Source organism: Dermacentor variabilis, chromosome 11 (genome assembly GCF_050947875.1).
Source record: "Dermacentor variabilis isolate Ectoservices chromosome 11, ASM5094787v1, whole genome shotgun sequence".
NCBI lineage: Eukaryota > Metazoa > Arthropoda > Arachnida > Ixodida > Ixodidae > Dermacentor > Dermacentor variabilis.
In genome coordinates, this window is record NC_134578.1 from 49,854,862 (window position 1) to 49,918,933 (window position 64,072).

At 47.3% G+C, this 64,072-nt stretch overlaps 2 protein-coding genes across 3 annotated transcripts; both read left to right on the forward strand.

Moving 5' to 3' along the window:
• Nucleotides 1-3,318: 3,318 nt before the first annotated feature.
• On the forward strand, nt 3,319-23,519 carry LOC142564141 (tyrosine-protein phosphatase Lar-like). Of its 2 annotated transcripts, XM_075675000.1 has the most exons (7): nt 3,319-3,564; nt 3,919-4,001; nt 6,442-6,668; nt 10,785-11,090; nt 13,509-14,825; nt 18,878-19,906; nt 22,422-23,518. In XM_075675000.1, the coding sequence occupies exons 1-7, from the start codon at nt 3,478-3,480 to the stop codon at nt 22,760-22,762; spliced, it is 3,390 nt and encodes a 1,129-aa protein (XP_075531115.1). In that variant the 5' UTR covers nt 3,319-3,477; the 3' UTR covers nt 22,763-23,518. The 2 variants fall into 2 exon arrangements, with proteins under 2 accessions (XP_075531115.1, XP_075531116.1); XM_075675001.1 differs by lacking the exon at nt 6,442-6,668 and having other exon boundaries at nt 3,548-3,564; nt 22,422-23,519.
• A 14,893-nt stretch (nt 23,520-38,412) lies between these two features.
• LOC142564144 (uncharacterized) lies at nt 38,413-51,527 on the forward strand. The gene is made up of 5 exons (XM_075675007.1): nt 38,413-38,692; nt 43,356-43,444; nt 44,994-45,220; nt 47,163-48,179; nt 51,075-51,527. Exons 1-5 carry the CDS (start codon nt 38,540-38,542, stop codon nt 51,395-51,397), a joined length of 1,809 nt encoding a protein of 602 aa, XP_075531122.1. The 5' UTR covers nt 38,413-38,539; the 3' UTR covers nt 51,398-51,527.
• Nucleotides 51,528-64,072: the final 12,545 nt, after the last annotated feature.

Consider the following 64,072-nt stretch of genomic DNA (forward strand, 5'->3'; position numbering starts at 1 on the left):
CTCAAGTTGACCTATTCCGGGCGGAAACTTTCTGACAGCACGGCCAAGGCTTCGTGGGTGTAGCCTATGCACATGTGTTACTACGCTAAGTAGTCCGACCGTTTCACACATGGTTTCGGTTTCACCTGCGCATTCCGCGAAACCGCATTCTTGATAACGTGTGTGTGTGTGTGTGTGTGTGTGTGTGTGTGTGTGTGTGTGTGTGTGTGTGTGTGTGTGTGTGTGTGTGTGTGTGTGTGTGTGCGTGCGTGCGTGCGTGCGTGCGTGCGTGCGTGCGTGCGCGCGACCTGTAGCAGTGGTTTATTTGTGAGCAATCATAAAAATAAACTTTGCTGGTATATATATATACCGTGCCTCGTCATATTGTGTCTTTAACACGTAAAAATTCACAACTAAACGATTATAATGCCACTGGATTAGCAAACGCGTGTCACATATGCACAAGTACACAACACAATGTATCGGTCGCTTCTGCGACGGTGTTCACGATCACGTGAGCTCTTCCACTTCGCTCATCTCAGTCGCTCACATCACTCTCGCTGCTCGAATCCGATCCGAGGGAAATTACACGCTGGTCCAGGCTTGCCTCAACGAGGCCGGCAGGCAAAACAGATTGGCCGATCGTCTGCGGTTGACCACTCGGCTGTATTTCGGTAGGGTGCAGGATAGCGCGGACCAGTCGATGGACCTGGAGGACGAGACGGCTATGAAGCGGCAACGACACATACAGAATGAACTCCAAAGTTTGCCAGTTCATCGTGGACTTATTGCCTGCACAAATGGTGCTGTAGGCAAGTTGTTCGGCTCACTGGGGCGGGAAAACGGGCTGCAGGAGCCATGGCCTCAAGTTCTCGCCGCACTATCCGCGTCAGGTCACATGATGACGATGGTCGCTGCACTCCTAGCGTGTCTTCACAAGACGATGTCGCAGCTTTGTTCGGCAGACGTGCGAACCGCGTTGCAGTGCGGCGGCTCTTGGCCTGCTCAAAGCGGTGACACTCTTTTATCATGTCCTGTACCATTTCACATTTTTTGCAGATGAGCAGCTTGAAAGCATCGTCAGGGATCCCCTTCAGTACGTGCTCGACCTTGTCTGACAGCCATATCGCTCTGGGCCTTACGGCACAGAGCCAGCATGTCCTGTATGTAAGAGACGTGTGACTCTGTGAACGTCTGGGCGCGGGTCGGTAGTCCTTTCTTAGCGGTGCTCTTCCGCCCGGCTGGACGGCCGAACAAGTCCCTCAGCTTCTGTTTTCACGTATCCCAGTCGTTAAGCTCTTCCTAGTGGTTATCATAACACACCTTCACAATGTCTTATAGGTAGAAGACCAAGTTAGCCAACATAATCGTCGGATATACCAATTGTTGTAGCACAACAATTGGGATATCCGTACGTGGCGATCCAGTCTTCTACGTCGAGGTGATCGGTGCCGCAGAATGTTCCTGGATCTCGCGGCTGAGCCAGCACAACCGTCGAGGTTGTAGGCGTAGATGTGGGCCGCGCTATGTCGGGTCCTGTTTCGTCTATCGTGTCGTCTAGTCAAAGGTGATGACCACTGCTGAGCTCGTTTTTTTGTTTCTCGCGGGTACCACGCAACTTTTCGCCAATATTTTTTTACGTTGCAGAAGTCACACATAACGATGTATTTACAATACTTACACGAGAGACGACACATAAACAAGACGGCTGTCGAGAGCGATTCCACCTCTACACGTTAAATCGCCGTCTCCTTAATGGCGCAAATCTTGGTTGCTCCGCAACGATATCTTTGCTTTGGCCGGTAAAACCACATTTTATTTTTCATTTAATTTATACTCAAAAGCCACGCGTCACTCCACTTTGCGTACATAACGCAAAATAAAGCACGCAGTATGTAGGTCTTTGTAATAGCACACAATTGCGCCATGTGTTATTTCACAACGCTTTTGTTCACGCATCGGCAAAATAAAAAATAAAGTCGCAGCTTCTCCCGAAAGATGCAGCATTGATTGCGATAGCAAATTATTACGCAGCTATACGAAGTCAGGTGAATATTTTTATCAACCATATAAACATCTGTAAACATTCCCTTACTACTTAAATTAACAAGCATGGTTTCACGCGCGCGCAGGGAAACGTGGGTACATCTCATTCCATGACAGCGGACACGTGCAATCAGAACGACAACGTGATGGAGCCGCTGCAGCGGCGATCTAATTGCCCTTCGTGCTGCATCTCACTTATACGCGAACTAGGTGCGCGAGAACAAAGCGCACACGAAGCCTCCTTGGGTTGCCTGATTTTTGTACCCACCGCAAGTTACCTCAAGGATAGGGACCCGCCGTGGTTGCTCAGTTGGCTGTGGTGTTGGGCTGCTGAGCATGAGGTCGCGGGATCGAATCCCGGCGACGGCGGCCGCATTTCGATGGAGGCGAAATGCGAAAACACCCGTGTACTTAGATTTAGGTGCACGTTAAAGAACCCCAGGTGGTCAAAATTTCCGGAGTCTTCCACTACGGCGTGCCTCATAATCAGAAAGTGGTTTTGGCACGTAAAACCCCTTAATTCAATAAATAAGGATAGGGCGGGTGTAGCCGCGCGTAGCCACGCCATGCGCAACCGCGGTCTGATTAAAAGACGAAAAACACCCTAACCTGCCCCCTCCTACCCCCCCCCCCCACCATTGCGCGCGCATCTGGCCACCATCCTTCTCAGCTCACGCCCGCACCTGGAGCATACTGCGCCTGGCCGCAATCGTACCTGAGTTGGATTCATACAGCACCTCGCAGGGACGGCCAGGGCGCAAATGCGCCTGTAGTGCCAATGTAATCGCCATCTTAGCAATGCTGCCCAGTTACCTGGAAGCCATCCGTAGGCAAGGCAAGTTCCGTCACACATTAGCCGTATCAATTAGCTCCGCAAACAGTCTTCTCTGATTATGAGTGTTGCCGCGATATGGAGTAACGCGCACTGTTTGCCTTGCTTGGATACGAGCACAGAGCACACTCGGAAAAGTGAAGCAAGAGGTATTTATTCACAGTTTGAGTAATGTTCGATGTTCTGACAGAAGCACAGTGTCTTGGGCCAACGACCGGGAGAAACCTCTCATTCTGCCTTGTTGAGGAAGATGTTCTCGCATCCGGTAATCTACATGCTTTACACCGCCCCCCTTTGTTTAACTCCTGACACAGATAACGTCATGCAACCGTTCAGCTCAATACAAAACAAAGGGGTTTTCACAGTAACAAGGGCGTTATCAGCAAACACGCGCACACTCGAATTTTATCTCGCGAGGAGGCGTGTATAAACATGGAGATAAAGGAATAAAATCAGGAATGCGTGCACAAAGCGGAATTCACGATTGCAATAGGCCCTCGACAGAATATAAAATCACTTCGTGCCAGTCGGCAGTTGTTGGGACAGCGAGTTCCATCTCGACACACTTTAAATGCTCTATCCTTGCACCTAGCTCAGCATACGCTCTTGGGCTCAGCAATATGGAGTCGGGGTCAGTACGGAATCGATGGAACACGATTTGCATCGTAGCTGCGGCATTCTTTGCGGTGACCGTCCAACTGGCACACGTGAGTCGTTTTATCCCGCTTTATTAGCATTTACGACGCGCAGTTGATGAACCTTTCAAAGTTGTGCGTTGGCATCAAAACATGGTGTAGTTTGCACTAAGCAGAAAGTCCAGCACTCTGTCAGAATGCACGTGAGGCCAAGATTGTTGCAGTTTGTGAGGTGGCGGCATTAGCGGATGACGGGCGTGAAACCTTGTTGTTGTTGTTGTTGTTGTTGTTGTTGTTGTTGTTGTTGTTGTTGTTGTTGTTGTTGTTGTTGTTGTTGTTGTTGTTGTTGTTGTTGCGCGTTTGCCTTCTGTTAAGGACTTGCTCAAGGTGAACGAATCAATTCATCTGACATGTTTTATTCAACAGGCTGCGTCCTGTCCGCAACCATCCAACCTTGAAGCACTGAAAATTGGGCACGACTCCATCACATTCGGATGGGATGCTACTCAGTGAGTGGGCCTTCCCGAACTCTAACCGAATGCACCAACATTTTGCATGTCGTTTCTTTTGCTTTGGTTTATGGCGCTAGTCTACTCATGAACACGATCGCAGCTTTACACCGTTTCTTTCACATTCCATTTGTTTCCGATCACGTTGCAATCAATCTGCAGTGCTCAGCGATTGAAACGCGATACTCAGACAGCATGGCACATGAGAGCATCGCTGGGTGATCGCTAAGGGGCCGAATGCAGTTACGATGCATCAAAAAGATTATCGCTTTCATGTGGCACAAAAATTCATCATCTCAGTGTCACTGCGCCCACCGGTGGCACAAGAAAGTACCGGCGGCCACGTTGTCCGAGTATCGCGTTTCCTTCTCTGAGCGCTGTACTTGGCTTGAGTGCACAGCTTACAGAGACAAGTGCCAACGCATCAAATGAACATGGAAAAGCTCGATTCAGGTCCCTTGACCGACGTGGATGCTGGGTCCTTGGCCTTGTCAATCGAAATAATGCAAAGCCTTGAACTTCTTGTTTTTATAGATTGGACCAATAGTTTCGCTCTCAAAACTGTGACCCGCCCAGTTCATTGTGTCAAGAAAGTTTCTGTTGTAAGCAAGAGTTCGATCGAACGCCGTCTGGTCAGGTAATGGCATGCTTACTACATGTCACAGACCATGGTCAAAAAACACAAAAATTGATGGTTCTGGATCTGTACAAGTCCCGAAACATCAATCTTTGTGTTTTCTGGCAACGATCAGCGACCCGTTGTACAATCAATAATGTGCGTGCGTTGTGTTTGAGTGTGTTTCCTGCCCTTCGTATTGCCTTACCCATCAAATTTTGCTTAGGTAACCTCCCTTTATCGCAGACTGCCGATAAGACCGCCTGCTCCTTTTTCTTAGTTTTTCTTTTTTTGCTTTTCTATTCTTATGCCCACTTTTTCAAGAGCCTTTCTTCCCCTCCATCTCATTCCCTTCAGAATAGCAAGGAGGGAAATATACGCCGGCTGACCACGGTCTTCACATAAAAAAAAAATTTCTCTCTCTCCTTACATGATCTTTCTGTGAAATGTAAGGCATTCTCTAAAAAAGCGATACAATATGAGTTAATTAGGGGATTATTCAGCACCCGTGCACGTCAGACATTCAACAAGAAAGTACTGGGTAACTACTTAGATTTCTAAAGATTTCGCCTCCCTCTCTCTAACTCATCTTTATATTCCCTCTTTCTCATGCCCCAGATTCGGTTAACCAACCAGATGCATTTCTGGTTAACATCCCTCAATTCTCTCTTTCTTTCCTACTCCTTCTAAAGTTCACAGAGTAACCTTTGTGGGAGAGGTAAAACCGTTTGTGTGCACGCTAATTTTCATTCTGTGACGAGTGACAGAGCCCCTCGATATCTCCCATTCTTCGCTCACGGCAGCCAACCCTTTGCGACGCCTCATTTGGTGGTGCGCTTTCCGGATCGGCCTAGGTCGTAACGGAACAGGTTGTAACGTTTCCTCCCGGATTTAAAAAAAAAAACGTTGCAACGCCATCGCCGTCATATCATTGTCGTCCTCTTCTTGCTTGTGTAGTTCCACACAGGCTCGCGTCAAACAGAACTGCTTGACGTACACAAACACGCTCGTCCCTCGAGCAACTCCCACACTCTAAGAACAGTTTACACCCTTTGGCTTGCCCCTTCTGCCACACAAAAATAATCGTCATCTGCCTTGATGCGTTTCCTTTCTTTATCGCTGCGAGCCCGGAACTTTCCAGTGACGAACGGCACGCGCGTTATCAGAAGGGGCACTCCAAAGGGTGTAAACTGTTCTATGCTGATAACTCGCGTGCCATTCGTTACTGGAAAGTTCTGGGCTCGCAGCGATAAAGAAAGGAAACGCATCAAGGCAGATGACGATTATTTTTGTGTGGCAGAAGGGGCAAGCCAAAGGGTGTAAACTGTTCTTAGAGTGTAGAACCCCAACCGGTGCTGGATAGACAGCAGCAGGCAAATTTATTCGCACAACATCGATTTCCAGAATGTGGGGTATCTACGTAATTTTCTTTTCTTTCTTTTCGCCTCCTTCGGCGAGTATGTTTTCATCGCTGTAGTGGCTCAGTGGCTGTACTATTCTGCTGCTAAGAAAGGGGTAGCAGGTTCGACTACGGGCCACGATGACTGAATTCCGATGTTATCGGAGTGCGAGAACAATGTTACAGTGATCGTTTGGTACATGTCAAAGAATCCAAGGTGGCCAAATACAATCCAAAGCTCAACAATGCGGCGTTTCCCAAGATTCTTGTGTTGCTTTAAAACTTTTTCATTTGCAATCAATCAATCAATCAATTCATTGGTCTGAACTGTTTATAACGATTACTCACAATTTTAGTTTTAAAGAACGCGCTGCATTTTGACTACCAAATGCGTTTATATGCGCATATGCTCCCTCCCCCTTCAGGTACATTTCAAATGTCCGTCACACCACGTGCGTGTCGCGAGGTGACCACGAGGAGAGCGGCACGTTGGACGATTCCTCGCCGGGTTGCGTCGCGGGTGTGACGGGTCGCACGAGAACGCAGCCGCACCTGCGCGCCGACACCGCCTACACGACCTGCGTGCGAACAGAGTGTTCCGACCGCAACTTCTCCGTCCCGATATGCAAGACTTTCAAGACTTTATCGACAGGTACCGTTCTCACACACTTGACCGCGATGACCATTTTTGTCACACGTAAGGAAGCATGACCAGGTGGATTTTACAGCATCAGCTGATAAACGGGCATGGCAGCCGTTTTTGAGCAATGGCAACAAACCTTCGTGATCTGTAGACAATACTTAAATACCGCAATAAACCTGCAAGCAAAAGGTTATTAGGCTGAATGCTGCAGAGATCAAAAAGCAATTAAAGCACTTCAAGAGGTTTTTTTTCGAGAACGCTGGCATTCGTGATGATTAATGACTCTACTGCACCCTGTGAAATTGTGCCTCATTCGTGCATCTGAAACCACTGTACGCCATACATAATAGGACTTTATTTGAACCAGAACATTTCGAAAGAGACCTTTACTCTTAGTGTGTTACATGCTCTCCTGTTTACAGATTATCTAACGCAAGAATTAATTAATTTTTTTAATTTTCTGTCATATTACTAACAAGGCGAAACGAGTAGACGTCGTCAGCAAACGCCGACAACTCCTTTCTTTATACTGATCGACATTTGTTTGCTGATCTCAAAAAAATTCACCGACAATTACAATACTCCCTAATGCGAAATTTGGGCGCAGCTGCATACGTGTTTTCACTTCGCGATATATTGGCTGGCGCAAACAATCTGTTTCGTGCGGCGCGTTGCAAACGGAGCGAAGTGTGGCGCGACTGCCTCGCTAATCGTGACGCTTGGGCGCGATTCACAGTGGCCGCCGCAGACAGACCTCCGCTCACGCAGTGCTTTGTTCCCATATAGACGACGCGCGCTACTCTCGCGCCATCTCGTAGCCATCGTCGTCGCAAAGCCTGTCGTGCGCGGCACGACGCTTTACTTCTTGCGCATTCGCCATGCCCTCCTCCTCCGCTTTCCTTCTCGCGCTCTCTTCGCTATCGCCCTCTTTCATCCACGCTCGCGCTTTCATCCTTTTGCTGTGCTCGTTCAGTCGGTTACGAGGACGCCGAGGGACGACGCCGACGCTCGCCACAGGAATGGGCGCCTGAGAGCTGCGCTCTATCATCTCGCATAGAAGATCGCTCGCTCTCTCCTCCGGCTTTCGAGGCACTGTCAATAATCTTCAGCCAATGATGTCACAGACACGCGACTGCCCATAAACGTCCGCCCATCCTGTGACCATCAATGAGCACCGGCCAATGCCGAGTAAAAGTTCGTGCGCACATGTGCAGCACGTCGCTCAAATCTTCTAGCAAGCGAATAAACGGCCGTCGTTTAGTCGTTAACGCGTCTCCTATCGGCGCTACTTTGTCGCTCTCGGACGTCTTTGTCAGACGCCAACCTCGAAGGATTGCCGTAAGTGCAACGCAAAAAGAATAATAGCAGGGCAGGTGCAATCGACAGGGCATTGCTATCGACGCTGGTCCAGCACCAGCATACAGGAAACGTTAGGCTGAGGAGAAATGGGGGCAATACTGCACTCTTTATCTCTGCGTTATTATTGGGTAAGCTTCGACAAAAGATTCAAGAATAGATTAATCGAAGGGCAATGTGCTTACTACAGTGCGCTCATCAGTTTTGAAGAAAAATACCGGGCTCGATCCACCGAAAATAATGTTCAGTATAAACGAATAGCCGAACGCTGTAAGAAAGCTATTCGTTTTACTAAAACAATGGTGCCCTCGAAGGCGTACTTGAGTATATTTGAGCATTGAGTATATTTAGGTAGCGTTTGTTGCTTCGTAGCGTAATTGCGTAGCGAACAGAGCCAGCACGTCTGTAGTGCAAGTATGGGTGGCTGTACGTGCAAGCCCGACAGGGAAAAATCGTCATTCACCCGAATGTATACAGCCCGGATCTACAAATGGAATCCGTACGGGTTTCTCAGATAGAAAGCTTCGCTGTTGAGTAAAAATTGTCCCGGTCCGGGATTCGGGTGGGTGATAGCTTTCCTCCTTTCATGAACCGTTCTCCACCTTGCGAGATTCGGCAGAACTGAGTTGCTACATATGAGTCTGTTAGGCGTATGCACGTTCCTTCTGCAGCAGCGTGAGCGCAGGCGTGCACGGCGACTGCCATACTCTCATCCCGCTTGCGAGCCGACTTCTGCGGCCACCATTATGTCTCCCTCCCCTTCCCTAAGGCGCTGAGTCGTGCTCCCTAAAGGGCTGCAGAAAATGGCGCCTCTTCCTCTTCACAATCGCACTCTCTCCACAGAGCGATAGGGGAGGCGCCGGCGGAAGAAGGCTGATCGGGTCACGACACGTGGCTAGGGTTGCGCCAACATTCGATACTTTCGGATAGCGGGTCGAATAGTCCGGATTATTCGAAGTTAATCCTGAGGTCCCTCACTACGGTGCACCTCACGATCACATCGCGGTTTTGTTTGGCACGTAAAACCTCAGAAGCGAAAATAATTAATGCCGCCAACGTTGCCAGACATGCGAACGAACAGCTAATTCCTATTCCTCCGACGCTGTCTGTTGGGATGGCCTGCAGTGGCCGAGCAGAACATACGACTTTTCGCCCGCATGTCGTACGTCAGCGCGGGCGCCTGGCAACGGCGTGACGGGCCTGCCACGTCATACTCGCTTCCTGGGAACAAACAGTCAGATTTCTCCGCCCTGTGGATACGTGCTTCTTTGGGGAACTGCGATATCTGTTTTTGGCGCAGAGTTCAAGGCCATAATCAGAGCAAGAAGTTTAAGATAATGAAAACTTTGAAATCTTATGTAAATAATACTTGCAAATGAAGTGGTATTAGAAAAAGAAGAGAGCTTTTTAAACGAATAATTTATGACTTTGTCTTCTTTTTTATGTACGCAAATCCCTTCCCGTATATATGGCATGCACTCCAATAATTAGCCATTTTCCGTAAATTGAGCGAAAATTTTCTACGGCCAATTCGCCAGTGTGAATTGATTTACTTTTGCCTATCTTTAGGTGTCCCTTGCAAGAAGTTCTAACGGAACATTTCCAACTTGCCATTTCTTTTGCGTCAGGAGACCGTTCCTAGCCTCCAAACTAAGCGTGATGGAATAATAAATAACAGAGTTTGTTTACGAAGAACAGTTTCAGTAATCTGGTGCAGGATGAACAATGACAGTAATAACTATTGAAACAAAGGAACAACACGTGACTAGATAAATGCATAAGGCCGTGCTCATTGAAGGACAGAATGGTGACACCACGGGAGAGCGCATTGTTTTAAAGCTATACAAATATGATGAGACTGGCAAAATGATAAAGGTGTTACGCCTACATCGAGAACGTAAAATCGATACACTATAGGGTGCTAAGAAAGCCAGTCATTCCTATTCATCTCCAGAAATTATCGAGCAGAAGTCACCTGTCCTGTGCGTTCGCTCTGGACTGGCGCTTCTGCGCAACAACTACGTGTCACTACAATTATCGATCATCAATATATGCATTAATAAAATATAGAGGCTGGACCACAGAAAGCCATTAGGAGTTGTGCGATGAGTCCATAAAGTAAGCGGCAAGGATCACTGAAATCTTCACTTGCATCGGTCTCTCTCCCCCAAGACTCAAATAAATCTCTAAGAGAAATGAATTTTCGGCAATTTCGAATCAAATCGAACACAAATCGAGTGTCTAAGGCTATTCGATTCATATTCAAAATTTCTAATGCTCGCTCAACCTAACTCTAAGCCTTAGGCAAAACTCTGAAAAGTGGCAGAGCCCTATAAATAATTTACTGTGATATCTGTTCCTACGAGCACGTTTACGTTAAGCAGGTGCATGCGTCATAACTGACTCGCTCTGTGCCTGTCACCGCTACGGTTAATACACGAGAACTCAACCGCAAGATGCGCACGCATTACTCTTGTTAATTTTTTTTATGAACAACACAATTTCTAGTCTCATTGCTACCCGACGTCAGCAAGAACTTGCTCTCTGTCATGACGTCACAATATCGTCGGTGACGATGGACCCCACATCTCGAGACCTACTCGAGGATAGATTCAAGATACTATTCTGTAATGTTTCCGGGCTCTCCTATTCAGTTAGTGTCATCCTTTTTTTCTTTACGTTCAAGAAATTGTGGCAGATTGTCTACAACATTGAAAATAAGTTTCGGCGCTGCTCTACAAAAAAAAACACGGAACCGTTGCCTCACAGCGTCCAGCCAGCCGCGCCGAAACATCACCGCACATCGCGACTCCTCGTCGCTCGGTGTGAAATGGCGAGTGCCATCGGGGTTGAAGGGACGCCTGGACGGCTACCGGACCCGCTGGTGCCAGTCGTTCAACTGCGTCACCAGGGAGCAGACGGTGAAGGACCCGCTCGAGCTTTCCGTGAAGCTGAGCCAACTGGACCCCTACCGTCAGTACACAGTCTACATGAAGGCGTTCACCATGGACCGTTCCAGCGGCCAGAAAACATACGGCACTGAGTCCTCGCTCGTCGTCTACAACATGGAAACTTGTGAGTGCATTTTCATTATTATTTAGTAGTAGCAGTAGTAGTAGTAGTAGTAGTAGTAGTAGTAGTAGTAGTAGTAGTAGTAGTAAAGTAGTAGTAGTATACAGTAGTAGTAGTAGTAGTAGTAAAGTAGTAGTAGTAGTATACAGTAGTAGTAGTAGTAGCAGTAGTAGTAGTAGTAGTAGTAGTATACAGTAGTAGTAGTAGTAGTAGTAGTAGTAGTAGTAGTAGCAGTAGTAGTAGTAGTAGTAGTAGTAGTAGTAGTAGTAGCAGCAGCAGCAGTAGCAGTAGCAGTAGTAGTAGTAGTAGTAGTAGTTGTTGTTGTTGTTGTTTTTGTTGTTGTTGTTGTTGTTGTCTAAATACTACATTCTATCCTCACAAACATGGTTAAGACGCCTGTTAAGCGTTGCAGTATTTCATATAGCTTTGTTGCTTTTAAGGAGCGCACCAGTGCTATTAAAGCAACTCGGCCTGGCCTAGCGTGAGCGGGGACCAGGTCCAAAGATTCTGCGTTCCGTAAGAGTTCCGCATTAGTAGTAGTAGCAGTATTAGTTTTAGCAGTAAATTAACGCGCTATCGTTGGGGAGGACAATCACCAGCCATACCGCGTGAGCTCGATACAAAGCTTCAAGTGAACCGGCCCAGGAGGCAAATGCCGTCGAAGGCATAGGTGGGCCGATATTTATACGAGTGCGCCATGTACAACCCAAGGGGTTGTAAGGAGACAGAATCAGCCTTAATGATGAAATTTATCATGAGTGGTTATAGGGGAACGCTTTCCAGACCCCTACCCAATAGAGGGGCTCGGCCTCTCTGTACCGACGTGGGAGCGGCCCGCATCAGTCCCAGACTGATCCCTCAGGACCTAAATAAAGTTCTTCATACCATACCATACCTACCCAATAGTACTGATATATGGGTTGGTGCCAATTAATCAGCGCCAAGCAAGATTCCGCGCAAAAAGCAGCACAGGCCTTGAGGACATGACTGACTCATAACTCAACAGTGTACCACGCTCTAATTGCATGCATATGCGTGTATGGTAAGCGCGGGCTAACTATTGCTATCATCAGCGTATTTAAGTCCATTGCACGATGAAGGCATCTCCCAGCAATCTCTAGCTGAGCCCATATGTCGAACGTTAGCTGGCTGCATCTTGCACCTGCAAATTTCCTGGTTTCATTGCTCGGCCTAATCCCCTTCCGCTCTCGCGTGCGCTTTCCCGTATACCCTTGGCACGCAATCTCTTACTCGCGTAGACCCCAAGTTGCCTTCACTGTGCGTTACATGACCTTCCGACTAACTTCGCTTATTCCTCCTCATCTAAATATCTAAATTAAAACGTGAGCAGCAGTCCGACTTCGCCATCCAGTCGGCACAAACGTTCTTGTATGTCTTTACGCTTAACGCTTAACGCTTGTATCTCTTAACGTGTCTTAACGCTACGCTCATCATTTCTTGTCTGTTCGCTCATTCCGCAGCACACGAGAATATTCAATATGCGTTATGGACTCCTATATTTGCATTCAAGCAGTAGTTTGTGCTGGCGTATGTCCCAGAACAAAAAATTAGTCATAAGTAAAACAAATAAACCGGATCGTTTCCCCTAAAATTCGATAGAGAATCAGTGCGCCCTTTGGCTACAATATTGGAACCTTTATCATGGTAAGAAAAAAGTTAATCTAGGCGGGTTTGTTTTGTAACGTCATTAAAATACAGCACAGAATGTTCGACGGCACAAGAACAAATGGACACGATACGAACCCTAACACATTTATTAACATCTACACACATTGAAAAGTAAGTCAGAGCAACACGTAAAGTCCTAAAGAAATTTGAGATGCCGTAAACTGAAAAAATCAGGACCCGTATACACAAATACTTCTTACTCTAGAATCATTCGTATCATAAAATTGTATTCAATCCTGATGCTATACATATTATTGGCAAAGGCGTCCTGCCAATGCACAATGCCACTTATGAACAAAAAGCTTTGTGAATTCGGCCCCCCAACTTAAGTGTTTACGAGGTTCCTTGCTTACCGAGTCTAACGACGCTACTTCTTATTTGTGAAATGAAAACGTGGCAGCTTATTTTACGTAGGCTTCCGCAACCATAGCGTAAACTACTTCTGCTGTCAGCCAGTTCCTTTCACATTTATGCAGTTAAGAGCAACGATGGCATTTCAATCTGGTCTTCAACCTGACTTCACAGTATGTAGCGCAAACTTCAAAACAAACGTCGCTCTTCGAGGACCGCCTGGTGTTCAGCCAATCATTCCAGACTGCTGTTAACACTCTTATCCTACCATTTTTTTCTTGTCCGCTTATATAATTTCGCCAATTTCTCAACGATTTTAACAAGATATATGAAGCACTTTTTGTTTTTCTTATGCTGCCTAATTTTTTTCCTTTCCTTCAGATGGACCGAGTGAGCCTATACACCTCCTGATAAAAGCGACGAACAGCTCCACACTTCTGATCACCTGGCCCAAACAGGATGCATATGCCGCACAATTCGACAGCTACTCGGTAGATTGGTCTAAAGCGGAACCATCGGGCGCAAATGGTTCTTCTCTGCACAGCCAAACGCTGCCAGCGAATTCGACAAGCTTCTTCTTGTATGACCTGGAGCCCGACGCCAGCTACCACGTTTGGCTTTCCAGGGTAAACAAAAGCAATGACGCTCACACGGGACCGCACACTCTTCACGGAGCAGACGGCGTGTTGCCCGAACCATGCGGCAAACCAGAAGCCCTTGGCGCCGAGGTTCGACCGTGGTCAAACAGTCACCGGGTGTGGGTTACGTGGGACGCTTCGCGCTCTTGCCAGGGCTCACCCGTGAAGCGTTACACCGTAAAGCTATGTCCCGTCCACGACCAGAAGATGAAGAAAGACCTCACGAGATGCAGCGAACATATGGTAACGATAACGGATAATGCAGGCGTGCTCGTCTTAGAGGGTCTGAAAAACGTGAGTCACTACAGGTTAGAGCTGAGGGAGCTTGTGAGCCGGGAGGACGGAGGAAGTGATGAAGGACAGCCAGCGATCGTGTTTACCACGACTTCCGGCTCGGGGCATCCAACGAGATACGACCGGAAGGTCAAGCGCCAGAATCCACAAGGAATCCAGGTCGAGGTGAAGAGGTACCTAAACACTTCGGTGGCGTCAGTGACGTGGAATGTTTCAAAAGACACTGAGCCGGAACAGTCGGTGAGTCGCTACGCCTTGAAACTGTGTCCCATTTGTGACGACGAACTGGAGGCGAACATAACGGAATGCCATAGCATAGCCGTGTCGGCCAGCGCTGGCAAGGCGATTTTTCCTGCACTGAGGGAACTCTGCGAGTACACATTGGAAGCCCGGGCCCTGGTTGAGAGAGAAGCTGATGAAAATGATGAAGAAAGAAAGCCAGCCGTCGTCACCTTTGTCACTCCGGGTCCCGCTTTGCCCTCGTTGGGTGATTCGATTCGGGCAGAGTTGACCGGCAATAGCGTGAAGCTTTACTGGCGGAAGCCCGCGGGACTTCGGGACTATGGTGTCGTGTACGACGTGAGGCTCTTCCGACCGGAGTCGAATTCCGTCTTCGTCGAAGCGGTCGTCGAAGATACAGAGAAGACGCTTTTTGGACTCCAGCCTCGCACCGCTTACTCAGTGGACGTCGCGGTCTGCGTGGCAAGGGCGAGGCGACTGCACTGCGGCGGGAACGCGACTCTCTATTTTCAAACTCGGCCAGACGGTAAGCGCTTTCTGTTGTCTCGATCGCAGTTCTTAAGCGAAAAAGAAATATACGAACGGCCATATTCAAGCCCGAGGCTCAGATTAGGTGCACTGTTGTAACTTTCCTCCGGGACTTATTCTATCCAATCGACGTGAATACGTAAAAACTTCTCACGAGCTGCGACCAAGCCACTGCTGCAAAGCAAGAGCAGTCCTTGAAAATTGCCGATCTTTTATGCAATGCAGCCTTGCATGACAAGACGGCTTGAAAGCAATTGTTCTTTCTTAAATTTGGTGTCTTCAAGACGTCATGTAGAAACGGAATTTGAGCATAGATATTGAGATTGCAATGGAGTGGATATTAAGATTCCGGTCGTGAGACCTTTCATTGCAATAGCAACTATATGGACACTCCAGGCGCATTTTTGCCGTCGCCGTGATGTCCCATGTAAAGGCCAAGGGCAATAACACCGTCGCCGTGCGCCGTATGCTTAATGTACGAGTGAAAGCACGCGAGGGAAGCCAACGATCGCGTCTCAATCTGGCGCGCGCGAAGGAGAAAGCGGAAAGCAAACGCGCCGTCTTCCGTCGCACGAAAGGCCTCGGGGGGGGAGGGGATGGGAGTGAGGGAGGAAGGGCGGCGGCGTTGTGCTCCGGCACAACGCCGCCGCATTTCGCGAATGGGCGCAAGGGGTAAATCCCAATCGCGGCTCAATCTCGCCCGCTATATATGGAGGAAAGCGGAGAAGCAGCGCGGGACGGAGGGGAGGGGGGGGCGGCTTGGACTCTGCCAACAAGTGTGTAGTTTGCACGGCCGCGCGGTCGCGCGAGCCGTATGTTGAAAGAGATCTGCAGATGGTCCATGCCTTTGTGCGCGCTCTGTTCTAGCCGCTCTTGCGTTGAAGCGATAGACGGCACGAAGGTCACTTCGCTCGCTGCTGCTGCCGCGCTTGCTCACACCAGCGCATTGACAGAAAGTGTCCGCGCTCATCGAGTGTGATGTGTTGATGCTTGCATGCACGCGCTGGACTCAATGCTCGTCAATTCAGCTAGTAAGCGAATATTTAAGCGAAGTTTACACCACTCATAAAGCTATCGTTACTTCGTATAGTTGTGTACTAATTTGCTATCGCAGTCCATGCTTCGCCTTTCGGGCGAAACTGCGACTTTTACAACGAAGTTGTGTGTGGCTAGCCGATTCGTCCGTTCGTCTGTCGCCTGTAAGCCGAAAATTCCTCCGGCGCAACCCCGTGCGCATGCGCGAGAAAAGAGAAAGAGAGGCGCGCGATCGTCGGCGCCAGTAGGGACGTCGTTCTCCGTCGCAGCCGAGCGCCCGAAGCAGTTTCTCTCCGACTCCTAAAGGGGTAGGCCACGCGTCATACGTATTCCTGAGGAGCGGGCAGTTTTCGACCAGCAACACCGCTAGCAGAACCGGGAACGAGCTTGTTTACGCCGTGCCGATGCTGCAGCCCGGGCACAAGAACAGGCTCATGCAGCCAAGCGCAAGCAGCAACTGCATACCGAGGGTCCGGCAGCCTGCCAAGCCGTCATTTAATGAACCGTCGGAATTAACCCAGTGATAAACACCGGGGCCACACGTTTCAGCTTCGCTGGTTAACCTTCTGTACACAATGCTCAGGCGGTGATTTTTTAACTAGTTTTCGCTCACGTCCAGTGCTTCATTATCATGTTGCCATTGTGGCCTCTGGTTTTGCTCTTGTGCCGTTGGCATGTATAGAAACGCCTACCGCAACGAGCGCATTTTGTGTGTAATTAATCAACCACTGATTTTGCGGACATTCGCGATAATTCAGACGCCTTCGCGGAACCACCACGTACCCCATAGAGTAAATGTACAAGAACGTCTGGAATTCCGGACGCAAAACCTTTCGCCGATGACAGGGGGGCGGGTATTGCGACCAATTCAAAGATTGTGATTGGCCGAGATACAGTCATCAGATTGCCTGGTCTGGTCCCCTATGGAAGAAGAATGTTTTTTAAAAAGCGGAGGCCTTGTTGCCGTGAGAGGTGTGCTGACGTGTCCTGACGTCGGCATACATCTGTGTCCTCACTAGAATCTGACTATTTGTTTCATTGCGTAAGTAATGTAATATAAACCCCTTATATTACATTCCTACTCCCGGTCCTACTCAGCCCTATGGCATGGAGGATCTCTTGCGTAAATGCTACCCCGAGTCCCAACAGTGCACATGTCCTCTTCTGCTCCAGCTGCGGCGGCTAAGTGGATCCTATCTTAGAGGAAATCTGCGCTATGTTCGAAGGCTAGCAGACTGAAGACAGCTGATGGCTTAATGTGCTTTGTGTTCTCGCGCGCGTAGTTCGCGTTGAAGCGAAAGGCGGTGTGAAGGGGAATTCGCTCGCCGCTGCTGCCGCTTTTCATCATACCAGCGCTCTGGCAGCGAGTGTCCGCGGTCATCTAGTGATATGCGACTGAGATGTGCGCTAGCGACAACGAGCTTGGTAATTTATTTAGTAAGGTAATGTTTAAAGCAGTTTATGCAGCTGATAAAACAGCTCACCTAACATAATAATAATAATCTAGCTGTCTAATAATTTGCGATCGCAATCAATGCTTCGCCTCTCAGACGAAACTGCGACTTTTTTTCTGTTCGTGTGAGTACAAAAAACCGTGTGTAGCAATCCAATGGTATTTTAACAGTGGATCCAACTATTGGTACAGATGTTAACTGCTAGGGCTAGCCGTCTAGGCAGCACAAGGACGCTGCAGTGAAGGGCGGTCATGCTAGCCTCCGTGATTCGAGGCCACACTATGGTTTGCCGTTAAGTTTAGCGTTTCTTAACGGGCCCCTCACCAGGCTTGATAATTTTGTGCTGACAAGCACGGTGCACAGAATACGTGCTAACGATCGTGTCTGCTAAGTATTACATCCCCACGCGCCACGGAAAGAGTTTAAATATCAAACCAAACGCCGTTTGCCCTTCTCCTCGCGGGCGGAGAGTAGACGTCAATCGAACAAATGCGCCTAAGTACATGGCAGTACCATGGCGTCACTCAGTGGCACATGACTTCGAGAATTATTCAAGACAACATCAGTTATCTGTTTAATGTGTTGCTTCAATAGACCGAATGCCTGCGTGCTCTTGTTTTACTTCATATCGTAGCAAGGGAGATGTACTTCCGTTTCGTCTGCTTGTTCCCACGCTTGCGCGCAGAGACCGAAACTATGCCATTTTCCACAGTGTTCCAGCGTGGCGATCATGCTCTTTCCTCCTCTCGCGTCTCCCTCAGTGCTCGTAGCTGTGGCACTGACTTATGCCGCTAATCAGGTGTTCACGTGCAGAGCGCGCAAATGCAGCCGCTGCGCGAAACATGCCAAGCGTAACAGCTCGCGCGCGAGGCCGTCGCCCAGAAGTGCGCCACTCAGCAAAGGCGAGAGAGAGCTCTTACAAATTTCGTTTACAGAGATTTATTTCCCTGAAATGGGTTAGTTCGGCATTTCGCGATGAGTTTACATGCCTGCATAGTTTCGTTCTGCCTACCAAGATTAAATAGGTGTGTCTTATATACTGGTGTAACTTATATACCATTTTTTTCTTCGAAACATAAAAAAACGGGAGGGAGGATCCACTTACACAGCGGAACTACTTACAATCTGGAAAATACGTACTCTTTTACGCAGACGTAACTACAAAAAATGAAACTGATGATTTTATAGTCAACGGCAATTTTGTTACAGCAACGCTACTTGACAGCGCTTTAGTATGCGCTCATTCATCGGCATAACATCTTAAACACCATTAATTGGGGTTGTATATAAAGCACTGCAATTGCGACTAAAAAATAGACCTTACATTAGAAGTAGTTCCGTATAGTCGTACTGTTGAACACGTGTGAGCAGTTTCACGAACGAGCTAAGAAACCAACCGCCCTGTAATTTTTATACTCAGTAATCGCGTAGGATCTAGCAGGCCCCAAACAAAGTCTAATATAGCGCCACATAATTGTACCACTGTATTAGATGAAGACGCTGCCAGTACGTAAGTTTTTTTTTTCAAGTTATTAACTATTCAATTATTGTTTTGTTTCAGAAAATTCGACAGACTTGCTGAATATCACCGTAGAAGCGCCGAGTTTCCGAAAACTGCAAGTCTCTTGGAACCCTGTGGCTGAAGACGGCGACCTTAAAGGGTACAATGTTTCCTGGTGGCGGTGCGATCCCTACAAAGGCTGCGTCCACGCAGGGGTGACGACATCTAGGCTCGTTAACGACACCAAACTTTCTGTCCCTGAACTGGAGCCCAACACGACTTACACAGTCCAGGTGGTCGCAATCTACGAGCGAAAAAAAGTCACGTGGCGAGGCACAGCGGCAAGCTTATCGGCCACCACCACACCTGATAGCCTTCCACCGGTGACAAACATCTCGCTTGCGACGACCAATCGGAAGCGTGCCACTTCCGACGTAACCATTAGCTGGACTACGACGGAGGATGCCTTCGAGTCCGTCGTTCCTGGATATCACGTCAGGCTTTGCATCGACACCGGAGACGTCCCTGGCGAATGCCTTAACGAGACAGTGTCTAGTGGGAAGTTCAACGCTACCTTCCTGGGAATTCCAAATTTCGCAGCTTTGTTCGTTTCGGTACGGCCCGTTTTGAAGACGCCGGACGGAACGATCGATGGCGGGGAAAGCACGGCGAGGTGTACGAGCTGGACGCCTCAGATTCCAGGCGTCAGTGAGCTCGTCGTTAGTGACGTCACAAGCACGTCGGCTCGCGCGTCTTGGTCCAAAGTGGAGGTGATAGAGGGCCTCCCGGGTGCCCACTACAGTGTCGTGCTGAGCGTGGAACCGGGACGGACGTGTGCCACTCGGCGGAGAGACGTTGGGCGTGACGACAGAGCCGAGCAGCGGAGACGAACCTCGCCTGCGACGGTGAATTCCGACGCCTGCGAAGAAACCGTCGTGCGAAACGCGACGACGAGCGACTCGAGCATTGTCCTGCTCGACTTGAAGCCCTGGACTAACTACACCGTGTCTGTGACTCCGGGAGTCATCGGACGCGGCCTCGTCGTGCAGGGAAATATCGCGACAGAAGTGTTCGAGACGCCCGCAGAAGGTACGCGGCGACTTTCGCAAAAAACAACGCTCGTGTAACGGTACAAACGTAAAGGCAGCCAGACTTACGGAGAAACGAAACGCCCAGCCAGCCTTTGTCATCAATGGGCAGCGGGCTTTACATCTTTTCGTATAGGGTGCATACATTAGAGACACAGCAGCTGGTAAATACAGGTGAATTTCATGCCTCCAAAAAAAAATCGCCGCCGAACATTGCGACTAGATTCGAGCAAATTCTCCGAGCTTCGATTTGAGTCCCGGGAGTTATTGTTTCTTGAGTGTATAATGTCAAGCTGCAGGCTGCGCTAGCTTGTATTACAGTGAGTTTGTCCGGTGGGGTTGTTTTTTTACATCGCAAGCGTAGAAAGTACACGACGTCAGCGTGTAGATGATCTAATACTTTTCACGTGCTGATGCTTAACCATCAGTCACACTCAGAAGCGTCACGTAACATGACGCCTCTACTCGACTGCGCCTAATGGAAAAGCAGCTCCACACTTTGATTTACGCTGTCGTTGCGCTTCCTTAAAGCTCACCATCTATTGCGACGATGTCACCTCGTGATCAGACACTTTCGCCGCCTGCTTAACGGCAGAAGAGAGCAGGCCCATCGCTCAAGTAGCTATTCATCTCAAGAATCGCTCGAGAGTGTCAGTAAAGCGTGGTGAGTATGTAAGCAACAGAGCGATGCAAACCTCCATTGCGATGAGTCGATAACACGTGTCCACGCAAGGCACATTTGTGATCACCCTAAACAGGCATTTACTCCCAGATAATTTTGAGTACTATTACCTGCTGTTGGTTCGCCAACCCACCGCGGTGGTTTAAAGTTTACTTGAGGCGTTCTGTTCACTGGCGTAGCAACAGGGGGGGGGGGGGGGGCCGTGGGCCCCGGGTTCACGGGGCCAGTAGGGGGGGGGGTGTCATATACGTCTGAAGACACCCGAAAATTGTGGATATCCCCGCCTTCCTCGACTACACCCGGGGGGGTGACAGAAGAGATAAGAGCCCCGGGTGCCAGACGACCTAGCTACGCCACTGGTTCTGTTGTTGATAACCAAGCCGTGGGGTATATACTCGTCCCCCGATGCCGCAATCCTATGAAAGCGTGATTCAAAAAAGGGTGACGCACATGATGTAATACACGTTGTAGACCAAAGTTCAATGCAGGCCTCCCTAGTGATGTCTCTCTCATTATAAAGAAAAATTTAGACAGTGTGTTCGCCTTACGCACTTGATAGACGCTTCTCGCCAGTGAAGACAAGGCGATAGACGTCTTTGTAAACGTCTTCTTGTCCACTTTCACTTTGCCTCTTTATGGACTCTTTATTTAGAGCTCTATAATATGACTTGCCATCTATGGAGAGAAGTAGCCAAGCCTACTCCCCTTGTTCTACTAAGCTGCGCATACTTAGGAACGGGTTGTGTACAATTAATTCAATTCTGGGGTTTGGCGCACCGAAACCACGATATGATTATGAGGCACGCCGTAGTGGTGGTCTACATACGTAGTGGTCTAAATTTAGACCCCCTGAGGTTCTTTAACGTACACCCAATGCACGGTACACGGATGTTCTTGCATTTCGCCCTCATCAAAATGCGGCCGCCGCGCCTTCGGACTCAGCAGCGCAACGTCGTAGCCAATACACCACCCCGGTGGGTCGGGTTGTCTACAGAAGGTCTATAAATACCCATCAGTAAGAAGTCTGAGGTCATGGGTCAAGAAGTTGTCTGCACGCATTTCACTTCCGTATGAAACTGTACTAAAACTGCAACCGATTCTGGCAGTCGTCTTGTATTACAGACATTTGCCCACTTTGTGAATGACCTGCGAAGAGACCTTTATGCGCAAGCCCTTCATTATTTCCGCCCCCCGTCACGATATTCTTCCAAGATAAAAAATGATAGGTTGTTTAAAGCCAGCCTAAATTTTTTTTTGTCAGGGGATAGTCCCACTGCTGATTTGGGACATTACGTGGACACTAGAGTGAGAAATGGTTTCTTCTGTGGCAGTAAATTACCTTTCTGCAATATCAAAAACACCACTCCTCCCTTGATAGGAGGCTTGGTAAGCCGGACAAAGCGCAATGACAATAAACCGTTGGCAACGCCTCTTTGAAGTTTCCGCGCCAACTCGCTGTCACGGATATTAACAGCGTCTTCTAGGGCCCAGTTAATTCTTTAGCTGTAAAGGATCGACTACATTGTGTTCTAAAGGGAGCCAGAGATTGAACATGATGATTTTCGGGGAGTTTGGCTGAGCCAACGCGGCCAAAGTACGAAAAACATACTTTGAAATCCGTAACGTCACAGTGGCATACCTGCGATTGGGGATTCCGCGCAAAATTTAAAAATAAGATACTCTAACTTTCACCTTCATCCCCTCTCCTAAAAATCAACCTATTATTTCGAAATTAACGACAACAGGGTTCTCGGAAAACGCTTTATCCGTCTAAACTGATTCAGTGTTTTCCTTTAGCGTCCCGTTAACACAGGTCAGTCAATCCCTGTTTCAGCTCCGGACAAGCCCAGGAACGTGTCCGTGAAGAAGCGCGGAGGGGACCACTACCTGACTTGGCTTCCTCCGGCACAGTGGAACGGGCCCCGGTCGGGCTACGAAGTGAGCGTCTCTTGTGCGCACAGTAACGCCAGAGCCAACAGCACAATCGTCGCGGTCAAGGCGGACACGACGGAGCTCAAGATCCCACGCCTCAGCTCTGGCGCACCATGCACCTTGTCCGTCTACGCCTACAACCTGTACTCTGGCGAGCCTCTTGACGGAGAGAAAGTCAGAGTTCGGTTCACCCCTCCGAGGAGAGAGGATGCCTTCTCTATCGAGCCTTCGACGAAAGATTGACGCACCGAGGAGATATCGTGCTGGTGCAGAGGAGTTCGCTCACTAAGGCTATATGGTTGAATAAAATTACGTAAAAAAATTGGAGGACGCTTAAGTGTCGCCTTTATGAGCGGAAGGTGATCGCATTCAAAGATCCCCGACTACTTGTCACGCTTCCCGGCAACTGGAGCGTACGTAACCGTAATGTTTACCGGGAAACGCTGGCTGCGAACGCCACTCACGAAGGCGGGCTTTGTGGTAGAAACGCGGCCTGTCGCGTGAGCCGCGATGCGGCGGAGGCGAGCGCCATCTGGAGGTATCGCAAGAAACCAGGCGCGCCGCTCCGTGGCCCCCGAGACACCCGCGTGCCGGCGCGCGCAAATGGCGGACGCCGTGACTGGTCTGCGAACTGTAGAAACGCTGGAAAGGGCGTTTCTTTGAGTTTTCGTGTAACAGAATTGTGTTTTCTGGTTTAGACAAATTACAATCCGATAGCTATCACGTCTATAGGTTGTGCGTATGTCGTGGTTTACGGTTCTTCCACGTATTGTAGCTTAGGAAATTTAGTTGATTCAGTCAATTCCTTGCGTCACATGGATGACCTGGGTATGGGTGGTTCGAAAATCGTTTTGCCGAAACGATGTCCGACGCCGGACGCCGACACCGGATTTTCTGCGACGCGGGCTCCTCAACGCTATTGCGCTAAAAAGGTAAACGTAGTCGAAATGCTTCGGGAAGCGAGGCTAGCGTTCTGAATAAAGGTTCAGCAAAATGTGAAAGCTTAATAAAGTTCAAGTGCTTAAAAAACTATTTCCATTGTTTAAACACGTGAGCATACCTTTTAATGCGAATAGCATTATTTGCCTACATCAGGCACTTTGAGCATACCTTTCTTCCTTTGTTCCTTTCTTTCTTTCTTTCTTTCTATCAAGCCCAAAGCTGTCTATCTGCTTGGACCACTAAGTATGTGCTCCTTGCCGTGATGTGTCGTTGTTGTCTCGTTGTCGTCACTCCAGCTTCGTGATAGCTTACTCTAATCATACCGTCGCCGTCCCATGTTCCATGCCGACCCAGTGGCCCAAGTAGTCCCATAGCTTGGGCCACTAGGTGTAGGCTCGCGGTCGTCTTGGCTTCATGGTCGTTGCATTGCTATCGTTTAAGTTTGTCGTCCGACACTGGTCAAGCCGTCGTCTCCACGCTATCGTAATACTGCAGTCGTCATGCATTCGCTGTCGCGTCGATGTAGTGATGCCGTCGTAGTCGTTCAATCGTTCTCATTCCAGCTTCGTGATCTGTTTTTCGTCAGGCTGATGTCGTCATTCCTATAGGAATGATATTTCTAGGAAATGACAACAGCAGTCTCGTACTTCTCTATGCAGGCACTTGCAATGCTGCCTGCGCCGTAAGGCCTATATCGTCCCGGTATTGAGACTGATGGAATTCGTTGAGCAGTTTCGCGTCCACCCATTGCAACAGTGTGTGCGGTCCGCATATTAACATGAAATAATTATATGCCTCACTACGTGAAAATCCGTCGTAGGTGGCGGAGTGACTGAAGGATGGTACCAGAAAAGCATGAGCCATTCCACTCTGTGAAGGTGGTTGACCAGCCAGGCCGTTTAGCACACGACACGGACGTGGTACATAATACTGAACAAAGGTGCGAACTCATTTATTATCTTGATGGATGGTGATCGTGACGAAAGGCACGCACACTCGTTTATTGCCTTGATCGGTGGTCATTATTTCACTCGACACTGCAATCACGTTGTTTCATAATGTCAAATCGATGCACGTACGCCCCTGGGTGGTCGGTTGAGCCGGATCGGGGTGGCATCGCCATGGATATATCTGCAACACGGAACGCGTAAACTGCTCCCTTTTTAGTACCGACACATCCACCTTGAAATCGGCGACAACGTCAACAGGGGTAGTGCCATCGCAGCTAATTCACGCAAAGTCAGTAGCCGTGAACCTTACGTAATTATGAGTCGTTGCATTTTTTGCTTGCTTACGGGTGCATGAGCCATTGCTCACGGGGGTATGAGCCATTGATAATGACAGTTTGCGACATGCTGTTCTGTATGTTGTTTGCCCCGCAGGGGCGTCTGCGCAAGCAGGCGTTTGGTGTGTTGCGACACCACGTACCCGAGCACACGAGGGTTGGACCCTCCCGCGTGTAGCCGTGCGCGGCTTAGCCGTGTCTGGGGAAAGGGGGATCCTGGGGGTTGAGCCGATGCTGGGTGTCTGGACCTTTAAGGCCCCCCGGCGGACGCAACACACCCCTTTGGCCTCTGCTTCACATAGACGGCCCCCCCGGACTGACCCACCCGGGGGAAATCGGTAGTTGCCTTTTCCTGTCTCTCTCTCCCTCCAGCCTTCGTCTTTCTCTCACTTTTCATCTTTCCTGTCTTCTCCTTCCTTCCGCTTACTTCCATAGTTTCCAGGCAGCAAGGGTTAACCTTGTGTGATTAACCAACCTAGGTTATTTCATATTTGGTTATAGTGATGACGTACAGCTGGCGTTTACAGGACCTGTTCTTACAGTCTCTGTAGCGTCCCCTTGTAGGACTCCATGGTGGGTGGCTGGCGTTATTGCCGAAAATTCAATTCCTTTATGGCAACATCCTTCCCTCCACTTCCTGATCGCCCTCAGAAAAGAGGGCGCACCGATGATTTATTCCAGTTTTTTGGTCGACAAAAAGAATCCTTCCCTCGTTTTCACGTGATCCACTCTGAAAAACCAGCTAAACAAGTGCGAACAATCTCTCCGTTCCTTGTATCTAAGTCTCTTACCGAAGTTTTTGGTCCAGGATATAAGGTGTCGAGGATGGCTAGCGGAGACCTCCTCCTGGAGCTCCGCGATCAGAAGCAATTTGAAAAACTGCCTCAGCTAGTATCATTTGGGGAGACCCAAGTAGTAGTAACCCCGCACCGCACGATGAATACTTCCCGCGGCGTTGTCTCGGACGATGATTTGCTGGAGCTCTCTGAGGCTGTGCTCTTGGAGGGCTTCAGCGAACAGAATGTCATAAATGTCCAAAGGATCAAGATAAGGCGAGACGGTAAAGAAATTCTGACCAAACACCTAATACTCACCTTCAATTCAAGTGTCCTGCCCGAGTCAATCGAGGCCGGGTACATCAAGCTTCGTGTACGCCCGTATGTCCCAAATCCCTTGAGATGTTTCAAATGCCAACGTTTTGGCCACAGCTCGCAGAGCTGCCGAGGCCGCCAAACATGCGCCAAATGCAGTGCCCTTGAACACGCAACTGAAGAATGTAAGAACTCTCTACACTGTGTAAACTGTGATGGGGATCACGCCGCGTACTCACGGTCGTGCCCATCCTGGAAGAAAGAAAAAGAAATCGTAACGATCAAAGTGAAAGAAAATATCTCATTTAAGGAGGCACGCAGGCGGGTTGCATACCTGCCAAAGAAAAGCTTTGCCGAAGTGGCGCGTCAGGGGGCAGCGTCACAACGGCCTCCGGCGGCTGTCCGACCCACAAGCAGTGAGTCGGCAGTCACGCCATCTGCCCCCGCGACGGTTGCAGCTAGCGCTGCTCCGTCAACCGAGAAAAAGGAACCATCGACCCCGAAGGAGGGCGCAGCCGAGGCTGCCTCAACTTCCGAGGTTCCTTCATGCGCTGGCAACGGCCGGCGTAGCCAAGTCCCTCTGGGAGCCCCATCGACCTCCGGGCTGGTGGGCGCAGGGGTCTTGCCCTCCAAGGCGGGACTCCCTCTGAAATCTTCCCGCTCGCAAGAGCACGTGTCCGGCGCCTCACAAGAGGCAATGGACACTACACCCATCCTCAAGGCGCACCAAGCGCCTAAGGAGCGGCGAGGCTCCCTCGAACGCTCCAGAAAGAACAAAACCCCTATTACAGGGCCTCGAAAGGGTTCTGTAATCTAAGGCATCCCGTCCGTTTCCGTAAACACAGCACCAATTTATTTTAAATATGGATACACAAATCATTCAATGGAACATTAGAGGTCTCCTTACAAACCTTGATGATTTGCAAGAACTCATCCACAAACATAATCCAAAAGTGCTGTGTTTACAGGAAACACATTTAAAATCCAGACACGCAAACTTTCTCCGTACGTATGTTACGTTTCGTAAAGATCGCGATGATGCCATCGCATCATCGGGTGGCGTTGCGATTCTCACACATAAAAGTATAGCATGTCAACCTTTACAGCTTCGAACGCCCCTTGAAGCAGTGGCGGTGCGAGTTGTTCTGCTAAACAAACTCATCACTATTTGCTCGCTTTATATACCCCCACATTGCAAATTAACTAAACATGAATTTCAGTCCTTTATAGATGAACTGCCAGAACCCTATGTTGTTCTTGGCGACTTCAATGCGCACAGCTCCCTGTGGGGCGACTCTCGTATAGATGCGCGAGGTCGTCTTGTTGAACAGTTCCTCTTCTCTTCTGGTGCATGCCTGCTGAATAAGAAGGCACCCACATATTATTCTCTCGCCAACAGAACATTCTCATCAATTGACCTCAGCCTAGTTTCCACGTGTATACTGCCTGAACTCGAATGGGAAGTTATGAACAATCCTTACGGGAGCGACCACTTCCCGATACTGATAAAAACATCTAAAGAAAACGAATGTCCTCCACAAGCTCCTAGGTGGAAGATAGACACAGCCGACTGGGAGAAATTTCGAACTCTCACTAACATCTCATGGGCCGACATGTCTTCTCTAGAAATTGATGCTGCTGTAGAGTATCTTACATCATTCATGATGGATGCCGCATCAAAATGCATATCCGAAGCGAGTGGTCTGGCATGCAAACGGCGTGTACCGTGGTGGAACAGCGAATGTCGGACCGCCCGTAAGAATCAGAACAAGGCGTGGGGGTTGCTGCGAGCTTCTCCCACCGCTGAGAATCTTGTCAACTTTAAAAAAATAAAATCCCAAGGTAGGAGAACCCGCCGACAGGCCAGAAGAGAGAGCTGGCACAGGTTTTTATCGAGTATTAACTCGTTTAGGGATGAGGCCAAAGCCTGGAACAGAGTTAATAGGATTAGAGGGCGGCAAACACATTCACTCCCCCTGGTGAACACACAGGGCGATACACTGCAAGACCAGGCAGACTCACTTGGGGAATATTTTGAGAGCGTGTCAAGTCCAACAAATTATACACAGTCCTTCCTCAAATACAAAGAAACAGAAGAACGTAAGCCATTAAGAAGAAAAGGTCGAGAGAATGAGCCTTACAACCGTCCTTTTTGTATTGCTGAATTAAGAGCTGCCTTGAGCGTATGCAACAGCTCCGCACCAGGATCTGATAGAATCATGTATGAAATGCTCAAAAACTTACATAATGACACGCAGATTACACTACTCACACTTTTCAACACCATTTGGGATGTAGGGTACCTTCCAACCGCATGGAAGGAAGCCATTGTGGTCCCTGTTTTGAAACAAGGCAAGGACCCTTCCTCAGTGGCAAGTTACCGCCCGATAGCCCTCACAAGTTGCATCTGTAAGGTGTTTGAAAAAATGATTAATCGGCGACTCATCCATTTCCTTGAACTGAGCAAAATCCTTGATCCCTATCAGTGCGGCTTCCGAGAAGGGCGCTCCACAACTGACCATCTTGTACGTGTAGAAGCAAATATCCGGGACGCATTTGTACACAAACAATTCTTCTTATCCATATTCCTCGATATGGAGAAGGCGTACGATACGACGTGGCGTTACGGAATCCTAAGAGACTTGTTAGAAATGGGTATCCATGGAAATATGCTTAACCTAATAGAAAGCTATCTGTCCAGTCGTACCTTCCGGGTAAAAGTAGGAAATGTACTTTCGCGTCCTTTTACGCAAGAAACTGGTGTACCGCAAGGAGGCGTGCTCAGCTGCACACTCTTCATCGTGAAGATGAACACGCTTCGCGCTTCATTACCACCGGCAATCTTTTATTCTGTCTACGTGGACGACATACAAATAGCTTTCAAATCCTGTAACCTCGCAGTGTGCGAGAGACAGGTACAGCACGGCCTGAACAAAGTCTCAATGTGGGCAGACAAGAATGGATTTAAGATCAATCCTAACAAAAGCTCTTGTGTTCTTTTTACAAGAAAGAGAGGCCTGGTTCCGGATCCTTCCTTAGAACTGTGTGGACAACGAATACCTATCAGCAAACAGCACAAATTCTTAGGTATCATACTTGACTACAGACTCACTTTCATTCCACACATTAAATATCTGAAAGAAAAATGTCTAAAAACAATTAACTTATTGAAACTTCTATCCCAGACTACATGGGGTAGTGATAGGAAGTGTTTAATGAACCTATACAAGAGCCTAATTCGGTCTCGATTGGATTATGGTGCTGTAGTATATAACTCTGCCGCCCCGAGCGCACTAAAGATCCTAGATCCTGTCCACCATCTAGGAATCCGATTGGCCACTGGCGCTTTCAGAACGAGTCCCATACAAAGTCTATATGTAGAATCAAATGAATGGTCTCTCCACCTACAGAGATCATACATTAGCTATACATATTTCCTTAAAGTACGCTCTAATCCTGAACATCCATGTTTTGATACCGTTACTGATATGACGTGCGCTACACTTTTCAGCAATCGTCCCTCCATAAGACAGCCTTTCTCGCTGCGTGTGAAGGAGCTTAGCGATGAAATGCATGTCCCACTCATCGAGCATCGCTTAATGCACCTAACCAAGCTCTTACCTCCTTGGGAGTGGCAGGTGATACAATGTGACATATCCTTTATGAAAGTTACAAAGCACGCTCCTGAGGCCGAAATCCGAATGCATTTCCTAGAACTCCAGCACAAGCACTCCTGCGCAGAGTTCTACACAGACGCTTCGAAGTCAAATGCCGGGGTATCCTATGCAGCCGTCGGCCCATCGCTTTCGGAATCCGATGTACTGCATCCGGAAACAAGTATCTTTACGGCCGAGGCCTACGCACTACTCTCTGCTGTAAAGCACATAAGAAAATCGAAACTTCCAAAAGCAGCGATCTATACAGACTCTCTCAGCGTCGTGAAGGCCTTAATGTCACTCAGCAAACATAAAAATCCCGTATTTAATGAATTATATTCGGTCTTGTGCAAAGCGTACTCATCTAACCAGAATATCATAATATGCTGGGTCCCTGGCCATAGGGGAATTGAAGGTAACGTTCTGGCGGACGAGATGGCCACGTCAATCACAATGCAAGAGGTTAACCCTACCGCTGCGGTGCCTGTCACAGATCTGAGGCCTTTCCTGCGAAGGAGGCTGCGAGATCACTGGCAACGCATCTGGGACGCGGAAACAGATAATAAGCTCCACCTGATAAAACCACAGTTAGGATTCTGGCCCTCTACTACAAAATCACGCCGAACAGATGTCCTATTCTGTCGTCTCAGAATAGGACACACGTTTGGCACACATAGTTTTCTACTAACCGGAAGTGAGCCTCCAGCCTGTGGTAGATGCGGGGAGAGGCTGACCGTACTCCACGTCCTCCTGGAGTGTCGGGAAGCCGAATCTGAGAGAAAGAGACATTTTCCCTTAGCATATCGGCAGCACATTCCCCTTCACCCATTAATGTTACTCGGCCCAGAACCGCTATTTGACACCAATGCACTTTTAAGCTATCTGAAAGATGTTGTATTGCATGTTGTTAGCCCCACATGTTCGTAGCGCCTCCTCTCTCCAGAGGATGGCGCTGTGATAGTTCTTTCGTATAGCACGTGCCTCTAGGCCCTTGTGTTTCAAGGGCTCCGGCGAGGCAACAGTGCTCCAGCTATTTTAACCATCTCATATACTTTCAATTCTATGTCATTCTTTTACGATGGATTTTAATGTTCATGGTATTCGTCATTAGTCATCGCCATAATTTTATATCACGTAGATTTTATGCACTTTACAGCAACTATTTTTAGGCCACTTTACAGCCAAGTCACATCTCCATAATACATCGCCAACATCACCACTTGTCATGGCGCTCTTTGGCCACACCTGGCCCTTGCGCCATTAAACACCACATATCATCATCATCATGTATGTTGTTTGCATGATCAGAAAGAATTTAAGCATTGTTCACTTCAGTTTGCTGAGTGCTTGTGGCCTCTCCCTTACGGGGCTATGAGCCATTGCATTTCTTGCTTTCTTACGGGAGTATGAATGCTTAAGGGGATATGAGCCATTGATGATGATAGTTTTTGTTCACGGAAACCAAAAATGCATGGAACCTTAGTCGTATACAACTTCGCTGCAAAATGCCGACGGCCCAAAGAGTAAAAATACGTCAAAAATTCTCAGATTAATGTCAAATTCCTCAGGTAGCTGCCTGTGAATATCCAAGCATGTTCCTAATTCACATTTATTTCACATTTGTAGTGATGATTATGAAACTTTCCTGATTCGGCTATATGCCACATACTCTGATATCGTCCCACTTTCTTGCCTTGTCGTGCACTAGCTTGCCAAGGTCGCCCATGAGCATAGAGACATGTCGACGGCGGTGTGATGCCGACGCAGTGACGATGGAATGACGAAGGAATGACATCGATTGAACGACAAAGGTATATAGCGACGACAGCATGGCGACAGGGCGATGTCGTTATTTAAATTATGACGATGATATAGGGACGACAACGTCACGACGGCGACATGTCAGCGAGATGACTACGACTGTAGTCGACGATGGCATACGGTGGCGGCATGGCAACGAATGCATGATAGCGTCCAAGTGACGATGACGTGACAACCACGGCATAATCACGATTGAACGACGACAGCATGATTACAATAAATTGACGCCCAGGGAATGACGTCGACGAATCGATGAAGGTGGTATGACGATGACGGCATGATGAAAATGGAATGACGATACCGAAGTGATGACAATGATGGAATGACAACGGGACGACGATGGTATGATGATGGTACGACGACAAAGGTATGGCGACGACGGCATGACGAGAATCGGATGTCGAAGTTGCAGCGATGGCCATGAAGCGACTGCGACAGCATTCCGACGATGGTATGACGAGTGCATGACGATGACTGCATGACGAAGATACAGCGACGATGAGTGCGCGACAACGGCTCGAGGACAATGGAATAACGGTGAATATTTGATGACAACGATGACTGTATCATGAAAGCTGTATGACGACGATAGTGTGACGACGTCGGCATGGTGAGTGTCGGATGATAAAGCTGGACATACGATTATGGCACTTCCACGAAGGCATTACGTAGTCTGACAACGAAGGCATGATAGCTACTGTGTGACTATGACGCCGGGACAAGGGTAGCGTAATCACGAACGACTGTACGAACGACTGTACGACGTCAATGCAATGAGGAATAAAGGCGGTACAACGACGACTGCATAGGACAATGGGATGATCTTACTGAAGTGATGACAATGAAAAAAACGGCATTGTGACGACGACGGTGGCGTGATGACGACGGCGTGACGAGAGTTGGATGGCACAACTGGAATGACAACGATGCAACGACCACGACGGCACAACGATCCCGAACACATAGGTAGCGGCCCAAGCTATCAGGCTACTTGGGCCACTGGGTCGGAGTATAGCGCTTCACGTTTCACGCCTCTACACCGCTTGCAAAGACGTGATCAATTGCGTTTTCTAATAGAGGTGTTGCTAAGTGTCCTTCAGGGTCGAACTCAACCATACAAAAACCATTTGGGAAATTTAATCCAGCACCACAATACGCACCCGCTTTCCTTCCAAACTCCTCCACGCCAACGTCACAGCTGTTCGTGCTGTCCTTTTCCGACCCTAGGTTACGCCAGTGACTCCACTGATACGTCTAATTGGTGAGACACTGATTGCAAACCCTAAAAAAAAGCAAAGACCCTTATATGCTACAACTTACGACCGTAATGCGATAGCATTAACAGCATCGACCCTCCCACGCCTTTGGTTGCTTTCAGGCACGGACCTTTGTGAGAACCTTTGCGAGAAGCTACCGGTGCCGTGTTCGGCCCGCCAAGTCACAACCCTCTTATTAACAATAATCGAGATCGGCCTAGTCTGCTATTGCATGGTCTCCGGAAACAGCCCAGCTTATATGGCGAAACAACCGACCCTGAAAGCCCCGTGGCGGTGGACGAAGGAAGCCTCGTTTGAGATAGACACGAACCGTCGCGGAATTCAGCGCGTGCCAGACAGTCGCGTCAGCAACATCATTGCCAATATACGAGAAATCGCCACGGTCGCAAGCGATAAGCGACGGGCGGCATGGATGAAAGCCGATCCAAACACTCCTCCGGCTGTATGGCGCCCAACGTGGGGACATCGCTTTGAAACTTGGCATTAGTTCCCTGTATACTGGCGCTGCAACCGCCTCTCGGATATCAAACTTCCTGCTAGCCGACGTCAATTGAGGCAGCGAGTGCACGTGTTACTCCTTCGTTCATGCAACTACTTGATGCTGCACGACCTGCCGTGGTGGCGTAGTTACTTTGGTGTGGTACTGCCAAGTCCGAGGTCGCGGCATCAAATTCCGGCCGCGGCGGCCGCATTTCGAAGGGGGGGGGGGGGGCCGATATGCAAAAACACATGCGTCTGCCGCGAGTTGGGTGGACGTTCAAGAAACCGAGGTGGTCAAAGTTAACCCGGAGTCTCCCACTACGGCGTGCCGCATGCTCTTATCCAACGCAAGAATTTAATTACTGCTGCATGACCGTAACAGAGCGGCAGAATAAGAACGGAGGAAGCACAGTGTGGCGCCATATTTATGCCTGTTTTCGTCGCCCAAACTCTCTCTGTTTTCCAGAAAATGGCACCCCCCCCATTTTACTACTACTACTACTACTACTACTACTACTACTACTACTACTACTACTACTACTACTACTACTACTACTACTGTTACTTCTATTAACTGCTACTACTAATGTTACTACCACTAACTGCTACTACTACCACTACTACTATTACAGCTGCTAGTGCTAGAGTTACGACTATTACCACTACAACAGCTCCTAGCAGGGACTGCTGTCGTTGCCACGGCCCCTACCACTACTACTGCCCCTACATTACCTCTTCTACATCTGCTAGTACTTCAACTACGCCCGGTACTGCTACAGCTAGCGGCTACTATGCTCTTTCTTACAAGTCGTTTCTTAGTTTGCAACGCCGGAAGCTACAGGACTCCTTATTAAATTGGATAGCTGACTGGCCCACGAGATTTGTTCACCCACGCCGCGTCATCTGCTCTACGGCTGCTTAATTCGCGGTGCACGATGTGCCTGCGAACAGGCCCTAATACGTAACCCATCGCTGTACCGTATCATGCACCAAGTAAAAACAAAACTCGCTAATAATAATAATAATAATAATAATAATAATAATAATAATAATAATAATAATAATAATAATAATAATAACTTTATTTGCATCCGAAATATACGTCTCCGGAGGCTTACAGAAAAAGCTGTCGCATTGCAGCTTGACAAGGCCGCAGGCCTCCGCACTCGCAACTTCACGTAGCAGTCAGCAAATTATGTAATATATATGAGTTATAGTCAGCACTCACTGAAACACATGCATACAAAAAGATAGAACTCATTCCATATTCAGACATCGTCATACAAATTACAGGTTATGAAGTACAAACATTCAGCTTTCAAGACACTGTTTATCCATACAAGAACACCACCAGCGCACACAAAATGCACCGCAGAAAGCGCACATAACTCCGCTGTGAAAGTGCAGCAAAATTACTAACTATACTATTCTTGTTTCCCTTTTTGTTTCCTTCTTCTACGCACTAAAGTATTTTCGAAGGTCCGCAAAAGTAATTTTGTCGGGCTCTATATTTTGTTTCTGTGGTGTATTCAATAACCTTGGCAGCCGGTTTTTTAACATCTGTAAGCCATATGTCGTCCTACAAGTATCTATTGCCCATGTTTCAGATTTTCGCGTATTGTATGTAGTAGAGTGATATTTCAGCTTCGCTAACTGACGCAAGAAACAGGTATTATTTTTGATCTCTTGTTTACATCGCTTGAACAGGCAATAATCATAAATATTTGTTACTGACATAATGTTGTAGCTGCGAAATAAGGACTCAGATGGATAGTACCTGGGTACATCCGCAATAACTCGCAGAAACTTCTTTTGCAAAACATGGATTTTTTTGCAGATTGGTTAGCGTCATAGAGGCCAAAACTAGGTAAGAATAATTAAGTCTGGAACAAAATAAAGTATTGTAGATTAGCATCATTACACTGCGTGGTAGTATGCTTACGTTCCGATATATGCGGTCAATTACTTGGGAGAGTTTTGCTGCTAACTGATCTATGTGCTCGTCCCAAGACAAGGTATGGTGGAAGACAACACCCAGTGTTTTAATAGAAGGTACTATTTCAATTGGAGTTTAGTTCAGTAGAACCCTTTTATTTAATGTTATCTTCTTGTTTCTATATATAGCGTGAAATAAAACTGCCTTTGTTTTCCGTACATTTATTTTTAAGGCATTTTATTCTGTCCACTTTTCAAGTTTGCCCAGGATTCCGTTGGCATTGCCAGTCATTAATCAGACAATAACTTCCTGAACTATATTCCACTGCGCAAGGATGCTGCCTTTGTACGCCCCGCACCTTCGGCAGCGCTGCAAACGACTTGTGGGGTATTAGTACTGTTGTTGCCACTGCTCCTACTGCTGCTACAACAGCTGCTGCTACTACCACTTTCATTACTACCGCTCCTAATAATCTAACTACCGCTTGCACTACTGCAGGAGCTATAAAAACACTACTACTACAGTTGCCGCTGCTCCTGCATCAGCTATACTACCGCTTTCAGTACTACAGCTGCGAGTACTTGAACTACTACTTGTACTGCTACAGCAGCTGCTGGTGTACTACTACTATACGGTTGTCACTGCTCCTACCACTGCTACTGCTACTGCTGCTGCAGCTACTATAGTTACTACAGCTGATAGTAAATGTAGAAGCACTTGTGCTATAGCACTACGACTGCTAGAAGTGTTTTTAGTATTCGTATTATACCGCCTTGCCATTACTACTGGAGGCACTTCTAATGCTGCGACTCTTCTTATTGCTTTTCCACCCAATGTGCAAATGTTCCTTCTGTGGCGGTCCTCTTCTTTCTCTTTTTTTTTTTCTTCTTAGTGTTTCTGGCTTTTTGGGGCGCCGTCTTGAGGCGCAGGCAGCTTAAGTGGTTGTCGGCGGCGTATCTGGAGCGTCTTTTACACTGCCACATGCAGCGTTGGTGGTGGAGGTGATGTCTTCCGAAATATAATTCCCTTTCATGAGACAGAAAAAAAAGCGCCTTTGTCCCAACGAACAATGTTCTGTGCCCCGTGCGAATTCTGCGTAGTACATTTGTTTATCGTAAGGAACATTTCTGTTACAACTGAGTAGTCATAAACTGCTTATATTCGTACGGTAGTATGAACAGTTCAATTATGAGTGAACCTACTTCTGGTACCATTATACCAGAGGAAAGTTCGAAAGTTTGGGAAATAAATGCGTAGCGTTCAAGACGCAATACCGATGAGGTGCTATTACGTATGTTTAAAGGGCGTGCTTATGTATCTTTTTTTTCTAATAGGGCGTAAGACAGTCAAGCCTGAAGCTGCTGGTCCCTAAAATGCAATCAGTTCATTCGGCCTAGGCTCTCAAATGACGCAGCGACTTTTTTTTTTTCATGCATGGCTGACGCTTTAGCACCGAGAATGTGGCTCACATGTGTTACGACGCAATTCAATAAGTGGCATGAATTATTTTTTTTTTCATTATAAGCTCATGACGCCTGCTACTCGTTGCAAATAGCATATTGAATCTAGGTTCTGTTGTGTTATTCATTTGTTTCTGTGGAGATGTTGAGGTAATGCATCTGCCACTCCACTTCCCTATGTTCCGCGGCAGAAATGAAGAAATAAATAATAACGAAATGAATGAAAAGATGGTAACGAAGCTAATAGAGGTAGCAATGACACAGCGGGAAGTTCACTCGCCAGCTAATGTCAGTCCATGCCGCTACCTGAATGAAATGTACAAACTGCAGTGTTCGTCAATTGGTGCAAAAGTCCTCCGCGCACTAGACGAAACTCAACAATTTCTTAGAAGAAACGCAATCGTAGTCTTACAATGTAGCCTTATTATGCTGTGAACTGTCAGGATGCAATGCAGACTGCACAACTTGTATTATATTCAATCTCGACTAAACTTCGAACCTATATTATTGTTGGAAATGGATATGTTATAAATTTTTACGGCTGGTATATCTGTGAGCTGTTGAAGCCTAATCGGTTTATTTCTGTATCTACAATATATGCGTGTGTTAGTATATATGTGCGTATATGTGGAAGAATATGTGCATGTCACCAGTATGTGTTAATAGCTATGTTTTATCATTAATCTGTTTCATCTCCTGAATGTCACCACTGCTAAAAGTTTCCAGGTTGTCCGGGCCCAGTCAAGCTGTAAAAAAACAGCTTTTTGCCCAGGTATCCCTACCAGAAAGGTCTACCTTTTCTGGAAAATAAAACGGAAATGAAATGAATTTACGCATGCTTGATCGGCCGTTTTGCAAGCAATTGAAGCAAAATGTGCCTTTCTTTTTTTTTTTTTTTTTTTTTTGTTGACAAACTTGAAAGTTGACAAGTCAGACAAACGGATTTCACCGAGCGATCAGAGTGAATAAATGCATTGCGCTTGCTTATTGCCGCCTGCTAGCACAAAATGCGAACAAAAATGCACAAAATGCGAACAAAAATGTCGGTAAGGTCATTACAGAAATGCTATCGCATTAACATAGATGGCCATTTCCGACGCGTTCGTGCAATTTTCTTTTCATCATGTCTCGAGGTAAATGCTCCGAGTTTTGACATAAGAACTACATATAGAAAAATGATATCCATGGTTTCCTTGCTTTCCGTCGACCATTTTGCAGCCACAGCAACGCTATGTGTACACATACATTTTTAATGGTTTGTTTGTTTGTTTGTTTGTTTGCTTGTTTGTTTGTTTGTGTGTTTGTTTGTTTGTTCAGTATAGCGGGCCTCATTAGCCCAGACCGTAGGGGGAAGGAAACATAACCGCAGTACACAAAAACATAAGCATGCGCAACGAATGGACATCAAAGGAAAAACTGACATCCGCCCGTCTTGTAGCACGAAGCTGCAAAGAAAAACAATGCGGGTTTCGCAGAGAGAAAAATTCGCAGTTGAACAAAAAATTTCTCTTGGTTCGGGATTTTCCACGGACATCAAACTAGAACATCAGAAACACACAATAATCCCACGTGCGTTAAAAAACGAAATTTTACTAATGTGCGTTGAGATTCTGACGTTTCCTTGTTTACCTTACAGGCCATCGCATACTTTCACAAATTAAGATCTGCTTCTTCTGAAACAGTAGGGCGCGCTCGAAATGTTTTTAATGAAAGACCGAAATGTCGGAAGACAAGGCTTGACCTTAGGCAGAATGTTTTATTGGCCCTCACAGTACCTGAAGCCACCCTCTTTAATATTTTTTTTCTTTGTTTATTTATGACAATCGGCAGGGGTCTCCACACAAGTGTTTCGACCAAGATACTGGCATCGGAACAGCAAGCTCCTCATCAAATAGACGGCACACTCGAGACTTTATCGCACTCGGACGAAATGCGGGTCGGATAGGGGACTTAAGTCGCTGACGCACAGGCTCACTGAAGAGGCATGAAAAGAAAGAAGCGAATGCGCGTATCGGGCAAACATCAAGACAGGCACCGGCGGCCAAGGGTTACGGGCCTCACATGTGCACGTCATGACGATACGCACTTCAGCGTGGCGAACGACTCGTCCTCGTCCCTGTGCTCACGACGCTTTGAAGCAAGCCACGATGGCGTCCTGCGGAACCAGAAAGATCCTTCGTTTCGCGGCCGCGTTGTGCTTTGTTGCGGCATTCCAGACCACCCATGTGAGTGTTGCTCGTTCAAATCTCCGTTGCATTTACGTGAGTTGTTTGATGTCAATTAACTGCGGCAACGCCGGAAGAAGTAAAGAAAGCCTGGGGAGCTATGCGAAGGGGGAATGCAGCTGGGGAGGATCAGGTAACAGCAGATTTGTTGAAGGATGGTGGGCAGATTGTTCTAGAAAAGCTGGCCACCCTGTATACGCAATGCCTCATCACCTCGAGCGTACCGGAATCTTGGAAGAACGCCAACATTATCCTAATCCATAAGAAAGGGGACGCCAAGGACGTGAAAAATTATAGACCGATCAGCTTACTGCCCGTTGCCTACAAAGTATTTACTAAGGTAATCGCAAATAGAATCAGGACCACCTTAGACTTCTGTCAACCAAAGGACCAGGCAGGATTTCATAAAGGCTACTCAACAATAGACCATATTCACACTATCAATCAGGTTGTAGAGACATGTGCGGAATATAACCAACCCCTATCTATAGCTTTCATTGATTACGAGAAAGCCTTTGCTTCAGTCGAAACCTCAGCATTACGGAATAACAAAACCTCAGCAGGCATTACGGAATCAGGGTGTAGACGACCGTATGTAAAAATACTGAAAGATATTTATAGCGGCTCCACAGCCACCGTAGTCCTCCATAAAGAAAGCAACAAATTCCCAATAAAGAAGGGCGTCAGGCAGGGAGACACGATCTCTCCAATGTTATTCACAGCGTGTTTACAGGAGGTATTCAGAGACCTGGATTGGGAAGAATTGGGGATAGGAGTTAATGTAGAATACCTTAGTAACTTGCGATTCGCTGATCATATTGCCTCGCTTAGTAACTCAGGAAACCAAATGCAATGCACGCTCACTGACCTGGAGAGGCAAAGCAGAAGGGTGGGTCTAAAAATTAATCTGCAGAAAACTAAAGTAATGCTTAACAGTCTCGGAAGAGAACAGCAGTTTACTATAGATAGCGAGGCACGGGAAGTGGTAAGGGAATACATCTACTTAGGGCAGGTAGTGACCGCGGATCCGTACCTTGAAACTGAAATAACCAGAAGGATAAGAATGGGATGGGTTGCGTTTGGCAGGCATTCTCAGATTATGGACAGCAGGTTGCCATTATCCCTCAAGAGAAAAGTGTATAACAGCTGTGTCTTACCAGTACTCATCTACGGGGCAGAAACCTGGAGGCTTACGAAAAGGGTTCTGCTTAAAATGAAGACGACGCAACGAGCTATGGAAAGAAGAATGATGGGTGTAAACGTTAAGGGGGGGGGGGCGGATAAGAAGAGAACAGATTGGGTGAGGGAACAAAAGCGAGTTAGTGACATCTTAGTTGAAAAGAAATGGGCATGGGCAGGGCATGTAATGAGAAGCGAAGATAACCGATGGTCATTAAGGGTTACCGATTGGATTCCAAGAGAAGGGAAGTATAGAAGGGAAGTAGGGGGCGGCAGTAAGTTAGGTGGGCGGATGAGATTAGGAAGTTAGCAGGGACAACATGGCCAGAATTAGCACATGACCAGGTAGGGTTGGAGAAGTATGGGAGAGGCCTTTGCCTTGCAGTAAGCGTAGCCAGGATGATGAGGATGATGATGATGATGATGATGATGATGATGATGATGATGATGAACTGCGACAAAACGAAAAGTATTTTAACTAACGAGCCCGATGTTCCAAAATCGTGGCGAAAGACAAGAACAAACAGAAGCAGTATACATTGATGAGAGGAGTAAACAATTACGCCCGTCAAACGCACATGCCGGAATTTGTGTGAAGCGAAGCTTTCGCCAAGTGATAAAATTAAATCCTACGGCACCAAATTCGTTGGGTACAAGTGTACTTATTGTCATTCTATGCAACGTGCAATATCCTGCAATGTTAATCGGTGCGCACAGCACGGGTCACAACTTTAATTTCGCAGTGTTTATGCTTATGCGCTACGAAACTATAGCTAAATAGAAAAATGCGATTTCACGCACTAAAGCACGCGGCGATGTCACGTGCTCACAGGCGCGCGCACGTGCTACGTCACGTGACGCGGGCTACTATTCAGTGAGTGAGGAGAAGCAGCAGTAGCAGCCCCGGTCAGAAAAAGATCGAAGCGCTCGCAACGTAAGCATCGCATTAATGAGGAACTTTAGATTTTGCGCATTCAAAGTTTGGTGACGCGAACCACCGGCTTTGCAAACTAATGCAAGAAGGTGTACAGAAGAAGGCTAGCAGGTCGTGACGCTTTGGATGCGCAAAGTTCCCTTTGAATACAAAAAAAGCCGTGTGGGTGGGAAACATCTAAAACTTCCTAATAAGCTGCGGCAGTGGCTACGCCATTCCGCTGCTTATCATGAGGTCGTGTGTTCGAATCCCTGTCCTGGCGGCCGCATTACGACGGAAGCGGAATGCGGGAATTCGATCATGTTCCGCGCTTATATGGTGCAGGTTAAAGACCCTCAGACGGTCAGAAAAATTAATCCGGAGACGTCCGCTGTGGCGCCTCTCCTTCATCCCGCTGTACATCTTCTGCACGTTAAACCCCACGACTTCATTTAGTTCAAGAAAGGTAATAATTGACTTGACCGCTAACCTCGTTCGCTTTTTCGCTAGTTTTCACAGAAGAAACGTAGCTGGGATGCGCACTGAAATAGTAGGAAATTATCGTTAATCCCGAGGATGGCCGAGTGGCCCAAACGCGGGAGTGTGTAGTTAGCAGTGGTTGTATCATAAAAAAAACTAAAAAGAAACATTAAGCCAATTCAACGCGCCTAACGCGCATCTTGAAATCAGTGTGAAGTAAAGCTTTTGCGAAGTTAACGAAACGCTGTAAATTTTTTTTTCCCCATTTCGTTCCTGTGTTGTTGGCCTAATGGGAGCTGGAGCCAATGCGCATGCGCACTTGCGCACCCGCGTGATACGCAGTGCGGTAACTCTTAGATTGGCTTAATTGTTTCTCTTCGTTTCTTGAATATTCTAAATGTGTACCGCCCGCTGCTTGGCCAATCCATCCCCAGCCGAACTTCCGCACCCCCCGCGCCCCCCGTCGTGGATATGTGGCATAGTATGGAAATTATCGTCGCCGTAGACCCGCGGCTTTTATGTCCGAGGAGCTACCTAGTTGGTGCTGCCACGATTTGTATACGTGCCAATGGGGCCTTGGAAAATGTATTTGCCACGTGCACCGCTTCGTTTAACTCTGTAGTATGTGTGCATTTGTTTATATTTCTTTTCACGTGCGTGCCTAAACATAATGTAAATGACATTCCCCTACTGATAATATTCCCGTACATTACAGAGAAAGAAAGAAAGCGTCATTCAGGGCCTAATTACTAATCCCAGCCTTTCCACTAAGATAAGTCATTAGACCTCAATGACTCTTTCTGTCATCTTTCCGCTTCTTACCGGTGCGTTTTTCCTTGCAATATTTGACTGAGGTGTTACGTGAAAAACTGTACATAGACCTTTTGATGTGTTATTTCCTGTGCCATTGTACCGTGAATTATATTGTGCAGGCAAACACTCTAAAAACTATAGGGAAAGATGTTTTGAAACGCGTCTAAAAAATGCTCGTTGCGCCAGGGGTCAAAACCATTTTTTTAGGCTGCACACAGGAACCTTACCCGTTAAAACATGGTTAGAAGAAAAGGGTTTATTTGTTCCGTGGGGTACTCATTGTTTATTATGCAAAAAACCAGATACAATTGAGCATGTTTCTAGATTGATGGAGTGGGGTGTTTTTCTGGGACATCTTACAGAGAACCTTGAAAAAAGACTTGCCATTAAGTCCGCGTGGAATCCGTTATCTCACGGTCGAAAACGATGGTGTGCCTTTTTATCTGGTTATGCTCCTGGGCCTGCGCAATACAGGGAGAACTCGGACGGCTGTACACAATGCGGATATCGACGCTAGACCAGTCCGCGAATATTTTTGCGAATCTGTGTCCCATTTTGTCGAAGTGCAGAAGGTGCAGACGTATGTACCAGAGTGGGTTCCAAGATTTCAAATGTTGTCGCACATGCCGAAATACTGATGACTTCTAGTCAGCAAACAGCTGACGGTTCTCAGTACTATGATCTTGTTATTCTGTTCTTTTGAGCTCGTAAACTCTGTGTCAAGCGAGGCAATAAAGAAAGAAAAGTCATTGAGGCCTAATGATTAGAGCACCGTGCTGCTGTGTTGGAGGACCGGTGTTCGATCCCACCATCAAACATGTAATTCAATTTTTCTTTTTTCTTTTTTTTTTTGTATAAGCTCTCCTGCCAGGCGGCAGCTCCACCCAGTCAGCCAGCAGCCATGGAAAGGATGGCTGGTTTTAAAGAATTTAAGCAGGTCTTTCAGTTCACCTAATACGTTTGCTGTTAAACTGACTCCCACGAATAAGATCGCTAATAAAGATCAGCAACTTTAATTTAATACGCATCATGTAACAGCGAGATGACTCCAGCGTATTGGACGCAAAGGCAACGCCAGACGTCACAAACCGGGTTAGCGAATGTTGAGCAGAATGATATCCCCGTGCCCAGTTTCAGATCCTGTAAAGCTTCATGTTACGTATAATAGACTGGTGGGCGACAAGTGCTGTCGAGCCGCCTTAAAGGAGTTGTTGTCGTCTTACTCCTTCTACGTTCTTTAGTATACCTTCCTGTGTTCTTTCTGCCGCGTGCTCACAGGCTTTCCAAGATGCTTGCCCGCGACCTTCGGCCATCAAAATAGTGGACGTCGGCTTCGACTACGTCACTTTCGAATGGAATGCAACTGAGTGAGTGTTTTCTCTGAAGTTGCTGCTCACGTATGCGTATTTATTTTTTCGTCAGTAGCTTAGTCAGCTTTAGTTGACCGTACCCTCTTCCGTATCTAAAATAGCTGCCAAACCACAGAAAATATAAATGGGAGCCAGCGGTTATCTGCGTTGCAGCGACCATCGAAGCGTCTTAAATCGTTCTTTGCTAGAGCACGGAAAACTTTTTTCTCAAGTGCTGCTCGCTTTCCTCTGCTTCCGAACGCCAGTCTGCGAGCCATGGAGGAAGGAAACTGAGGAGAGGCCCTACTCCCTCCGCGCGCTGGGAGAATAGTTTGGAGGAAATGACGTAGTAGGTTCTCCTTTGTTTTGCCGTTTTTTTATTTCTTTGCTGTAGTGGCCCCGCCTTTCGGGCCACAATGGCGGCTTTGTTATTGTTCTGTGCTCTCACACGTGTTGCTCCGTAGGTTGCGTACCGTGGCAAAGGCGCCGTGCGGGCAGGTTTGCGTTGGTCTCCGTGTTTTGTTGCGCTGCGTTATCTGGACCGTGCTCTACCGGATGTTGCTGTGGCCAGGTGGGACAGGAGGAACTAAAGTTCGGGAAATGAACGCGCATGCAACGCTGTACGCAATGTACCGCGCCACGGCAATGGCAACGGACGAACGAATATCCGCGGGAAATTTTGCCCTCTTTGGCGGAATCATGCTAACGTGCTAACGGTTGTTTAGTATTGCTGCGGAGCGCGCGGATCCGAGCAGCACGCTTGCGCGCAGCGCGGCGTGGTTTCGCGAGGAATGTAAACAAGAGAGGAGAGCTGGCCCGATAGGCGGAGCAACGCCATGAGCAACGCCAACTTCCGGCTTCACTTTCGCTTTACAAAGAGTGACGTCAGGACCTCTCCTTAGTTTCCTTCCTCCGTACTGCAAGCAAAGATTACGAACGTAATAGCGACGCTGGTGCAACCCTGGCCGCACCCTGCAAACGCAAGCCATCGTCTCGGACGCCTTAAAAACAAAGCTGAATTCTTCAATTGGGCAGACATTCGTAAAACTACAGGAGGCTTTAGCGTAGACATTGCGAAGGCGCCAATTGTTACGTTCGCACAGTTCATGCTTCATATCGGGGTATTTCCAAAAAATATACCCGACTTATTATATTTCACTCGCTGCCCCAGTGACACTGACGGCGACCACCATTCACGTGGGGATTTCAAGATGACTGTAAGGAATTTCAGAAACTGAACTATTGGGATCGACAACGGCGCACAGTGACGCGTTCAACGCGTCGTAAGAATCACGCTGTATTTCGAATATTCGTAGAAGTAGGAGGTGCGGGGAAGCTTGTTCACAATACAAATTCAACGCATTTTAGGTCCATCACCACATTATAAAAGAGCTAGTGCAAAAAAAGAGCCAAACCTCTTGAAGACCGTGCCTCCTTCTCTACAGCACACAGCAGGACTGTCCGAAATGTTTACCGCGCATATTGTACTGCTACAAATTCGTACGCAACATTGAATTAATGGCTGCTAGAAAGCTGTCACAGCGCGTATCTTCTTTCTACGATGCAGGAACCTCCAGAACCCCTTGCATTGTGCGTGCGGCTTTCCGGGTGTCTACGCGGACGTCTGTTCCGCGGACACGTATCCCTCGCACTGCAGCAAAAATTTGACTGGCCGCGCCACAGCCGTGTTCAACCTGACGCCCGGCTACGTCCACACCGTATGCGTGCAGACGCAGTGCTCCGAAACCAATTTTTCGGCGCCATATTGCAGGAAGATCCACACCTTGTATTTAGGTATAGTACAGGGCAGTGTACTCTTGACAGCAATCCGGAGTCCGACTAGAAAAAAAGAAACACGCAAAAAAAAAAAGAACTGACGGTGGGCTTGTGCGTGGAAGGAAGTCTTACTGCTGAGAAGCCAGCTTTCGGGCTCGTAAGCGGCCGATTTGGTTAACGTTCGACTGAATTAAGAAACCTCAAAGAAGGCTTCCCTCGCTCTTCACCGTATATCTACAAAGTGTTCGATAATTGAAACGTTCATTTAAATTTCATTTAGGCGAAAGCGAAAAAAGCAAAGAAATAGGGGAGAAAAACCAGCACCAATCGCGTCGTCAGGGAAAACTGACCGACTTGTTCCCCACAGTGTAAAATAATTTACGCCCTTAAAAGTGCAAAAAGGGTGTAAATGTGTAGATAACTCGAACCCTTAGGGTGTAAAAAGGGAGTATACGGTGTAAATGTGTCTATAATCATACCCTTATGGTGTAAGTTATATAAATGACACCCTGTGGGTGTGAGTTACAGACACATTTACACCCTTTTTTTACTTTTAAAGGTGAAAATGATTGTACAGCGCACTGTGTGCGAAACGTTGCTTTTTGACCCATTTCGTAAGCGAAATGAAAGGCATGGGTGCACGCTTCAACTGCTACAACGCTGTACCAACTTCCATGACGCCGCACAACGTCACTTTGGCAATTGCATTTGGTGAACCACTGGTAGTAATGAATTGTATTCCATTTGAAGAATAAATATCACTTCCGTGTTTTTTTTCTGCTAATGAAATCAGTGGAACTAGCTCTGAACACTCCTCTGTCAACCCTAAGCTGCGTACGCGTAGCGAGACCAATGTGCGTGAGCCTGAGTAAATGGAGGCAGTAGCACCCGGCAGACGATGTTCTACACTATTGACAATAGGCTATTGTCAGTTGAAAGGATTTTCACATGTCGCCTACAGAAGACATCGCAGCTGAAGGCGACGAAGCGACTACTTCGGTTTTTGAAAGAAACGCGTGCTTGGACAACCGGCTGTGACAGTGATGTCACGTACCATGCAAGCGTGACGGACTGTAACTGACGATGTGCGTGCTGTGCTATGTGCTCTCTCTCCTCTCCATCTTTCATCCCCCCATCCCACTCCCATGTGTAGGCTAGCAAACCGGTAGAGCTAAACTGGTTAACCTCCCTGCCTTTCCTTCTCCACTTTTTCCTTCCTTCCTTCGTTCCTTCCTTCCTTCCTGCCTGCCTTCCTTTCTTCCTACTACATGGCCGGAGCAGATAGGCAAGAACAACCGTTTGTCACTGGCGGTTTCGAGTGCAGAAATGTTATGGCCCATGCACTATTACTTTTTCTACGAATAAGTAATTTTTTTATGAGAGCTTCCATAAGGGTAACGTAACAATCTATAACGATTCAGAAATCTTCATAGAATAAAGATATGTACAATCACATAAACAATCCGCAAGAAATCGTCTTTCGGCAGCTTGTAATACTCAAAAATGCTAAACAAAGCAAGGAAACTCCGTAAATACAGTGAAAATACGAGCAAGTGTGTCCCAAGTAATTTTCTTGCCCTGCCTCAATTGCGGAAACGTTTGCATGAAGTACAGTGCAGGCTGCGTCTTTCAGGAGCTACATTGCAATTATTGTTATTATTATTATTTGATTTGAAAGCATGTGTTTACACACGGCAGGAAAGGGAAAGCGAGGGGTAGTCCTGCAACCACCGCCGGAAGGGGCACCAACGCCTGCCTACTTTTCAGAGACGAGGAGACAGAAACGTAGAAATGGAAGATAGGAAGAAGGGAGGAACGAGGAAAGAAAGAGAAAGATGGCAAACCTAAAAAGAAAATGAAGCAGAACACACACACAGTCATTGACTGATTGATTGTTTGATTCATTCTCTGTTTCTTTTATTAATTAATTGAATATTCCATTCATTCTTTGTCTCTTTAGGGCCTTCGGAATATTTCGTGGACCTGGCCGTACTAGTTGGCAGTCCCACGCAATTGCAAGCCTCTTGGACCACTCATCGCTCTGATGACGACGTCGTGAAACGGTACGAACTCTCGTGGTGGAAGCGTGGCCCCCGCCACGCCAGCGCACCGGCGACGAGCAAATCTACGGCATTCGCCCGCGAAACGTGGATGACCCTCGACGGATTGGAGCCCCACACGAGTTACGCAGTCCAGGTGGTCGCCGTCTGCGAAAACGGCAACGTCACGACGCGACGCCAATCGGCGATCGTGTCGGCTACCACCTATCCCGAAGGCCTCGTGCACGTCTCTGACGTCACCCTGGCCACGACCAATCCGAGGCCTTCGCTGAGCGACGTTTCCGTGGCGTGGAAGGCGAATGCCGCAGATCCGGAGGCACTGGAGCGACACGAGTACCGGGTCGCGCTGTGCGTCGGTGCGGAAGACGTCGCCGAAGGTTGCCGCAACGAAACAGTCCAGGGCGGGCGCACCAGAGTTTCCTTTCCGGGTGTCCCCAATTTCGCGGCTCTGCTCGCTGCGGTGAATCCAGTTTTTAAGATTCCAGGCAGAGCGTTCGAAGGTGAGACCAGCGTGGCTCGAGGCCTGAGCTGGACGCCGAAAATACCGAGAGTCGAAGAGCTAGCCGTCGGGGACGTGACCGGCAGGTCGGCCCGCGTCACCTGGTCGAAGCTGAAAGAGCTTGACGGCGTCCGCGGTGCTCACTACCGTCTGGTTGTGAGCGCCAGCATTGCCGCAAAGAAAGACGAGGAAGGTGGCACTGACACAGAGTTAGAGCAGGCAGAGGCAGCAGGCGACAGATCCGCACGACGCGACGACACCATCGTGCGAGACTTGTCCGCAAGTGAAGCCAGCTTCGAGCTGCTCGACTTGAAACCGTGGAAGAACTACTCCGTCACTGTCACCCCTGGAGTCACAGCGACCGGAGTGGCCGTAACGGGGGAGAGCGCCAGCGAAGTCTTCGAAACGCCAGCGGAACGTAAGTGATTGCAGCACGCAACGCAGCACAAGTTCGAAAGGCCCCACAATCCCTGTGCTCTCAAAGTAGCAAAAGGGAGGGGGCGCTCGGAGCGGCTCGAAAAGTGCTCCAAAGCTCGGCGTGCGAGCGCTCGCAAGGAGGCTTCTGGAGCATTTTTAAAAGCTGTGAAAGGGCACTGAAAACTTTCAGGGGAGTTTGAGGGGGCTGACCCGCTCTAACCCGCCGTTCCGGTATTCTCAAACTATCCTTGACTCGAAGCACTTCCTCCTCCACTACACCGAGTTGAACACAACGCGGCCCCTCGGCCGAAGATAACGCTACATTTCTCAAGAATTCCCGTGGGGTGTCAACAAAACGGAGTGACCACTTTTGCCCAGGGGTGGCACTGTTATCTTTCTCGAGTCAAGGAACAGCGTTGAGCGGTTGAGCGGAGGAGCGTTCTCGAATACGGGTATTACGGACCCTAATTGAGTACTGGGCAGCCTGATTTCCACAATTACAACGTTGCTATAATTGGGTGAGTCTCTCTGCTAACACAAGCTGTTTACAGAAGCGCCATTTACGCCTAATTACCAATGAGGTAATAAGGGAGAGAGAGAATGGGTGGGTAGATGAGGTAGTAGTTTACCTGTTTTGTTTTTCTATGAACAATGTTGTCAAGACTTACCAACAGTCCTTGCTGAAACTACTGGCAGAACAATAGTTCGTGCTTTTATGAGGCGCTGGCCACTCCTTACTGCTTACACGCTAGCAAGTGTTCAACAACATATGCAGAGATACAGCCGCGTAGGTATATACGTCAATAGTTTTCGTAAGCGGATAGTAACCGTAAGTGTAGTAATATGCACAGGTACTCCGTCTAGCACCCACGCCGCCATGAACAGATTTATCCCCGAAGAAAATGCCTCATTAGTATTACGTCACTCATAAAAGCTTGAATTCGACAGGAAATCGGCCAGCTCAATCTCCCAATAACCGATATCTGGGCAGACCAAATGCCCGCCATTTTCTTCCCTCGAAGTTCTTTAACGTCGGCTTTATATCTTACTGAACACTAGCATGTGCGTTTCTTGTTACTGGGATGACACTTTACAGTAGCCAACGCATGATTTCAGTTGCACGCTAGCTTTACGAAGAGCTTTAGTTGGTCCATATACGTCTTCACTGCTTGAAGAATACCCGAAAACCGCAGGCGTAGACAGCCACCGTAATGCTCGTAGCGACACCTTACGACCGTCTGCTCAACTACAACGCTTCGGAAACAATTTTGTGTTCCGCGAGTGTTCTCGTCAAAGGAACAAAAAAAGAACTCCTATGTGCTTTAATTATTCTGTTGGCCCCCACGCCCTTATGCCGGCAGTTGTGTAGAATACAGCAGGCCATGGCAGTAATGATTCATTGCTGTCTCGTTTGAACGTGTTCACGCAAGATCGCGCCAGCAGCACGGCTGCTCACCTCTGCGCCTCTAGTACTGCGCTGATCTCAACGCTCCTCCTACCAACATGCTAAAAACAAACATGCATAGTGTTGTCACGAGAATGCATAGTCATAAACGTCATTGGACGCACCGTTCTCACCCGCTCCCCTACTCTACTGCCGTTGCGGTAGCTGAGTGGCAATGGCACTCTCCTGTTGAGCATGAGGTCGTTGGTTCGATCCCAGTTCGTCGCAGTCGCATTCCGATTGGAGCGAAATGCAACTGTGGTCGTGCGCCGCAGATCGAGGCAACTTCCCATTTCCCCTGTTTAGGTGCATGTAAAACAAAGGAATGCTTTCGCTAAGGAACCGCTAGAATGGTTTCAATAAAATTTTTGGCATTTGAAAGAGAAAATTTGATACTAACAATATTAGGAAGGGAACTTTGCATTTAGGACCTCAATTTTCTTTTTTACTCAAGTTACCAAGAAATCAAAAGGTTTCAAGACAATAAAAGCACCGAGTTTACAAATCTGTAACTCTACACCAGAAACAGGCGTCGCACTTCCTTAAACGGCATCTGTTATAGCGTCTCAAGTGGTCAAACTGAGGTACAGGAATTTAGAGCTTGTGTGCAAATGGTATAATATTTACAAACGTTTTGGAAAAGCCGTGCTCACAAACTAGCAATATATTTCAGAGCGGTGTATACTGCATATATTTCGTCCACTTTAGTTACATTATCAGTTGTAGTTTACAGAATTGTGATATTTTTTTTTATTTTAGAGTTACAATGTTCTAAACTTTACGCTTTGTTTTTCTTTAAATTTGCAATTTTCCAGGATTTCTTTAATTTACCTAAACTAGAGAATCTCCTTCCTGCGATTCCTAGATTTCAACTTCCTTTAAGCGCAACAAACGTCATCGAATACGGTGCTGTAGTTTCCGAGTAATACGATTTCTCCGTTCCCCATTTGTTTAGGTAGGAGATCCTGAGCTAAATCCGGGAGCCCCCCACTGCTGCGTGTCTCGTAGCACGTGATTTACTCCGGAACGTTTGACGCAGTCTACAACCACTGGAGCCAGGGTTTGGGACAATGTACCTCTGAATATCAACAATACCAAAATCAAATTCCTTGTCGAAACGCTACTACATCAGCTTAGTCTAAAGAGCATGGCGTTAATTTGTAATCTATGTGCTGCTGCCTCGTACCAAATTCTTCTCTGCTGAATTTTTTCGTTTTACTTGTTCTTTGATAAGAAAAAATTTTTGTGAGACATAGTTACCGAGAATTCTGTATTTGTTGCCATGGTGCGCCCAATGGGTTACCCTGTCTGAATAATAATTACCCAATTGGATTAAACAGTAGCGCGCTGTTACGGGTGCGAAATGCGTTCGTTTCTTTTCTTTTTTTTTTGTACGATCTTTGAAAGGCAAATCAAGGAATTAAAATGCTAAGAAACACTTTTTTACTTTAGCCCCGGGCAAGCCTCGAAACCTCTCCGTGCACGCACGTGAAGGAGACCTCTACCTGACCTGGCTCGCTCCGGAATCGTGGAACGGGCCCCGCGGTGGCTACGAAGGCAACGTCGCCTGCGTCCAGGACAACGTCAGGGTCAACAGGCCCAGCGTCGTTCTCGGGCCCGACACGACGGAGTTCGCGACTCCGGCACCGAGCCCTGGGACGTCTTGCACCTTGAGCGTCCACGCTTTCAACGTGTACCGCGGGAAATCCCTGGACGGAGACGTTGCCAGGGTCCAGTTCAAGTTTCCCAGCGGCGAATACGCCTTGCAACGGTAGCCGGGACTTTTTCCAGCGACGAATGGGGAGGCAACGTCCCGGAACGCACTCAATAATGTCAAACGATCGCATTCGCATACTCAGAGTAAGGATGAATAAAAGTGAAGGGTGTTCAAGAAAATTGATCACAGCGTTCTGGTGGTCTCCACCTTGTTCTTATTCTGAAAAAAAAAAAGATCAACGTACTTGAGCTATTCCTCCTGCTTTTTTATTCATTTGGCGTGATAGCTGCAGGTGTTTTGCAGCTAAACCGTGCCGCGTTATCGAAAAAAAATTCTCAGAAGTGCGCCGTTCTTAGCAACTCATATACATCAAAGACAGTGAAGGTGTATAAGTGAGTGTTCATAGCCTTCGGAAGTTCTAGGGGTCTCTTTTGCCGCGGCACAAAATCCACCCAAGAGTCTGCAAATCACTCACTGTATCTGGTGCAATGTATTCACTAAAGCCTGGGCGTCTTCGTACACCTCGTTATATATGGGCTGTGTACTACCATGCCCGTGCTAAAACATCCCTAAAATTGTTCTTAGTCAAAGAGGCTCGGACTGCGACACCCAGGAGGCGTCTGACGATTCCTCCTAGCTGACCCTCAACTTGGAATCAGGGACACCAGAGGTAAGAAACGAAAATTCATAATTCTTGAAAATTGCGTTTCAAACAAAATTCAGGGCTCCAACGCAGGCTACGCTGGTGGCTGTTCTTTGATTGACATTTGACACCGACCACGCGTCTCTCCGTATGCCGCTATCGTTTTGCACCGCTGCCGCACGAAAACCGTTGTGCAACTGCACTCGTTAAATTAGGTTAGATAGTCCTCATCCGCTACGGGGCTGCCTGTTTTGCGCTCCGGACCACATGCACAGACGTCATCGATGTTGCATGTGCCACACGTAGGGCTGTTGGCCACTCCAATGAGGAAAGCATATGAGTTCGTAAAGGCAACGCCTAGCCACAGACCTTGTTTTTGAAGGTTGCTGCCGTTTGTTCTTCTCGATGCTGATGGGACGATTTTTTTCATCGTGGCGTGAATGTTCTTCACAAAGGCTTCTTGCGACATCAGGCACCTTGCACCTGCAGCGGCTTCAACGTCCGCCTTGGTCAGCGTCCTTGCCGGCTGTCTGCTTATGTTTTCAGGCTCCTGGCATTTTTGATGCAGCTTCTCGGTGAGTTCTTGTTGCTCCTTGCATTTCTGAAGCAGTTTTTGGGTGAGCTCTTGCTGTCTCTGTTGACTGTCGCGTAGCTTGTCTATGAGGTTTTGCTGGCTCTGCAATTGGCTGTGCTAATTCTGCACTTTGTTCTGCTGATTCTGCAGTTTGTCTTCGAGGACCCGTATGGCCTCGGCCGGCGAGATGTCCGAGCTGCTCGTACCACCCGAGTCGCTCGAGCCACTTGCCACGATGACGTAGCTCGCGCGCTTGACCGTGCGGGAGCGAGAGCGGGAGCGCAAGGCAGCCCTCCCTATGACTTGGATCTGCTGCGCCTGGGAGAGCTGCCCGCACTGCTCCTGCTCGAGCTGGTGGCCGAGGTGTTCAGCTCCTCGGGAACTCTCCACTGCTGGAGCTCCAACGGTTCTGCATTTCTTGGAGCCTTTTGAGGCGCTGTTGCCGTATATTGTAGGGTGGTGGTTTCTGCTTCAGTCTATTCTTGCACTCTGTACTTCCAGTTTCGTGTCCTTCTCCACAGAGCTAGCTAATGGGTTTGCAATCACGGTCTTGCGGTCGTCCTGTCCTGCCACATTTGTAGCAGAAATCCGGGATCTGTCTCAGACAGACGTCTTGACGGTGGCCCGTGTTGCCACAGGTTCGACAGTACTGCACTGACTTGCGATATGGTCTGCAGCGTAAGTCTACACTGTGGAAGATGACATAGTAAGGAACATGCGCTCCTTCGAAGAATGCGACTGCCGTGGTCGACTGACCCATCATTTGGGCCTGAAGAACGGTGCATATTGCCGATGCTCGGGTTCTTGTCGTGAGTCCTTCGGGGCCCGTTCTGGATATCAGGCCATTGATGACCCCTCTGGAGACGTCGTGTGGAGTCCTTATGTTGCGTTTGAAGTTGTGATAAGTGCCTCCGAGCTGTATTCTGTTGATGCTGACCTGTATCTTGTCGTCTTCCTTGTCGGCCATGCTTGCGGTGATTACATCTTCAGTTCTCTGTACTTGTACGCGTACTTTGTCATGAAGTCTAGCTGCGATAGCCCACTTGCTCGGTCGATGGCGTGAATGACTGCGACGGTGTTCCATTTGGCGAGTTCGAGACCTGCTTGCGGCCGGTCATCATCATCATCATCATCAGCCTGGTTACGCCCACTGCAGGGCAAAGGCCTCTCCCGTACTTCTCCAACTACCCCGGTCATGTACTAATTGTGGCCATGTTGTCCCTGCAAACTTCTTAATCTCATCCGCCCACCTAACTTTCTGCCGCTCCCTGCTACGCTTCCCTTCCCTTGGAATCCAGTCCGTAACCCTTAATGACCATCGGTTATCTTCCCTCCTCATTAAATGTCCTGCCCATGCCCATTTCTTTTTCTTGATTTCAGCTAAGATGTCATTAACTCGCGTTTCTTCCCTCACCCAATTTGCTCTTTTCTTATCCCTTAACCTTACACCTGTCATTCTTCTTTCCATAGCTCGTTGCGTCGTCCTCAATTTAAGTGGAACCCTTGCGGCCGGTAGACGATCCTAAAGTCGTCGAGTGGCAGGAGCGGCATCTTGGGTTTGTGCTGTTGCTGTGACAGTGCTAGAGTGGAAGTCTTCTCTTTGGCTGTTGTCTTTTTTTTTTGCCAGCGTCTTTATATTCGCGATTCACGCGCTTTCAGAATCGAGTGTTCTGCCCCTGCCTGCGTCACAGTTCCAGGTATGTTCCCCGTTGTTTTCTTCCGTCGGGTCCGTATGGTGATGATGACGACGGCCTCATACTATGGCTCGTATGCATTCTATTTGCTTCGTGTTCTTTGTGGTTCTTTCGCATTTCGCTCGCTGCAGCTGCCTCTAGGCTCATCCTAGGAGCTCTTCGCCCCGGCGTGGGTGAGCGCTCGTGCTCACGAGCCGCGCGGCAGTGGCGCTGCGAGCGTGCGGTCTTGGGGAATGACGTTTCATATCTTGAGCTAGATTCCCCTTACCCTGAAGTGGCTAGTGTCCGCCGATTCATCTCGTCTTGCCAGTAGCACCAGTACAAAAAAAACTGGGTTTGTCACTGGCCTTGTTCCTGGCTTAGAAGCACGAAAAGCGGCCGCCCGTGTGTGACACGTCTGTTCTCCACGGCCCCCTGTCGGTGAGGCCATTTTTGATGGAATTAATTGTAATTCGTTACTTCCTTGTCTGTAACGTGAACGAGTCTGCTTCCGTCAACGCAGTCCGGTGCTGCAAACATTCGGCCGCGATCCCACGCATGCTTCTCTCGTGCCAAAGCCAGCCAGCTCTTCGAGATGTTTGGCGCGTACGTCACGTGTCAGCTTCTCGCATTCTTCGCTAGTGGCAGCTAGCGCTTTGACCCTCACTTTCAGGCTGCATAGCCCTCGGGGTCGTCCCACATGCCCCAATCTTTTCCCCGCAGCAGTACGTAGAAGCTATGCTGCATTGTACACGGTTTTACGTCCGGCCAGGTCGAACAGGATTTTACGTTCCTTCGTCGAAGCGCGAATGACATTGTCGTTTTAACGTGCACCACATGGCATCGACGTAAGTGCGGGCGATCGTACAGCTCTTAGTCAGAGATGACGTCACACAGTCAGTATTTATTTCGTTTACGCGCGTCCAGTAGCTATGTAGAACCCAAAGATCGGCATGTCGCAAACTCGCGTCGTACTGGTGGAGTAGCAAAAAAAAATGATGCCGTCGCTCCCATGTACGATTGTCCTCACCTGTGACTGGCGCAGCATGGCCTTAGTTGCCTTTGTGCCATTAAACCCAAACCAACCAACCAACCAACCAACCATTGTCGTCACCGTAGTTGTGGTCTAGCTGCTGCCCTGCACACGCGCACGCTCGCGTCCCACACATAACTGCTCACCTTGCGCACATAAGCTCCACATGATGACGCTTTTGCGGAACCCCCAACAGTGCTTTCAGCCGGCCACACCTGCAAAGTGCTTCGCATAACATCGGTTCCTATACACTGCGTGGCAACCTCATACTAATGTATTGGCGTTTTGACTGTGTTTCGACACCATGTGCGCTGATTATCTGAAATGGTCTTTGGAGGCCTAACCGTTTGCTGGCTCAATTTTGCTGTATTACCCTGGCGCGTGTGGAACTAAATTTACGTTCATGTTCTTCTGTACTATTTGTAGGCGTATGAGGTTGTATAGCACCTGCAAGCTGCGGGGCCAGTGTCACTCCATGAGCGGCGCTTGGTCAACATGCACATTTACACCCAATAGGAGTTCATGTGTAAACAGGAAGATGTAGCCAGACTCAACTCCAATTTGTCTATATGCAGATACGCGCAAAACGCGTAAATTTTCTTACTACAGGCAACCGCTGTACCGATTTTAGCGGCGCATACGTCGCATCGAATGAAAACGTCCGATTCTATACGTGTATCTTCGCGCTTGTGTGTGAGCATACGAGCGGCCAGCCTCCTCTTTTTTTTTTTTTTGGAATCTAGGGACTGCGAAAAGACACACCGGATGGACAACTCTCTCAACATCCTTTGGTGGACGACCTACATGTTTGCTGTGCAACACGTTGGGGAAACAAATTACATCCGGGGGCTATTACGTGCCAAAACCGCGATATTATTATAAGGCACGCCATATAGTGAGAGGACTTCCGGATTAATTTTGACCACCTGGAGTTCTTTAGCGTGTGCCTAAACCGAAATACACGGGATTTTTTTTTCTCTTCCATTTTGCCTCCCATCCAAATGAGAACAGCGCGGCCACAATCCCACCCTCGGCAACGGACTCATTCGCACAACGCCATAGCCATACAACACGTACGGTGATCATGTGAAGTTGGAGTTTACGCTAAAAAAAAAATGGGCTGCCACAATCTTCCCAGCTTGCCTTCTTTTCCTTTAATTTGTTAAATTAATGCAGCAATTGTCTGAACGCCATACCTCACATCACCCAGGGGCAAGTTTCCTTCGGCGCCCTGACGTCGCCATAACGTCGATGACGGCGTTTGGAGACTAACTTAGATACAGTATACGATGAAGTATTGATTATGTCCCGCCCGAACTGCTCTCTTTCGCATGTATTGTGAATGCCTCTAGAACGAAGAGCATTACAACGAATTCCCCTCTACAGCGAAGGAATTTAGGCTCCCGCGACCGCGGATTTAGTTTCTTTACAGCGAACGTGGGGGCCTGGTGCGTTCTGCGCTGAACGGCCGCGCGAGGGAGGCAACTGACATGCGTGCCGATGTCAGCAGTGTAGTCCTGTTGCCACTGCGTTTGCTGCGACGACTGACGGTACGCGTCGCAGCTGCTGACGAAATGATGACGCAATCGCGACCGATGACGCCAGCAGGGCCGTCTATAGGGAGAAAAGGGAGATCTAGGGTGCGACCTTGTACGCGTTCCAAAATAGAACGGAGGCGGTTCGTTCCACCGAGCCAAATACGATTCGTCAATTTGAACCGTGCCGAACGCCATGACGTCAGTTGTGACGTGATATCTGCTGTCAATCATTCCGTGTCGTCTGCTATCGGACGAACGGAACGGAACATACCGCCTATTTCGTGACGTAAAGAATGAACCGCCTCCGTTCTATTTTGGAACGCGTACAAGATCGCACCCCTAATTTCAACGAAGGCAACGGTGGTGAAAGTTCCGCGAAGGAACCAGTAATTTTGTCTCCGAGGGCGAGGCGAGTGCGGCATTCGGCGATCCGCAGCGTTATAGTTTGCGTATAGCGTTCTGGCACTGAGCATGCTCTGAACCTCGATGCAGTACGGTTGGCTGCAATCGTGCATTCTCGTCAGACGAAGTGTGCACGAAAAATAACTAGCTACTTGTGTATTACACAACGTCTCTCTTGAATTCATGTTACATAAAGGTTTTATGTTGTTCGATATGCCTAAACTGCACTATTGTGAGTAACTGTGAGTGGTATCGGGCACCACCTGTACAACGAAGCGACATACGCATAACAAAGGAGGTTGGAGGTAACCGAGTTCTACCGCCATAACGACGTTTGACTGTATTACATTGAAATATAGGGGCTTGCGAATATTCTTACCATTAGAATAACTGATTGAATGTTGTCATATTCGATTCGGTCTTCGGATAGAGTAATCAGTATTCGTACATTCGAATTCTTTTCAATAGTTTTCGAGCAATTCAACTTGCCAATTCTGCAACAAATTCTATTCTGGCAGCCATGGTATAGAAGTTATGCAGTGGAAAACGCTATATGCCACCCAATAAGCCAGGCATTTTTGGCTATAAGCTGCTGTCATTCACACAAACCAATGCGTACTGATTATGCGAATAAATTGTTTTTTTTTATCTTCTAATGCTCTATTTGAACTTTTTAATAGATACCTGTTCATGACGTAGAGTATAAAGAAATAATCTTTCTTACGTTGTCAGTAAAATAATATGTGAATATCCATGGCGATAATTAGCGGCTTACTGTTTTTCGAAAACTATTCGAAAATTATTCGATTCGCTTCTGGCGCTATTCGATTCGTAATTCATTTCGGTCTCGAAAATTATTTCTCGCAATCGCCTATTAAAATATCCTGTATTTTTCAACCTTCGCACTTGCGAGAAGCGTGTGGTTGAATTTAATTAAGTTCTGGGGTTCTACGTGCCAAAACCACGATATGCTTATCTATGAGGCACACCGTAGTGGGAGACTCCGGAATAATTTTAACCGCGCGCGCGCGCGTGTGTGTGTGTGTGTGTGTGTGTGTGTGTGTGTGTGTGTGTGTGTTTGTGTGTTACGTGCAACCCATGTCGCACAGTACGTGTGTTTTTGCATTTCGCCCCCATCCGAAACGCGGCCGGGACTCCATCCCGCGCCCTCCATACCATACCAATGCCACCACGGCAAACATGTAAATTGTGAAAAGCTGCACCTGAGACACAGCTGGCATCAAATGCAAAGGCCATTTCATAATAGTGTATTATTTTTCGTCTCTAGCTTCCTTGTTATCAGCTGCATTGTTTTTCAACCTCGCTTTTCCCCGTCTCAGAACGCTGGAACGCTGTATCTCGACCTGACGTCGCCTGTGATAGGAACATTCCCTGCTGGCTCGATGAAGGCCGTGAAAGCGCTCGTGCACATGCGTGACAAGTTCGCGCTCCATGGGCTGAAAAAAAAAGGGCAACGAGACATAGAATGTAGTCAAGATCCGCGTACACCGCGTAACATTCTTTTGTAGATGTTATCCTCTGGGTGAGCAAGCAGAAACTGCTTTGCAAGGTTCCCTGTATAGGAAGTTTATGAAAGCGTTAGGCTCCTATGAAATCGGCTTATTATTTTCCCTCTTTTTAATCAATTTCTGCGTCAGTATCTCGTAGACCACATTTTTTCTTGATATTATTTCGTTTTTATAGAAGCGTCAGCATTTGTAGTGCCGAAGTGGGGGAAAAGTGGATGTATGTGAAGTGAGGGCAGCCGGTCACGTGGTAAAGGTAGAGAGGGGATGATATAGTTTAGAAGAGCGGAGCAGACCCCCGTCAGTCACATTAATATATATATATATATATATATATATATATATATATATATATATATATATATATATATATATATATATATATATATGTACGTGAAAGAGTAAAGTGGGAGACATAAAAAGAAAAACCTACCTTAATGATGGCTAGAGGCTAGTTTGCTGAAATGGATAGGAGAGGAAGATGACGGATGGATGGATGGATGGATGGATGTATGTATGTATGTATGCATGTATGTATGTATGTATGTATGTATGTATGTATGTATGTATGTATGTATGTATGTATGTATGTATGTATGTATGTATGTATGTATGTATGTATGTATGTCATGTGCAGCACCTCTGAAATTACGTAGTCGCTGATGCCACAGAGCTCATTAATTCTACCATTTTCTTTTCATTTTTCTGTCCGCTCTCAAGCCCCACGGCTCGTATTAACGAGCTATCGAACCTCAAATAAGTTTATCGCCCTGAAGTATTTTTTTTTCCTTGTGTGCGTTCCCCGTGCACACGCCAGCAACACTCCAACCGACCGTCTTTCGCTGTTCTACCACCACAGTGTTCGACGCCTTCGCGGCAACTGTCACCCGACACATCAGCGTTTGCAATCGCCTCTCCGTTCAGCGCTCGCCTCCAAGTGGTGCAACAGTAGTGCAATGGGCTCGCGCCAGCGTTCTGTCGGAGCAGGTGGGCGTGGTTTCGGCTTTCACGGCGGCGGCGGCTCTTCGTGACTGGCGCCAGACCCGCCATGGTGCAGCGTAGGAAGACAAGCCTAACGACGCCTGCTCTGGGATCGCCGTAACCGTACACTACTTCGCCAATATCATTGAGAAGGCGCCTCGCATAGCCTCGCAAGGCCCTTGTCCTGACGACCAAGGGTGCCTCCTGGAGAGGCGCGAAATATTTTCCTACAAATGCAGAGTTGACTCGAGCTGGGGCCAGTCGCGCGGCGATTTCCCGTGTATTCGCGGGCTTCTTTAACGCTCGGAAAAAAGACGTTTGTGTAGCACGTATAGAGCAACCGAAAGCTCTGTCGGGAGTTTTTCACGTTGTTCTACGATGTTCTCGTCGGCACTTTTCGTCTAGTTATATTATTCGAGAAGCTGAGTAATTAATTAAGACTTATTATCTAATTTGGCAGAATCGAAACCTGAGTATCTCCAAGCGACGGCAAACAACATTATCTTGGTTCTGTCCAGCTACGTGGCATTTGCATACTTTTAATGTTTGGCTCAAGTTACGGGGGACACCCTGTATGTAGACAAGCACCTATAAATGATGGTTTGCTGCAGACTTGAAAACTTAATAGGAGTATGGGAAGCATTTCGATTACCGGCAGTATGACGCCCTGGAACACATCGATAAGTAACTTTCTGCAAAGGCTGTAATGAACCTACACAGAATAAACATATATTAATTGCTATTCAATCAGAACGTTGCTTCGTGCTTCGATCTTTATTTTATTTCGCTTTCATTCATTTACAAAAAATGAACACTGGGACAAGAACTAAAAGCTGCTTTTCTGCAGCTTGTCGAGATTCTTGCCCATATTCATGACAACGGGGACATAATAAAATAAAGTTTGTATTCAGTGTGTGCAATGTACAATCAATGACAGTGTATGACAATCAATGACAGTGTAATGACAATCAGTGACAGTGTGTAAGGTGGAATGTACAATCAGGGTTACAAAGCAGTGTGTTTAGTCAGCACAAATGACATATATGAATATACAGTATATATCAGATATACGTAATTATTTTCAATTGCTGAAAAGCTTATCACATTACATTCTTATAACATACGAAAAAACAGACAGCAAATAAAGCTGCGTATAAATGTCTTGCAGGTTACATCCTATATGCGAAAATGTTATCGAAACGTAAAACCACTTAATTAAAGGAGGTAAGTAGTGACTTCCCCTAGCCAAAGGAACGTTATAAAAGTAACTACTCAAATTGAATTAGGAAGTCTCGTATTGTTTTCCTAGTAATGTCAGTTATCTCGGCACCGTTTTCATGTAGTGTATTTACTAAAGATGGGACGCGATTGCTTAAACTATTTGACCCATAATTTGTACTGGAGAGTGGTAGCAGCCATCTCTTTCTTTCCATAATGTTATAGGATATATCTGTTGGTTGTGTTAGGTTACACAACCCCGAGAACGCTTTCATTGTTATACTTAAAGTACCTCTGCCATTTTAGGGCAAGGTTAACTTCATATAAACTTGCTAAACAAATCATATTAAACTTCGAAAATATTGCAGGTGTATGTACGTCGAATGGCGCGTTTGCGATATAACGAACAGCCTTTTTTTTGTAGCAGTAATAATTTACTAATATTTTGCTTTGATGTGGTACCCCGCACAAGGTGAAAATACATTAAATGAGATGCGAATAGTGCATTATAAATGATCAGCTTAACTTTAGATGGTATCGTCTCGCGGAGTCTACAAAGCACGCCACAAGCTTTGGCTAAACGGGATGCAATAAGGTCCAGATGATCATTCCACATTAACTTTTGATTAAATATAACACCAAAAGTTTTGATGTTAGGAACAAGCTGAATTGCTTCAGAGCCAACCTGCAACAGTATGTCTTCACTCCGATGCTTTTGTGGAAATGCTTTTCTAACAACATAACAGCTTTTCTTTGTTGTTGCATTTAATTTGAGAGTGTTGACCTTGCTCCTTTCAGCCAATTGTTTCAGTGTGAAATTTGCCAGCAACAAGAGATCACCGACATTACGAGACTGAAAAAAGAAGGTGGTGTCGTCCGCATAAATGATGAAGTTCGCGTCATTAGAAATGTTGACAATGTCGTCAACATATATATTAAACAATACTGGCCCTAGTATACTTCCCTGGGGAACGCCCTGTGTAAGTTCCCGGAGACGTGAGTCTTCTGATGAAATTGAAACGAGTTGTTTTCTGTGGTGAAGATAAGATTGTAAAAGCTTCAAAAAAAATGCCCCGAAACCTATCATGCTCTAGTTTAGTAAATAAAGTCTGATGATTTAGCCTATCAAAGGCTTTAGAGTAGTCCACAAGAATTCCTAGCCGTTAGTTCCTTATCTTCAAAACCATTTAAAATGAACTCATTTTTGGTTAGCAGAGCCGATTCCGTTGACATTCCCGCACGGAACCCAAATTGTTTATTTGATATGATGGAATGTTTATCACCAAATGACTTTAATTGTTTACAAATTTATTTTTCTAGTCCCTCGGATAGAACAGGCAGTACTGAGACTGGCCTGTAATTCAACAGCACATTTTTTGTCACCGGACTTGTATAAGACTGTAACTTTCGCGTGTTGCATTTTTTCAGAAAAAATTCCAGTTGATAGTGATAGGTTAAAAATATAAGTAGTTGTAGCAAGAGGTCAAGCACAAACTTAATAGGTCTTATTTGAAGCCCGTTCACATCACGTGATTTATTATTTCTTTAATGACATGAATATCGTGCAAACTTCATGTGGATCTGTAGGTTTATGAAAAGCTGTACGTGTGTTGTGTGTGCCCAATAGTTGGTTACTGCTGTGTCGTGAGTACTTTTTTCCAGACTGGTGAAATAATCATTAGATACATTTGCTAATTCTTCGCCTCCTATCGTTCTATCCTCCACTGCAAGTTCAAGGTAAACACTATTGCGGACATCTGAATGCAAAAGCTTTTTAATTTCGCGCCATAATAGACTGCTCCGATTCCTCACCTCTTGAATTAGGTTCTCGTAATACATCTTTTTAGCATTTCGTACAAACTTTGTAACAGTTCTGGTATTTCCTAAAGCCTGCAAGAACATCAGCGTTCCTTGTTCTGACGAACTTGTGATACAGTGAATCCTTCTCAAGGGTCATCCTAAGGCATTTGTCATTAAGCCACGGTTTCCGTACTATAGTTGACTTCTTTAGTGTTTTATATTTAAAGGAGTTTTCATATGCTTCCTTAAGGAAGCGTATGAATTTATCATATGCATCATCAGCGTCCCGACATAGAAGCACCGAACTCGAATCAATATTATTAATTTTTTGTCGGAAATTGTTTATTGTTTTGTAATTAATTTCCTGGAAAACAAATGACTGAGACTGACGCACTGGTTTTCAAGCCTGATGAAGCTTACATAACATGTATACCGGCAAATGATCGCTCATATCAGCCGCAATCACTCCAGATTAGGTGGTATCTTCAGAACAGCTTGTGATGAATAGATCGAGTAGTGTTTCAGATGTATGACTTACACGTGTAGATTCTGTAATAACATTCCTACTGTAAAAAGAGTGCAGGAGTAGTTGTAGTTCTTGGGATTGCGAAGTGCTTTGTGAAAGATTAACATTGAAATCCCCACCAACGGAAAGATGCATGTCGTTTAGACACACGGAACTGAGAATCCTTTCAAAGAAAGGAATGAATTTATCGATCTTTCCATCAGGTTGGCGATACACAACCACCTGATGGAATGTCTCGTGTAAACTTCATGTGTATGTAAACACCATGCCCTGAATATTTTACAGAGGATGCCGGGGAAAACAACCAAATGCCGTGTATAACGCATAAAAAATGGGAGAAATAGACTATTCTGTAACTGTTTTCAGAGCGCATCAGCAACCTACACAGTGCAAATTTTCGGTACACGTCACCAAAAAGCGGTCCTCATTGTTGTTGTTGTTTTTTTTTTCAAAATACGAAACATCTGCTGTTCTCCTGTCGAGAAACAAGTAATAGTGCACCTCTTATTTAGACACAGTCTGAAAATAAAATCGTCAAAGTCAGAAGTGGCACATACCTTTAGAAAAAAATTCACTTCAGTGTTCTATTGGTGTTGAAATGACTCTGCACGTTCGACCGAGGTCACTTTCTTGAGCATGTCTGCAATAAGCCGTGATTACACAATTAAAATTGATAGTTATGCCCGTAAGAGGTTTGATTAGATTTTTGACGGCGATAAGACACTGAAACTGCAACGCCTGGTACGCCGTCTCCATACAGAGATTAAATAGATCCAGCATTTGAGAATTTAACGATTTCACTCCGTAAGGCATACCGAT

Excerpts from the sequence above, each read along its gene's own strand:
- LOC142564141 (XM_075675000.1), top strand. The coding sequence starts at position 3,478 with ATGGAGTCGGGGTCAGTACGGAATCGATGGAACACGATTTGCATCGTA. Across the intron at positions 4,002-6,441 it reads TTCGGATGGGATGCTACTCA|GTACATTTCAAATGTCCGTC; the intron begins GTGAGTGGGCCT and ends CTCCCCCTTCAG. Across the intron at positions 14,826-18,877 it reads TTTTCAAACTCGGCCAGACG|AAAATTCGACAGACTTGCTG; the intron begins GTAAGCGCTTTC and ends GTTTTGTTTCAG.
- LOC142564144 (XM_075675007.1), top strand. The coding sequence starts at position 38,540 with ATGACGATACGCACTTCAGCGTGGCGAACGACTCGTCCTCGTCCCTGT. Across the intron at positions 38,693-43,355 it reads CGGCATTCCAGACCACCCAT|GCTTTCCAAGATGCTTGCCC; the intron begins GTGAGTGTTGCT and ends GCGTGCTCACAG. Across the intron at positions 48,180-51,074 it reads CTTCGAAACGCCAGCGGAAC|CCCCGGGCAAGCCTCGAAAC; the intron begins GTAAGTGATTGC and ends TTTTTACTTTAG.